This window comes from Lissotriton helveticus, chromosome 11, assembly GCF_964261635.1.
Source record: "Lissotriton helveticus chromosome 11, aLisHel1.1, whole genome shotgun sequence".
Taxonomy (NCBI): Eukaryota; Metazoa; Chordata; class Amphibia; order Caudata; family Salamandridae; genus Lissotriton; species Lissotriton helveticus.
In genome coordinates this window covers 814,742,564-814,814,652 of record NC_136072.1, presented here as the reverse complement: position 1 = coordinate 814,814,652, position 72,089 = coordinate 814,742,564, and the positions used below count along the sequence as shown (strand labels likewise).

The 72,089-nt window shown below is 47.1% G+C and overlaps 1 protein-coding gene across 2 annotated transcripts; it reads right to left on the bottom strand.

Moving 5' to 3' along the window:
* Positions 1-23,257: 23,257 nt before the first annotated feature.
* Positions 23,258-68,866, bottom strand: LOC144792076 (heparan sulfate glucosamine 3-O-sulfotransferase 1-like). Of its 2 annotated transcripts, none has more exons than XM_078666926.1 (2): positions 68,783-68,866; positions 23,258-30,902 (listed from the first exon to the last, which is right to left on the bottom strand). In XM_078666926.1, exon 2 carries the CDS (start codon positions 30,135-30,137, stop codon positions 29,226-29,228), a length of 912 nt encoding a protein of 303 aa, XP_078523052.1. In that variant the 5' UTR covers positions 30,138-30,902; positions 68,783-68,866; the 3' UTR covers positions 23,258-29,225. The 2 variants fall into 2 exon arrangements, with proteins under 2 accessions (XP_078523052.1, XP_078523053.1); XM_078666927.1 differs by having other exon boundaries at positions 23,258-30,905; positions 68,783-68,840.
* Positions 68,867-72,089: the final 3,223 nt, after the last annotated feature.

The following is a 72,089-nucleotide window of genomic DNA, read 5'->3' as shown; positions in this document are numbered from 1 at the left end:
GTGTGAGTGAGAGAATGTGCATGTGTGTGTGTCTGTGTCTGTGTGTGAGAGAGAGAGCGTGCATGTGTGGGTGCATGTGTGTGAGAGAGCGGGAGAAAGAGAGCAGAGAGCCTGCATGTGTGAGTATGCGTGTGCTTATAAAGGACATCAAAGTGCCAAAAGGGGAGAAAGAAGGGGTGAGTGCATGCCGAGGTGACAAGAAGGACTGGGCGAAAAGGGAGGGGGGAATGCCAGAAGGGAAAGTGATCACGGGGGGAAGCACGCGAGTGTTGCACGCACACCCGCTCACATGCACTGCAAACTGTAGCCAGCACAGTGCATACTGGACACTGAACAGTAAAGGAAGTATTATGCCAACGGAATGCTGATGTAAGGCATTAAAACGCAATATGCGCGATGTTGTCATGATCGGTTTTCTTAAAAAAATAGTTTTATAGAAGAAAGAAAAAAGTACAACATATTAAAACAAACAGGCTCCTTCCAGCCAAAGCAAACATCTGGTCTCCTAGAAGAAACATTCGAGTTTTCACAAACCGTGTACAGCAGGCCAATCTTTGCAGAGTTTACTAGCACAGCCAGCAGAAACGCAATGCATGGAATTCGCAGAGGAATGCACTGCAAGCTAACTAAACAAGTGTATCACGAGTTTTAATTTTACTCACCATGTAATAAGCTGTTAAGTTTTTAGAACATTTTTTTGTGCCTCTGATGACGTTTTACAATGACCGGTGACAAGAATCGGGATTGGTCACTTCTGCACATCTTAAAAGATTATTAAAGCTGCTTTGACAAACGAGTAAGGCTCTGCATAACGACCACGTTGTAAAATGCAAGTGTGGGTCATTCCGTAAGGTGGTCTCCGTGCTAGGACACCCATGTAGAACGCACAGCCTTTACTGCTGCAACTGCAATATATTTACCGGTGGCCGAAAGGTGCTTCGCAATCGCAACACATTAAAAGCCAAATAATTTGTAATCCTTCGAGGGGCGTAAGGAAGAGGGAAGAGGGAGAGGTGGGCGGGTTGGCGCAGCCCTAAAATCGCGGCTCACTGAGACGAGAACATCAAAGCGGCCGAAAGGGGAACTAGAGGTGCCCCGTGTGACAGCGGGGACGGGCACACGGACAGCGGGAGTCACGAGGGGGGGGGCAACAAAGACACGGACAACGCTGTTCACCTGGTAAAAAAGCTGTGTTCTTCAGAAGATTTTTTTCATTCCATGCATTTTTGGGTCAAATGTTGCTATTCTAAAACAGCAGTCTTTAAAGCACGACTAACCTCTTCCATATCCAATACCTCTGCGTGTGTGCATTTCTACCTTAACACACACAAGTAAGGTCCTAGGAGACAGACACACAAGCGCACAAACACACAGGCAAACACAACATAAATAAAAACATGCATGCAGAAAAGAGATACAAACAAGTACCGACCTATACACACAAACAACATGATTTCGTCGAGTTTCGCTTCCGAAGAAAGTCGACGTGTGTCTTTCGCAGATGCCCCTCCTTCCTGAAAGTTGTGATTGCTCCTTTCAGCCATAATCCAACCAGAAACTGATGCTTGCTGAACTCTCGAAAGTAAACCCCGTAGGAAGGCTAGAGCAATGCATGGGCGCTGACGTTTCCTCGCTGCCTTTATTTTGTAAACTGCTGCTGTCTGTTTCTTGGGCGCAGGCTTGGCTGCGTCTGCTGGCCCCGGGCTTCTGAGGGTGGGGGGATAAAAAAACGATATACCAGGGCACTCGGGATCAGTCCCTCTCACCTGTGCATAGGGCCACGGCTGCTCCTATTCTGGGACCGTGATCCTCGCAATGGCTGCTGCTCCGGTATGGGGGGGTGGAGGAGGTAATAAAGTCCACTGACACAACTGTGATAATTGCGGGTCAGTCGTCCGGGGGTTGCAGTGCGACAAGAATCACTGGAAGGGGTTGAAGAGAGGATGTGGTCTCACGGCTGAACTGCCGACTTTGGAGCTATGAAACCAAGGTTCGAGCCTCTGAGTCGACTCCACATCCTGTAGTTCTGGGCAACACTTAATCTCCCCGTGCGGGCTCACGGACAGCGGGAGGGGGGACGGGCACACGGACAGCAGGAGGGGGGACGGGCACACGGACAGCGGGAGGGGGCGGGAAAGGGATATACATTTTTTTTTAAAAATATGCTGCTTACCTGCTAGCAACTCTACCTGCATGGCACACTGCTAGGCTGCGTGATGGTAGTGTGGGGGAGGGGCGAGAGGCGAGAAGCTCGGGGGTAACATGGCGCAGCGAGGTTTCATGGAATGGGCAGAGTGCAGGGAACACTCACAACAGACCAGCAGAAGAAACTGGGCACCGCATGGACAATATTCGTGAACAAAAGATTTTTAAAAAACGAGTGCAGGGTTCCGGGAGTGAGCCGCGGGGGGGTTGCGGGGCTGTGGGGGAGAGCGGGACACGTCCATCCCGGCAACAGACACATTAGAAATGAGAATGAGAAAAACAAACCTTGAAAAAAAATAAGTACACGCCCACAGTGGACACGTCTTCATGACGTTGCGAAAAGCCTAAAAATCGCCGGAACGCCCACAAATCTGCTCCGGCATTGACGGACAGATCTCTGTTCCAATGGCTAGCCTCCATTTATGGAGCTAGCCAATGGAACAGAGGGGCGGGACATGAGCACACATACTCTAGACATAAGATTTCGCTTGCGCGAAAGGCTGCTTGCGCAGCTTTCGACAGGCGAAACCTAAAAAGGAGGGTGGGGGGAGGGGGGCTTGAAGGCCCCAAAGGAGTTAGGAAGAGTAAGCCATATTTAGGATACTATGAAGAAAAAGTTTAAACAGTATTAAAAGGCAGTAATCATAGTAAATATAAATGAACGTATCTGCTTGGAGCCACATTTAAAAGAGGCAGATTGTTATGGGCTCATGCCTTTTATATGTTCTTAATGTTCTGTTCTGGAACCTTTTTGCTTTATGATGTATGCAGCTGCTTCGACTGCATTAAAAGAAATATGCATTATGTTAGCCTCTGTGGCTTTAATGAAATCCAGATTCTCTAGTCATGGAAATAGGAGAATCGCAATTTACACAGCAAACATTTTTCAGAATTCAGCTTTTGCACGGGTTGTAAGAGCCAAGCCAGACCCTTAGCTCAGCTCACACTGTTAACCGCATGCGTGCGGGCGGAATTCCGCCTGCACGCTGACTTTTATGGATTCGCATGTTACGTGACGAGCTGGGCTCGTCATCAGCGTAGCAGGAGGCTACCTCATGACGATCGAAGGGGTTAATTGGTTGGGCCTCCCACCTCTATATCTAGATGGTATCTTTAGGTCTCGCATAGACATCGCATGCATTTTGTTTACTGCTTTGGGCTTAGAGCCTTCCCATTACAGAGAATAGGTGGGCTTCAAAGCCACTCTCAATTGCTTTCTTGCTGTTCGTCAGCTCTGTAGTTTGCACTTCTTGCATGTGACTCTCCCCTAGAACATGGCCCAAGTAATTGTGTCCTTCCACTGCTCACACTTTTGGGAGCTATTGCTTTCCCCCACTCTCCCATTGTCTGTCCGCTTGTTTATTTAGCTTTCACCAATTGTTTGCAACTGCACCCCAGCCACAGCCTTACTGGTTTTTTTTTTTAATAATTGTCATTTGCCTGATTGTATGTGTTTAATATGTGACTGTGAAGGGACCTTGCATGTGAGGGTTTGTTTATTCTCTGTTCAAGCACACATTCTATCACATTTGGGAAACTGCGTGCCTGTTATACACACTCTCTGTTGCATTTCATTTCTTTTGAGATAAGAAAATGTACTTCCAATGCTGATGCTGGACTTTTACAGGTTCCCCAGCTTTAAAGGCCACTGATCTGCAGATAAGGAGACATGCATTGCTATGTTTTTCGTAAGTGAAGAGCTGTAGCTTTTAAATTATTCAAGTCTCAACGGCACCACAACTTCTTGTGATTGTGGTGCCAATTAGTTAATGTAGACATGTAAAAAAGATTAATCCAGTCCCCCACTCCTAACATTGTAAGGGAAAGCAGAATGGGAAGCCCATATTCTTATCTTAAACTAAACTGACTTTGAATGTGAGGGCTTGTTTATTTACCTTTGTTCCACCTGGAACAATGCAGCCTTCCAATTCTTTTGTTAGACAGCGTTAAGCAATATTTTCAACTGCATGTCAACCACAGCCTAAATGTTATTCCCCTCAAATAATGCTGCCTTTTAATACTCTTGCTACACAGCTTTAAATAAGAGTTGTGACTGCAGAAACACAGAATGTGTGCAAGGTATAGAGGAAAATGGTACCCTTCACTTATATTAGCTTATGGGTGTCCCTAAAGCAACCAAGAGGGCAAAATGTACATTCAGCTTCAAATTTACCTTTATCGGACCTTGGACAAAGCCTTTCATTTGTTATGTTAGATACCTTTAAATCATATTTGCACCTGCACCTCAACCTAAGTTTATTTTCAACTTCACTATACCAAAAAACGAGCTTCAAGAGCATGTTTGGAGGGCATTTAAAAACAAATAGCATTAATTTTTAGCTCAAGCACCCGTTATTAAGTTAGGGGATCTGCTTGCCTGTTATATACACATTCTGTCCATTCAGTTTCCTTTGAGATCAGAATATGAGTTTCCCACTTCACTTCACTTGCAATGTTACAGGGGAAATGTCATTAACCTTTTAATTATTTTGCACCATAATCACAATAATTTTAATCGATTTAAATGATTTTATAAATTAGTATTAAACAGGTCTTTCCACTAAACATGATGCATATTTACGATCACACCACCACCCTTTAGGGAGGAGGTCATTTTAGGAAAATTGTTTATTTCAGTATTTATTCGTAACTAAAGTTAGGGGTTTAATGAAAAATGTATTATGTACTGTGCGTAATGTAGGATTATTACAGGGTGTAACCTCATGGGTTTTTAATACTGTTTTTTTATGAATTAATGTTTTATTGTAATGTTATGTGGAATTCTTCGGAATTCCAAATCATAATAAAATGAATTGAATTGAATTGATCACACCACCCATTATCCACCTTACTTATTACCTGCCACTACCCATCCTATTCTCTTTATTTGGCATGCCCAAACCCCTGTTAAAAGTACTGTCTTCACTATATCTTAATACTTTTTTAAGACAGCCATTGTTTGTTTTGCTACCTCCCTTCCATTTAATATTTTATCTCAAACCTTATACCATCCCTCACACATTAATAAATAACAAAAGAATAATAGGTGTTTCATAGCAATTTAGAATACAACTTTAAACATAATGAACAACCACAACAGCAGAGGCAAGATTTATTGGCGTTGCCAGTGCTTGTTGTACCAACGTGAGCACTAACACTAGCCATTACGGAACCCAGGCTACTGATGCGAAGGAGGATGTCCTATCGATCTCGAGGAAGGAAACTGCCGAGAGTGGTACAACTAAGCAACGCATTAACGCCATCTTCGGCTGCATAGGAAATCCAAAGCTCGTCCTCTAGATGGCGCTAATTCTCCGGTAATAACTTAAAAGACTTAGTAGAACTAGAAGACCAGGGGCTTTGTATTTTTGGCATTGGACTACAGGCCGGGACGTCTTCTACATTCAAATATTAAGTTGTTCTGCAGCATATTCGTTCCAGTGGTGGACCTGTGTTCGTGCAAATAGATGATGTACTTTTGCAGCTCTATGTGTCTTTAATGTGCGCCAGTATTTTTATTCGTGGGCAACATCCTACAAATTTAAATGTTGAGTGAAATGGCTCAGCAGTTAGCACACGTGTGTGTGTGCGTATCTAGGACCATCTTGTATTTGTATTTAGATTGTGCTTTCCATACACTTTACAAGATCTAAAGCTCTTATGGCTCAGTCTTTCCTTTTAAGAGGCCTTTAAAACGAGTACGTCTTGTTTTCAACACATACAGGAAAATACTTTGTTGTGTATGATATTAAAAATTGAATATTATGATTTCTAAAGTAGGCAAGGCCTGAGATTGGTGTGGGAAGACTGGCAGTGAGCTGTGGATTAAGAAGGTTTGCGGTTTTCTGAATTTAGGGTGCCCATGTTCAGATGCTGCCTGGTATATCGGGAGTTTCCCCAGATAGCTTTGAGAGTTTTCATTGGTGCCCTTGTAGGTTCAGGCCGAAAATATTGGTAGGATTTGTTTGCTGTGAGTGACACGAGCTTGAGAGGCGATAGTTTGCCCTGCTTTTACTAGTCCTGTCTGCCTGCATCACCCTCTCACAGTTGCTGCTGGACACTGTCAGTGCCTGCACTCCTGAGCAGAGGTCGGTTGTGACCAAGTCCTTTTTCTGTTTTCATAAAAGGGTCATCTAGGGTTGTGCCACCTTTATTGTATGTTTAGTGACGAGTATAAGGTGGACTTTTTTTAGAAATCATGGATATCACCCCACCCATTTGGACTCTTAAAATCAATATAAGGGCCTTACTATGCCAATGGAACAAATAGCACCCATAGTATCCGCTGCTCTTGACACTACCAAATCCTCGTTTCCGACCCTCGTCCTGTCACCTCAGACACCTCATTAGAGACTTGATCAGATCCTTATCACCCTGTTAGATCCCAACTCGTATCATCCGATGATTCTGCCACAGGCCCGGCTCCAGGATTCGGGTCTGGGAGGGCCATGGAGGAGCATGGGCCATGTAGGAGAATGGGTGGGTCATGTAGGAGCATGGGTGGGCCATGTAGGAGCATGGGTGGGCCATGTAGGAGCATGGGTGGGCCATGTAGGAGCATGGGTGGGCCATGTAGGAGCATGGGTGGGCCATGTAGGAGAATCGGTGGGTCATATAGGAGCATGGGTGGGCCATGTAGGAGCATGGGTGGGCCATGTAGGAGCATGGGTGGGCCATGTAGGAGAATGGGTGGGCCATGTAGGAGCGTGGGTGGGCCATGTAGGAGCATGGGTGGGCCATGTAGGAGAATCGGTGGGTCATATAGGAGCATGGGTGGGCCATGTAGGAGCATGGGTGGGCCATGTAGGAGCATGGGTGGGCCATGTAGGAGAACCGGTGGGTCATATAGGAGCATGGGTGGGCCATGTAGGAGCATGGGTGGGCCATGTAGGAGCATGGGTGGGCCATGTAGGAGAATCGGTGGGTCATATAGGAGCATGGGTGGGCCATGTAGGAGCATGGGTGGGCCATGTAGGAGCATGGGTGGGCCATGTAGGAGAATGGGTGGGCCATGTAGGAGCATGGGTGGGCCATGTAGGAGCATGGGTGGGCCATGTAGGAGAATGGGTGGGCCATGTAGGAGAATGGGTGGGCCATGTAGGAGCGTGGGTGGGCCATGTAGGAGAATGGATGGGGCATGTAGGAGAATGGGTGGGCCATGTAGGAGAATGGGTGGGCCATGTAGGAGAATGGGTGGGCCATGTAGGAGAATGGGTGGGCCATGTAGGAGAATGGATGGGGCATGTAGGAGAATGGGTGGGCCATGTAGGAGAATGGGTGGGCCATGTAGGAGAATGGGTGGGCCATGTAGGAGCATGGGTGGGCCATGTAGGAGAATGGGTGGGCCATGTAGGAGCGTGGGTGGGCCGTGAAGGACCGTGTGGGGGCCGTGAAGTAGCATGGGTGGGCCATGAAGGTGTGTGGGTGGGCCGTGAAGGAGCGTGGGTGGGCCTGGGCCATGAAGCAGCCTGGGTGGGCTGTGTAGAAGAATGGGTGGCCCTCATGTAGGATCGTGGGTGGGCCGTGAAGGAGCCTAGGTGGGCCATGTAGGAGCATGGATGGGCCATGTAGGAGCATGGGTGGGCCATGTAGGAGCGTGGGTGGGCCGTGAAGGACCGTGTGGGGGCCGTGAAGTAGCATGGGTGGGCCATGAAGGTGCGTGGGTGGGTCATGAAGGTGTGTGGGTGGGCCGTGAAGGAGCGTGGGTGGGCCTGGGCCATGAAGCAGCCTGGGTGGGCTGTGTGGAAGAATGGGTGGCCCTCACGTAGGATCGTGGGTGGGCCGTGAAGGAGCCTAGGTGGGCCATGTAGGAGCATGGATGGGCCATGTAGGAGCATGGGTGGGCCATGTAGGAGAATGGGTGGGTCATATAGGAGCATGGGTGGGCCATGTAGGAGCATGGGTGGGCCATGTAGGAGAATGGGTGGGCCATGTAGGAGAATGGGTGGGCCATGTAGGAGCGTGGGTGGGCCGTGAAGGACCGTGTGGGGGCCGTGAAGTAGCATGGGTGGGCCATGAAGGTGCGTGGGTGGGTCATGAAGGTGTGTGGGTGGGCCGTGAAGGAGCGTGGGTGGGCCTGGGCCATGAAGCAGCCTGGGTGGGCTGTGTAGAAGAATGGGTGGCCCTCATGTAGGATCGTGGGTGGGCCGTGAAGGAGCCTAGGTGGGCCATGTAGGAGCATGGATGGGCCATGTAGGAGCATGGATGGGCCATGTAGAAGAATGGGTAGGCCATGTAGGAGCATGGATGGGCCATATAGGAGCACAGGTGGGCCATGTAGGAGCATGGATGGGCCATGTAGGAGCATGGATGGGCCCTATAGGAGCACAGGTGGGCCATGTAGGAGCATGGATGGGCCATGTAGGAGCATGGATGGGCCATGTAGAAGAATGGGTAGGCCATGTAGGAGCATGGGTGGGCCGTGGAGGATCATAGGTGGGCCATGTAGGAGCATGGGCGGGCCATGTTTGAGTATGGGTGGGCCAATTAAGAGCATGTGTGGGCCGTGAAGGAGCGTGGGTGGGCCGTGAATGAGCGTGGGTGGGCCATGTAGGAGCATGGGTGGGCCATGTAGGAGCATGTGTGGGCTATGTAGGAGCATGTGTGGGCTATGTAGGAGCATGGGTCGGCCCGGGCCGTGAAGTAGCATGGGTGGGCCATGAAGAAGCATGGGTGGGCCATGATCAAGAATGGAATTGCGTAGCATCTCCCGGGTGTTAGAGACCTGGATGGGCATGCTGGATGGTCTTATAGGGGGATGAGATGCATATTCTGCCAGTGGGGGGTGGTTGAAGAGTCATGCTCACTAGTTTTAACTCTATTTTCAAGAGTTTGTTTTGTACCTAAGTTCTATGCCTTTTTTGTACTCTGTGTCCCTCTCCCTTCTCTCCACCTCACCCTCCTCTGCCTGCCTTACCCTCGTCTCTCTACACGTCCCTCTCTTTCTCTGCCTCATTTTCTTTCGCCATCTTATCCTCCTGTTTCCCTGCAGTGGCCTCCCTCTTGCTTTTGCTCGCTCTCCACCTCACCCTAATTTCTTTCTCCCCTTGACCTCCTCTCTTTCTGCCTGAATCTCCTCTCTCTTTATCTAACTATGCTTCTGCTTCCACCTTCTTCTTCTGTCTCCACTTTGTTCACCTTTCACCTTTGTTTCCCTGCTATGTCTTTTGAATACTATCCCTCACCCACCTCCTTCTCTACACCTTGCTCTCTCACTTTTTTCTCACTATCTTTCTCACTGTCTTTCGTTTCTGTCTCCCTCTCCTCTCTCTCCCTCTCCCACTCTTCTTACCTAGATCCCTCCACTCTCTACGCTTTGACATGCCCTTTTTGAAATATAATTCTCCATCTAAGCCATGACTCTCTCCACTCCACCCTCTTCTTTCAGCCTTGCCTAAACTGCTGCTGCCTATTGGGTAATAACTTTGTGTATGTAAAGGAAGTTTGAACTGCTTCTTTGCAAGTGGTTGTGTGTAAATGGACCTTGCAATCCTGCTGCCCTGTTGGCAGCTCTCAATATTTTAAACAGTGGCAGCACCAAGGCCTGGAATATACAGTGGCTGTATGTAGATCTACAAAGACATGGGGAACACGCATATTTTCAAGAGATTGCAAAGGGCTGTGTGACTTTTTGATGTTCTTGAAAGTGTATTGCTTTCCATTTACTGTCATAACAATTGGCAGAGCAATCAAAAGTTGCCAACCGTTTAAACAACAAATGTGAGCCTGTTTCTTCCCTTACCTGCACACTGTGCCAAGTATTAGAGAAAATTAAGCAGCCCAGTAACCCAGGGACCTGGGCTGGACAATATTTATCAACAAGCATTTACAATGCAATGGTCTCGGCATTGTTAAAGTTAGAGCTATTGGCATTGCTCATGACATTATTTTTATTTATGTTTTTGTTTTTAAAACATATAAATACAGGCATTGTCATTTACAATGCCAATAGCTTAATCTCTCGCAAATACAAGACCTATTGCATTTGCACCCACACACAGAGCCACACACAGAAAGCCACCCACACAGAGCCACCCACACAGAGCCACCCACACAGAGTCACCCACACAGAGTCACCCACACAGAGTCACCCACACAGAGTCATTCACATAGAGCCATCCACACAGAGTCATTGACATAGAGCCACCCACACAGAGTCATTCACACAGAGTTGTTCTCCGGCCTTGAGGCCACATTTTAACTGCAAAGTCTAGAAAGTTAATCATTTGTTGTCCTCAAACACTGACATGTGCAAATGGCTCCTCAGAGTACTTAGATGTGGACTGATGTTGAAACCTGTTCAAGAGAAAGAGACAAAATGCACTCTATTAATTCAAATGCCGTCGCTGACATGCATAATACATGTTTGACTTTCTACTACTGTCTGAACCGGCACATTTAAATGAAGATCCTGTAGGAACCTATTGGTAATCTTTAAAACTAGCTGTAACCAGCTTCATGTATACGAACTCTGAGTGAATTCTGGCAAACCACATAGCTATGGATAATTTCATAGTGGTTAAGTACCATAAATTTAGCATGAATGTTGTATTATTATATCTGATTTCTCGCTGCATAAATGCTGATAGAAAAACAACTACACTACATCAAATTCTAAAATTAAGTACAGACTTTGTATCTTTGGTTGAGAATCTGTTAGTGTGTTAAAAACAACACTGATAGCATTCACTCTACAGTGGGAAAGGTTCTTGCAGGTTTCTAGGAATCAACAATTGGACATAGGCGTGGTTAAACACTCGTTCTTCCCAGATAAAGAGCTCCACTTAGAAAATAGGCAATTAACCCGTCCTTACAGAGAAAGCATCCTCAAAGAGAACAAGGAAGGAAGTTTCAAAGTGTTACCTGCCTTAGTTCTAATCTTCCTTCTCTGAAGCCGAGTCTCGCGTGCGCCGCGCGCCTCCTCCGTGAGCCTAGGGGAAGAAGTGGCTGTTATGTAGAGCCCCGCAGCCCTCTTGACTCCTCTGCGGTGCCTGCAGGGAAGGACCCTGGGCTAAAGAGCGCCAGGATGTGGCTTACATCTCCCAGCGATCACCTAAATGATGCCTAATTTCCAATAAGAGGCGAAGGAGGCATTGGGCGCAATCAATATCAGAACGCAAGGTGACTGGCTGGCGGCATGGTAACTCGAATTGCCGCCTCCGCGTCCACTGATCGGAACCGTAGCCAGCGACACGTAATGCAAGCAGGTTAGATAGTGTTTATGTGTCCAGGGCAAAGTTTTACGAGAGGCTCATTGCTCACCGCGTGAACTCTGATACTCAAATAGAAGCTTGCAGATTTCAGTGTGATAAGGACACGCGCGGGCACTTTGCTTGTTTTGCACCGGCATTAAAGCTGTTATTACAAGACACGAAGACACAAGTGTGCACAGGAAGGGCATAGACGTGACTGAACTCTCAGGTGGAAGGGAAAGCCACGGAGCTGCCATGCTGACCTCAATGAGTGCCTGAGGATGACTTCTCCCGGCGGCGGTCAGCCTGAAATGGCTGCCACAAAGCTCCGACGTTTTCGCGATTCGGGGCGTGTTTTTAGCAGTTGGGTGACGGATGACGTCACGGCTTAAAAACTGCAAAAAACACGCCCCGAATCGCAAAAAGATGGGGCTTGAACAGAGTGATGCCCCTCTCCTCCAATGGCTGGCCTCCGTTTAGGAAGCCAGCCAATGGAGAAGAGGGGCGGGTTCAAGCGCCACTGTAGCCAAAACATAAAATCTCGGACTCCGCCCACTGCTTACTCATTGCGATGCAGGCCAAGACCTAAAAAGGTGGTCCCTATGGGAAAAGTGTAGCCTTAGACTTCCATTGAAATAGTGTTGTAAATAAACTTTTCTGCAAGTTAACTTAGTTATGTGATGTGTGCATTTATTTTGCAAATTACACATTTGTATGATGCAGAAACGGTTCATAATATTATGACAAACTATTCACATTTATCAAAATACAAGGTGCTCCTACAAAGTGACGGCACCGTAAGAGTGAATAGTCTGTCCTGATGATTACCCTGTTCTAACTAATTGTGTTAGGGGTCGGAACGCCGATAATAACATATGTGGACTGGTTTTAAATTTTGATTGAGGTTTTCGACACTCATAGTATGAGTGCCGTTTACAACAACATATCATCCCAATCAGTCACATGTATATATTTCTGTACATAGCACAAGCACACTTTTTTTTACACACTATTCACTGTCACTGCACAGTCACTTAGTAGGGTCACCTTGTCTTTTGATAAATGTAAATAATACATCATTATGAATCATTTCCGCATTATTTAAATGTAATTGGCAAAATAAACGCACTTATCGCATAATTAAGTAACTTGCAGAAAAGTTTATTTACTATACTATTGACGTGGAAGTCTAAGGTTACACTTTTCCCATAGGGACCACCTTATCGATAATCACTGTGCTAAGAGCACCAATTTTGAGGATGGCAACTGGAATCATAATTTGGTGACTAGTTTTTCCTTTGAGTAGAATGTATTAAAAAAAGTATTTTAAGGAGAACAACGTGGAAATGTGTAGCTCATGAGAGTGCCTCAGGACTGAACTGTCCTTTCTAAATTGTGACTGGCATGTTGCCTCCTCTTCTTCCTTTCTCTATCTAGTCTCTCCTATTCCATCATCCTGTCTCCATTACCCTCCCCACCCATCATTCTCCCCCCACTTCTGTTCTACCACTTTCCCTGCACCAACACAATTTAGAATTTGCTCATTACCCTCCACTCCGATTACCTTCCTTTCTCATCATCTAATCTTTTAGCAGCCCCCCCCCCTCCACCTCCACCATCACCCTTCCCTACTCTTCTCCCTCTACTCACTGCCGTCCTTTTCTCAGATCAGGTATATCAATCACCTTATTCCCATCACCTACATTTCTCATTGTTCTCCGGCTATATCCTTCATCACCTCTAACACCATTTTCATGAACTTCTCTACTTTATGACACACATCCGACGTCTACTCTCTAATCAGCCCTTCTGTCACATTTCTTATCCTGCTTTCTACTCAATATTTTACTCTTAATGTATCCCCCTCTTTCCTTGCCATTCTTTTTTCTCATCCTTCCTTTTTTCCTTACCCTCATTTTTTGTATCCTCACACTTCCCTCTAATTACCCACCATGTCTCTCTGCCCTATTCTTATCACCATTTCCTCTTGTCAAGATTCTAGTTTTTAAATGTAGCTCACTATCCTCTGGATTCAAAGTTGTAGGAGCTGTGGACCTGTTTTTTTGTGTGTTTTTTTTAGGACACCATCACATCCACAGGTTACTCTAAAGCTAATAACATTAGTGGACTAAGCCGGTTGTTCTCTGCCTTTCAAAATGTGACAAAACACAATTATTCAAACCGAATAAGTATATTGTTTATCCAGATCAGAGACACCTAGAAGCTTAGAATGTTTTTCCTGATGGCAACACATCCACATTTTGTACAGCACCTGCTGTCCTAAACTTGAGTCGAAAATTAAAGGCTTCGTAATAATTGTTGAACTTATGAAGCCACAGATTGTTGGAGCATCTCGGCACCGAGTGCATTACTAAATATTGGGAGTAGGCAGGACAGAGGCAGTACAGGTTGCCAGTGCTGTCACAGAATAGCTGCCAATAATGTTCTTTGAATAACAGCAACTTGTCTTCACCTGCCCATACTGTATTTGCGTTCTGTTAGTGTAACTTGAAAAGTCTTTTCAGTTCAGAAAAGTCAAACCATGTGGCATTGGCAGTGTCTTTTTCAGACAGTGATACAAGTTAAGAATAGGGTCACAGTTGGAAGAAAATAAAATAAACCACAACTAAGATATAAATGGATTGTATGCATATTTTCAATTACTTGCGATGGCAAAACCCGGCGGTGTCTGCCATATGCAGGGCCTCTGAAATTATCCAGCTAGGAAGAACCAAATTAGGGTGTAGTAAATTATGCAATAAGAAAATGCAAATAATGAGGCCTAATGTGGCATATTTGGAAGCAGAAGTCACCATCCTCTCATTTTACATGTTAACAGTGTATGGGCAAAGGTTTCACCTCATTAATATCAGTTTAACACTTAAATACAGCATTCAGCAACACAGAGGTGACTCGCCTCTTCCTAATAAGAGGCCTGTCACTGTGCGGTAACATGTGTGGCAGCGATTTCAGAAATTTGGATCCTTTTGAGCTAAAACGTTTTTGGTGTTAAAAACCGCAAATTATGCAGAAGATGATACACCATGTGGCTAGTGCAGCCAATCCATGATTATGCGGACACCCCCAAATCTAGAGAATCACAAAATCCCAGTGGCTCTGGCCGTAAGCCATCTCTTAAGTGCTGTGTAATGGGCGATTGTAGGCCTCTTTTGCTGCAGTAGACATATCACAGGTACCCATGATTTTCACATGTGCCTGTTAATAGCCACCATACCCCACAGACGTCTCACCTGTCTCCAGGCACTTCAAGTTGCCCACAGCGTTAGTGTTTTTCATGGTAGTTAACAAATTAATCTCCGAAAGCAAGGCCCACGTGGATCATTAATAACATTTATTTTAAATGATGTTTTTCTACTTGTAAATGGGCCATGGGAGGACCAAAAGGCTACCTTTAGCAGGGGTGGCCCACCTGCACCCCCTGCTAGAACCGGGCCTGTTCTGGCACCTATTTCTCACTGAAAATCAAAACCATCAGTAACAATTAGAAATATCTGCTCTCTGCTGCTTCCCACCACACCAGAGCGCCCCCAGCCTTCTCTCTTACACTTTATAACTACTTTGTCACATTAGCTCATTCTTATTTTCACAACTAGAAATCCATCTGTTGCCCGCCACGTCATGACAATGTTTTCATTTGCTTTTAATAGCCAACATTGCCTTACCTCTCTTTTCAATCACTCTCTCTCTCTCGCTCTCTCTCTCTCTCTCTCTCTCTATGGCACAACCCTACTCGCTTCAGATTGCCTGTGGACAGGTCTGTACTGAAATAGCCCAAAACTGATCCTTCCTTTCCAGGTTAACTATCGCCTCATATCTCAACTTCCTTTCTTTTCACAAATATTAGAAATATTCGTTTCCAACCCCTTTTCACTGTTAACCATCTTACACTACTCTCCTTCCGTCCATCACTTGTCATCACTGGCCTAGCACACACTTGGATTACCTCCTACCTCTATGCTCACCATGGGGAACTCAAAGGTATCTGTTCCTACTCCTCTTTGAACGTCTTGAACCTTTTCTCTTCGCTCCTTATAGAACCTCCCGTGTCTCTTTCTCTTTTGGCTTCTCAAACTCAGATTTTCTTCTTCTTTACAAGATTCATGCGCACTTCTGACTGCCTCACAGCCGCCTGCTACTGGATTGCACTATAGTCATTGACGCTAAACTCTGCTAATGCAGATGCACTGCGCCTTCCCCCGTGCAACACCATCTAAATTTGATTCACTGCAAGTCCCCTCATCTGGGGGTTCTGATCAGCCAACATATGAACCCTGAAGGCTTCATCACCAGCACAGTCATCCGAGTGAGCTTCAAATTGCTTAAAATCCAAAAACTCAGATCACTCGTTCTCTTTAACAGTTCCAAATCACTCATAAACTCAAAGTTTTTCAGCAACTATATGAATGCACCATGGTCGGCCTGTCTAATTGCTCTCAAGCTCCACTCAGTAAGGCTCTCATCTTTGAAACCCTAACTTTCATCCCTGGGGGATTTAACCCCACCCCCCACACACACACACACTTCCACCTTCACATACAACCACAAAGTAGGACAGCTACATGGAAGAAGCTTTATATGTAATTTGTAGTTCTTCACAAATGAATAAACAATCCAGCACCCGATTAACATGTCCACTCCCATCCCGGACTGGGAACCAAAAACAGCCCTGTGAAAAAATGCTCAACGCAGCCTGCATGTCTTCCTTTCTCTTTCCTACCCCCCTTCCACCATCCATATTATCTGTCTCTCTTTCAGTCTCGCTGCCTTGCTGTCCTTGCCTTCCTTCCTTCCTCTATGTCCATGATGTGCGCGCTGCAGTAGACGTGGGGCGGCGCAAGAGTCTGCATTCAACCTACTGGACCACCTATCCACGTCAGATGTCGTCGATCACTCACCTGCCTCAGGCCTATTATGCAAGTGGTCTCTGTTTCTGACTGGTTTAGATTTTTTCTGAGTTATTGCCACCCAGAGGTGTCACTGCACCCACTGTCTCTGAAGTCATACTCAGACCTGAGATGTATACAGGGCCGGCCTTAGGCATGGGCGAGCTGGGCGCAGGCCCGGGGCGCCAATATTCCGAGGGGCGCAGCAGGGAGCTGCCTGGCTTAATCTCATGCAAAGAGCAGCTCGTCCATCCCACTTGGTTTCAATCGGGTCCCGTTAAGGACTTTGTAATAAGCCCTTCATGTACCTCCGCGTAATTGTTAGTACCCTATCAACCCCCTACCCTCTTCCCTTCTTCCTCATACCTCCTGTCAATTTGTATCCAAGACAATTTGAACTAATATTCGCCCTCCTCCTCCACTAATGGATGTATACCCCTGAAAAATTCTCCTATTCTGGTGTTATGCGTCAGTGATTTTCAAACATCTCTAATAATATATCCACACTCTCTCTTCTAATGGAGTTATACTCTAGAGGTACTTAACTATTTCTCTTTTAAAGGGGGACACTAATCTCTTAGGGCCTTGTGCTGGTATTGCCGAAAAATAAGTTACTTATATTTGCTAACACTCTTTCTGGTGGATACTCTTTCTAACCACAGATTTCTCACCTTGTGAATGCCCCCAGGTGCCACATTAGATCCAGAGATTTTTCTCAGCAATTCTCTCACATGCTGGTAAGTGGCATTGTGTGGCTTTGTGTCAGCTCTGTCCCGCCACAGAAATGGCATCAGGCCACAATATAACAGCGTCTTTCTGATATATGTCTATGGCATAGGACGCAGAGCTCTTTAGAGTCAGATTATCACTGTGTGCAGATCTCTAAATTAGGATTTTTTTCAGGATGGACCAAAAGAGTCTATTTGACAGAACAGGTAGAACGGTGAGTCAGTGTGGAATGAGCAGGTAGACAGAGTATCCACCAGAAAGAGCATTACTGAAGGTAAGTAGCTTATTCTTCTGATGGATATTTCTAACATCAGATTCCTCACCTTGTGAATAGATACCAAAGCAGTACCCCCCGAGGTGGTAGGTCTGTGGAATGGCTCACACCAGAAAGACCTGCCGGACCGAATGAGCAAAATGCTCCTCCCACTGGACCTGGCTATACAGGCAGTAGTACTTCATGAACTTGTGAACTGACACTCACTTTGCAGCTTGGCTGACGCTAAAAACAAGCACTTTGCAGGCTAACGCAGTGGCAGTAGCTTTGGCTCTGGCGGAATGAGCTTGCAAGCTCTCTGGTGGCTGTCTCTTGGCCAGACCATAGCAGCAATTTATACAACTAACAATCCATCTGACGATTACCGTTCCTGAACTGCCAAGCCAGGTCTTCCCTGGACCAGAAACAAGCATCCTAGGACCGGTTTCAGGGTAACACCGCTCATCAGCCAGGCTAGCTTGAATAGATTTACCCCTTAGGTAGGACTCAGGGCCGCGCTTTGCTGGGAACACCCACGCTCCACTCTTGGAATGCCTCCCTGGGGCAGAGTAAATCAAAGCAGCGACTTGCATTACTCCAGATTTACCAAGCCACACAGGACCAGGCAAGGTGGTCTTGCGTGGCTTGGTAAATCTCATTATAGGTTTTGCTTTGATAAATCTGCCCCTAAATGTCTCTTAAGTTATCCCATTTGTTCAGGTCCTGAATTTATTACCTGGAGCAATTTCTTTCAGTTTTTTTAATTGCATTTTAAACATGGATGTCCAGTACTACCCACAGAATACGTTTTAGCTGAGACAAATCTACCCCCTGCCCTACGATGCCCTAAGACATGAAAAAGGAGTAAGCACTACCAGAATAGCAATATGTGTTATTTGTCTGTAGGTCTATGTTTGTCGTCACTGTGTACTGGTTCATATGCATGCTTTTAACTACATTCCTACATCACGTTGACTAATGTGAACATGGACAGTCAACCCACCAAAAGTTTGGATGTGCGTGTGACACAAGTAATAACTATAAGCGTCACCCTACACGCACTTATTGATCTGTGTGTACGAGTATCTCATATAGAGACACCTTCCCCAGCAAGGGAACGCCTCTAGCAGGTCGCCCATAGTAGCCAGCCCTTTGATACCATTATCAAACCAGGCATATGAACAGAATGGGACTCGCATGATGCATGCAGACACGGGAGAGTCAACACAATGTTACAGGCACGTAATTGAGTTTATTTATGACTGTTTCTTCGTTGTTTTCTTCCTCCCACATGTCTTTTATTTTTGGTCTCGCCTAGTTTGGCTAGAGCCCCCACCAGTTACAGATTTTTGCAAATCTGGCACCAAGAATCTAGGATTGGATACACCCTTTAGGGGGTGTAGACCGTCCATTTTCTTGCACCTTGGTCCTGAAGAAAACCTGGTAAATCCCACACATAGGTTGAAACATGTAGACCACCCACACAGATACTCTTGGTCATAATTGCCCACTAAGTATCTTCACACCCTTTTTTAATATTGTCCAGTTGCTTACGAATAATTTTTTTTCCATTAAGTTAAACCAGGACAATTTGTAACATTTTTTCTGCACTTATCTCCACAACAACCTGCTCCACTGTAGTTCAGGTGTCTCAGCACACCCTGATGGCACTCGGTCATCAGGGTGGACCCCAATGATGAAGCATGTCACCACTAGGCTGATGAGTGAAGTTTTTTTTACAAAGGGACATTTTTTTTCCTTTTTCCAAACATATATCCCATTCAGAATATATGATTCTCAATGGTGACACTCCTTCTTTTGTTACTCATACAGTATAATATATACCCTGTCCCATTGTTATTCCAGGTACCGCTACAATATGCCAGGTTCACTTCATTATATTACAGCTATCTTCTACATTTGACCATTTCACTAAGTAATGCATAAGAATAGTACAACCTGTATTGGAAATTGGCTTGTTAACTCAGTAAATCAAGAACTTCAATACAACCTTTATAGCCCGCCTCTGTATCTTATTCCCAATTTAGCAACTGTAGGCATCAGTGCTTACTTGCCCCATAGTTTAACAATTGTCCTCAGCATATTAACTCCACTGACCACAGGTTAGACACAGTGCAATACCTCTATGCTATCTACTGGGCATTTGCTATGCAAAATGTCTGAGGGATTTATCTTCAATCAGCAGTCCCAGTGAACGAGTCTACCAGTCCCTTCCACATTTGAGCAATGGGGCGTTTATGCTGTCTCCTCTGACCTTCGCCTCACAAGATCCCCCTACTGCCATCCCTCATTTCTTGACCTCTTCATTCCATCTACTCTGAGGAGCCCCCCCCCCCCATGGACGTCCAGAGTAGCGCTATGGCTTGCCTACCAAACACCAGGGCCAGGTCTGGAGAGCACATTCTTTACCTTTGGTAGAGCCTATATGCCCAGCAAGGATATCTCTACCCTGCACAGGTCAGTCCGCTCCAGGTCTCTATTTCTTCAGTACCTGACCACCAGAGGCTGGTTATCGCTGAACACCTCCATGGCATTTGACGACAAATCTACATCTATTATGGCACACATAAGGCATGGTTTGTCTTCTGTCCTGTCAATTACATTTAATCTATGCGGTGTAAGGTATGTGGTGTGGAGATGGTTAAATTGCATCTGGCGTGCCCGGTATTCCTGGAGATTCTATGAGGTTACTGAAGTACAGCCGTCAGTTTCCATATCCCTCACTTCTTTGGCTATCTTTCCCTCTCAGAAAGCTCTTAAAGTGGATAGTGGACAGTCCGCTATTAGTCACGGAAAGAAGAGACATATATAGCCATGATATACATTTGCGGCCACCCCCAAACATAAGCAAAACTTGCAGTGTCTGTGGTTGGGTATGACAATCATCCCATATAGACCCCAACGACTGCAACAAAGCTCAATATACCGGGAACAGGGACTCAGGTACACCATCCTCCACAATCAGAGCGCAAATCCCTGAGTTCTCTGTTTTCATGGCAGTACCCCACATTATGAATCTCCACTTCAAACCTTTCTATCTCTCTGGTAATAAGGAACCTAACCCTTATGGTGGGCAGGCCAATCAAAGGGAGTGTGGGCGCGTATAACTGGTGTTGAAATACCCTGGAGCATTTAAAATGTTTCTTTAATAGGTTCCCACTCACCCCTTTACTGGATTATACTATGAAGGTATTTAAATACCTCTTTCTGGTATGTTCCCTCTCCCTCCTTTAACTGTTTTATACCCAGGAGGTATTTACATCTCCGTCTCTCATATATCCATTCTGCCCCCTTCACTGGATTTATACCCAGGTGGTATTTACATTACTATTTTGTAGATATTCCCTCTTGTTCTTATAATGGATAGCAGCCCGTCCCGACGTTGTCCGGGTATGAATTGCTGCCGGCCAGTAGTATATTGTTTTGTAGGATTTCGTTTTGATAGCATTTCTTATCTGTGACAGGCCTGTGAAACGCTCCGATTCACAGTGCACTGCGGATGCACTTAAGAGTGCGCGTTCAGTAGTGTGTGAACTCGAGTTTCCCTACTTTATTTTTCCTTGCAATATTATATAGCGCGAACTCGACAACATGGCATGAGCACAATTTACATTACAGAAGAACACATTCATTTGTGGTAGGCACGGGGAGACAAAGCGATTTGCCTGGAATCACAGGATGTTGAGCTGATGCCGAGATTCGAACGTAGCTCCCCAGTTCTAAAGTTCGCAATTCTAGAACTTGTGGCAGGAGGTGTGTCTAAAAGTGTATGTCGGTGCTGGCCATCAATGAGAGAGACCTGTGCATTTTTAAAATCGGTGGTGAAAAAATATGAGAATGTTGCTGGAGATGTGGGCCGCCGTGCCACCAATGTACTTACCGGGGGAGGGTAAACACCCATTATTCCGCAACTTTCTTTCCTCATACCATCACTCCGCATACTTTCATTACGAAAGTACCATGACTCCGCAATGCCATTATAATGCATGGCATTACATTTTATATGCTTTTTCCACGCATGCATTTACAACGAAATTCGTTGTAAATGCATGAATGGTAAAAGCATGTTTTTTAAATGTTTGGATAAGGTAAGTATGGGTATAGGGGTATATGTTTTGAGGTACTGAGGTATATGTTTTGGGGTGTTTGGATATTTTAAGCGTTCAGATATAGTTTTGGGTTATGGTGTACAGGGGTAGTTTTAGGGTTTAGGGATAGGTATGGGTTTTGGGGTACAGGGGTATTTTTAGGGTTCAGGGCTAGGTTTGGGTTTTGGGGTATAGGGGTATTTTTAGGGTTATGGGGTAGGTTTGGGTACAGGGGTATTTTAAGGGTTCAGGGCTAGGTTTGGGTTTTGGGGTACAGGGGTATTTTTAGGGTTCAGGGCTAGGTTTGGGTTTTGGGGTACAGGGGTGTTTTAGGGTACAGGGGTAGGTTTGGGGGTACAGGGGTATTTTTATGGTTCAGGGCTAGGTTTGGGTTTTGGGGTACAGGGATATTTTTAGGGTTCAGGGGTAGGGTTGGGTTTTGGGGTACAGGGGTATTTTAAGGGTTATGGGCTAGCTTTGGGTTTTGGGGTAAAGGGGTATTTTAGGGTTCAGGGGTAGGTTTGGGTTTTGGGATACAGGGGTATTTTTAGGGTTCAGGGCTAGGTTTGGGTTTTAGGGTACAGGGGTATTTTTAGGGTTCAGGGGTAGGTTTGGGTTTTGAGGTACAGGGGTATTTATAGGGTTCAGGGCTAGGTTTGGGTTTTGGGGTACAGGGGTATTTTTAGGGTTTAGGGTTTAGGGATAGGTTTGGGTTTTGGGGTACAGGGTATATTTATAGGGTTAAGATGGGTTAGTGTTTAAGGGTGTTGGGGTATTTTAAGGAGTAAGGCTGGGTTATGATTATGAGGTGCAGGGGTATTTAAAGGGAGCAGGGTGGACACCCGGAGCTGGAATGTACAGAACCTGGGAAGAAAAAACAATGAAATATTGGGCACAACGCTCGCTTTGTTTTCCCGTAATCCCGCGCCCCGCACACGCCCACGCCCCCAGCACACGCCCACAGCACACTATATGAGACATGGGATGAAGGGCGGAACGTACCACAGGCCCCCAGCGTTTGTCACGCCCCAGCACACGCCCACAGCACAACGCAGACACGCCCACAAGGGACTACTTTTCTGGCACGGTTCTTTTACCTTTTAAATGTATATGGTGGGTGTCTGCATAGCCTATGTCCTTCTGCTGCAACTGCCCTTTCCAACGCTGTATTGGGTGTTGTGATTGGTGCTGTGGTTCCTGAGATTACCCGCCTCAAAGGTTTGGGTTCTCTCTTTAATATATTAGTATAGATTTATAACCCTGATATATTCTAATGATTTTCTAAGATTTCTCTCCTCCTTCATCTACAGGATTTACACCTATGATCTATTTAAATGTCTCTCTAATATCTCCACTCTTCACCTTTTCTGGATTTATAACACTCATGTATTACAATGTCTCTTTGATATACTCTCTTTCCTACCTGTACTTAATGAATGTCTGTGAGATATTTCCACATCCCTCAAAACGAATCCCTCTTGTTTCTGCACTGGATGTATGACACACAGGAGGGGGATAAAAAAGAGCCAAAAAAAATACCAGAGGGTAATATTTCTCCTCTCCCTTTTGTACTAGATGTAGAGTCCTTTCTCTGTGACATTTTAACATCTCACTCTCTCTCCCTCTGCTTTGGATGCATCTCCCTCAAGTACTATTATGTCTTTTTAATATCTCCTTCTTTTTCTCTGGCATTGGATGTCCATCCTCAAGTATTTTATTGTCTATCTAGTATTTCCTATCTCCCGCCTCCCCTGATAATGCCCAAGTTACTATATAAGTCCCCACTGGCTGCCCCCCAATTATATATTTAAAGCATTTTTACCCAACATTTAAATAAGAAAATATCAATAATAAGCAATAGGCATGTGCGATAGCCATCTCTTTTATTGTAAATTATCGACAACAAAAAATGCAAACAGCTGAAGTCAGGGAATGGAGAGCACAAGTGAACAATTCAGGAAACTCCATGCAGATTCTCCTCTGAAAGACTAACACATGATTGAACAAACACCACTAGATACTGCAAGAAATACACTGACTAGCATTACATTTCATACTGGTGCTTGTTAGTGATAAAAGGTTCCTGTCTCCGGGGTGTGGAGTTCCTAATGGCTTTGGTGGTGCACATGGGTTGCTGGTGATAGAGATGCTCCCTATCTCTGGGTGTGTGTATCTGTGCTCACAGACAGTCTTTTCAGAAGTGGATTGTTTTTTTACTGGAGATGGCCTGGTACACATATACTTACAACCTTTGCAGCACACACACACATCCCACCCCAATACCCTTTGCCTCTGGTGCAGGTTTGTTAGTAAGAGAAGCGCCCTGACTGTGGGTTGGGTATATCTTGTGCTTTTATGTTTTTAGTCAGAGAAGTTCCTTGCCTCGGAGGTGAGCACACATTACGTTAGGCTCTGGGTGGTAAGGATGATTTATTAATGATCCAGAAGTACCCAGGGTCTTGGCTGGTCTGTTTCTGGGATTGTTTGTTAGTGAGGAGAACTCCCTTGCCTATTATTTGTGCATGTGCAGCATAAGGCTCTGTACTTTGGATGGTTTGTTATGACAGAGAGGTGTTCTGCCTCAGTTGTGTACATTGCCTGGATAAAGCACTGTACTTGGGGTGGTTTTGTTAATGACAGAGAAGCTTTCTGCCTCAATGGTGTGCATGCTCTGCATAAAGCCCTGTACATGGGGTGGTTTGTTATGACAGAGAGGTTTTCTGCCTCTGTTGTGTACATTGCCTGGATAAAGCACTGTACTTGGGGTGGTTTTGTTAATGACAGCGAACCTTTTTGCCTCAATGGTGTGCATGCCCTGCATAAGGCCCTGTACATGGGGTGGTTTGTTATGACAGAGAGGTTTTCTGCCTCTGTTGTGTACATTGCCTGGATAAAGCACTGTACTTGGGGTGGTTTTGTTAATGACAGCGAAGCTTTCTGCCTCAATGGTGTGCATGCCCTGCATAAGGCCCTGTAAATGGGTGGTTTGCTAGTGACAGGGAAGCTCACTGCCTCTGTGGTACACATGTATTGCATAAGCATTTTGTGCGGCTTGCCAGTGATAGAGAAGATCCTTGCCTAAGAAGTACGAAGTGCACATTGTACTGTTTCAGGCTCTTATGCTACCCTGCCTCTGAGGTGTGCATTAAATCTGTGAAACATTTAAATGCCTGACCTTGCGTTCAAATGATTGCAATAATTGTTCTAATCAGAGAAAGTCGAACAAATCGCACACAGGCTCAAGGCTGATGTTTCAAACCAACCCTACAAATGTCAGACTTAATTTGTTGTTTTTTGCATTTATTCACACTTACATTGATCATAGGTTTCCAGCTGCCTTTATTCACTTCGTACCATAGACACTAATTGATTGAATTATCACAAAACAATTCAAAGCCCCTTAATGACATTTGTTGAAACATAAGTAAATGTCCATTGTGCCTTAGAAATGACTTCTAAGTTAAATGTAACAACAATAAAAAAACAAAGCATGTGTTCAATCAAGTTACTTTGATAATGTAGCCAAATCTTTGCTTTTTGTGGTACAGAAAAAAAGAGACATATTTTGGGTTATTTAAAATTGTATTTTGTACATTACTCTATGATATTTAGTGTGTGTAGCTCTGCAAACACTTGAACAATAAATATTCCAGTATGTGTTTCATTCTAGATGTTTGGTGCTGCACTAACTCTATCTCAAAATAGCTGAGGGAAATTATGATTAATAAAGCAGACAATAGAAAGTCTATTTCTTAAAACCGTAAACTATTCTTATGCGTGTTTCTTGTAAGAAAACCACAACATTGCAAATCTGGTTACACAGCATTGAAATACAAAGAATTCTCTTATACTTTTAGGAGTTTTGAACTCTTTTAGACTGAAAAACACTTTTTATTTTTGGAGAAGGCCTTCCATCATGCTTCTTTACTATCAGCTCAGACAAACAGCATACTTACCTACAGCAAATATAAATGCAGGATTATAACATTAGTTTGTCTGCCGTATAGCTTGACATATTCTGTTGGAGCTGGTAGGAATTCACTTGTTTGTTGGAACTCTGTGATCTAAGCCAATAATTTGACCAACATGAGCAATAAATACTGCTATATATTTCCACTGCTGGAATGAGAGATCACATCCTTTTAACATTTTGAGTATTTTTCTATAAATGAATCAAATTATTCAACATGAACTGACTCCCAATTAGACAGGTTTGAATCATATTTTAGCTTGTTCAGCATAAGGCTGTATTTTTTTCGAAGTGGGCTGTCAGTAAGAGAGAAACTTCCTGTCTCTGTTGTGTGCATGCACTGGGTTGGGCACTTGTGCAGGAGATGGTAGTTACAGATGTAAAAGCTTCCTGCCTAGATGGTTTACATCCACTGCATGTTGGAGATGGTTAGTTAGTGACAGAGAGCTCCAAGGCTCTAGGTAGTAAAACCACTCATTTTCAAAATATGATGTTAGTTTTGTCAGTAAGAGAAGCTCCATTAGTAGTGCAGGCACTACATTTAGATCTTGCATGGAGCTGTGTGCGCACTCACACACTCACGTCCCCCCTCTTGGGCTGGGGTGCTTGCTGGTTTGTTAATAAGACTCACCTAACCTAGGGTTGTGTATACCACAAACTCTCAAACATCAGAAGCCAGCAGTCACTATGTTTTATGTTGTAGTGATAAGGATTGCTTTGTCAGTGAAAGAGAAGCTACCTCCCTTGAAGGTGTACAAGCACTGAACTGTGTTCTAGTTACTAGATGTGGTTTTAGGTGAAAGAGAAGCTCCCTCGCCCTGAAAATGTACAGGCACTGCATTTGGTTCTTGGTGATGATTTTCAGTGAAAGAGAAGCTTGTTGCCTCTGAGGTGTGCAGGTACTTCATTGGGTTCTTGTATCTGGGGGTTGGTTTTTAGTGAAAGAGAAGCTCCCGGCCTCTGAGGTGTGGAGGCACTGCATTGGGTTCTTGTATCTGGCGGTTGGTTTTTAGTGAAAGAGAAGCTCCCGGCCTCTGAGGTGTGGAGGCACTGCATTGGGTTCTTGTATCTGGGGGTTGGTTTTTAGTGAAAGAGAAGCTCCCGGCCTCTGAGGTGTGGAGGCACTGCATTGGGTTCTTGTATCTGGGGGTTGGTTTTTAGTGAAAGAGAAACTCCCGGCCTATGAGGTGTGGAGGCACAGCATTGGGTTCTTGAATCTGGGGGTTGGTTTTTAGTGAAAGAGAAGCTCCCGTCCTCTGAGGTGTGGAGGCACTGCATTGGGTTCTTGTATCTGGGGGTTGGTTTTTAGTGAAAGAGAAGCTCCCGTCCTCTGAGGTGTGGAGGCACTGCATTGGGTTCTTGTATCTGGGGGTTGGTTTTTAGTGAAAGAGAAGCTCCCGTCCTCTGAGGTGTGGAGGCACTGCATTGGGTTCTTGTATCTGGGGGTTGGTTTTTAGTGAAAGAGAAGCTCCCGTCCTCTTAGGTGTGGAGGCACTGCATTGGGTTCTTGTATCTGGGGGTTGGTTTTTAGTGAAAGAGAAGCTCCCGTCCTCTGAGGTGTGGAGGCACTGCATTGGGTTCTTGTATCTCGGGGTTAGTTTTTAGTGAAAGAGAAGCTCCCATCCTCTGAGGTGTGGAGGCACTGCATTGGGTTCTTGTATCTGGGGGTTGGTTTTTAGTGAAAGACAAGCTCACGGCCTCTGAGGTGTGGAGGCACTGCATTGGGTTCTTGTATCTGGGGGTTGGTTTTTAGTGAAAGAGAAGCTCACGGCCTCTGAGGTGTGGAGGCACTGCATTGGGTTGGTGCTGCTGGTGATGATTTTTAGTGAAAGAGAAGCTCCATGAATTTGAGGCGTGCAGGCACTTCATTTGGTTCTTGTATCTGGGGATTGGTTTTAATTAAAGAGAAGCTCCCCGCCTCTGGGGTATCCAGGCACCACACTGGGTTGGTGCTGCTGGGGGTGTTTTTTAGTGAAACAGAACCTCTGTGCCTCTGAGGTGTGCAGGCACTGCTCTGGGTGTAAGTTGCTGGGGATGGTTTTAATGAAAGAGAAGCTTCATGACTTTGAGGCACTTCTTTGGATTCTTATATCAGGGGGTTGGTTTTTAGTGAAAGAGAAGCTCCCGGCTTCTGAGAGGTGGAGGCACTGCTTTGGGTTGTTGGTGCTGGCGATGATTTTTAGTGAAAGAGAAGCTCCATGACTTTGAGGCATGCAGGCACTTCATTGGGTTCCTGTATCTGGGGGTTGGTTTTTAGTGAAAGAGAAGCTCCCTGTTACCAAAGCAACCAGGCACTACATTTCATTCTTGTTGCTCTGGAATGACTTTTAGTGATACAGAGGCTCCATGACTTTGAAGAGTGCATACAGTACAGTGGGTTCTTGCTGCTGAGAATATTTGTAGTCTTTCATAAGCCCCACGATTTTATGGAGTACATGCAGGCATGCACACAGCTCTTGTGCTGCATCCCAAGCCCCACGGAAATAACAGCTTGTTGCCTCTGCGATGCTGGCAAGTGTGTGTGGTTATTTGTTAGTTATAAGGATGGTCTCTTCCTGAGGTGTGTGGACACTTATTTAAGCTCTGGCACTGGGAAAGGTTTGTTGATTATAATGTTTGATGAACAAGAAAGGCTTTACGACAGTGAGATTAGCAAACCCAACGAATTAAGCCTCCATCCTGAGAACAGTTAATTATCACTAGTGCTTCTAAGACAGCTTGTGTTTTGGCCACTGAGCTATGACTAGCTGATTAGTGAGACCTGCTCAATGTCAGGCGTGCAAACAGTCAGCATTGGACCCTGGGGTGCAAGGAATGGTATGTTAACAAGTGATGTCCACCATCTGTGGGTTGTGTAGACATACTGTGTAGGCTATGGTGGTGCTGCAGGCACAATGTAAGTATAGGGATCCGCTTTCCCTGTGCGAAAGGTGTGTAAACAGACTACATTTAGATCGGATGGTGCTGTAAGTGGTTTGTAAGCAACAAGGGTTCCCTGTGTTTTGTAAGGTGTGTCGAAACACCACATTAGGCTCTGGTGGTGCTGCAGGTGTTATGCAAGTGGCAGAGGTACCCTACCTGGAAGATGTGGGAATACACCAAAAAGTAGGCTCTGGTGGTGTTTCCACGTCTGTTTGTAACAGAGGCCCTCTGTTTGTAAGGTGTGAAGACACATCACATTAGGCTCATGTGGTGCTGCTGGTGGTAAGTAACAAGGTCCTTGTTGGTAAGGTGTTCATATTTAGGCTTTGGTGATGGTGTACATGGTATGTGATTAACAGAGGTTCTCTGTCTTTACAGTATGCAGACACCCCACAATTGGTTGTGGTGGTGCTGGGGTGGTATGTAAGTGACAGAGGTTCTTGTTTGTAAGGTATGCAGACAGACTGCATTTGGTTTTGATGGTCCTGGTACTTGTTAGAAAAGCCCTATGTGCCTGAGGTGTACAGACACTCCATCAAGGTCTGGTGCTGGAAATGACAAGTTAGTGAAGGAAGCTCCCTTTCTCTGATTAAATGAGACACACCAGAGTTACAGACTCATGCAAGCGTGATGGACCAGTCACATGAGCCTTGGAAGGGACCTTTCAATTCCTCTTTGGGGATCCTGGATTCATAGGAGTTGATTAGCCCTCTGGGACATCACAAATCCCGTCTAGATTCAGGCATGGCTAGTGTGAACCTTTCCAATGTTTACCCTCCTAGCTCTGACTTGAAGAAGGCAAATAATGGTGGGGGCCAGGGAGAGGAGCTAAGAGAGGAGAGCAGCTGTGCGTGATTAAGATGGATCTGGGGGTAGATGTTTTCTGTGGTCCCACAACTACCCCCAACCCACCCATAATGGCTGCCTCCATTCTCTTTCCAACTAACACCAGTTAAAAGTCTTCCCCACCATGGAGAAGAAATCTTCGTTGTGCCGGCTGAAGAAAGTGCAGAGCCGCTCCAGGATAGCACCTTCCACCGCTGGGTGTGGACGCCCCTTGGATTCATCCAGGCACTTCTGGAGGCCACCTTCTCCCCGCAGACAGTAGAATCCCTTGGTCTGGTTGAAGTAAAAATTAGCCGGAGTAATTCGAGGAGGGAGCCCCAGAAACCGCTCTGCCCTGCGCAGCTCTGGAAGTGGATCCCGGATTAAGTTACCTCCATCCACAACATGGATCTGACCCAGAGGGAAGAAGCGCAGCCAGCGCGCCAGGTGGACTGCATACAGACTGCGCTGGATGGCCTTGTACTGGGTGTTTAGTTGCCCACCACGCAGGAGGATATTTTCAAGGCGCTGGTAGGGCTTGTCTCGCTCCTGGCGATTGTGCAGCACTTGTGTGTAGTCCGACACTAGCCGCTCAACAGGGTCACGGACAATGAGAATAAGGTGCACTGAGCTGTTCATGGCATGGACCCTCTCTGGGGCCTTGAGCGAGGAGAAGTAGCCGGGAGTCTTCTCCACTGTCACTTGTCCCGGTAGTGATGGGGGCATCTGGGATCGGTACCAGGCCAGTCCTTTGTCATAGTTCTCATCCTGGTCAAAGAAGTGCACCTCGGATGTAGCTGCAACCACGTCCGGGTGTAGGTTAAGCATTTCAAGCAGGGCCCGTGTGCCACCTTTCCTCACACCAATGATAATAGCCTGAGGATTACGGCGACTAATGACCTTGACAGGGACCATGGGACGTCTGGAAAGCCACGAAGCCTCACTGTGATGAGAGACCACTGCTCCTTTTAGTGGCATCCCAAGCCCCACCAGGAGAACTAGAAAATATCCAAGAGACAAGAGATCCATGGCTGCGGTCAGTCCAAAAGGAGCGCACCCATGCTGCTTAGGGGGCACAGGTGGTATCCCCTTAAGATATGGATTGCTGATCTTAAGTTCTCTCTGTGGTGCTACATTTTGGCCTCCGTGTCCCAGTTTAAGCCAACACTGGTTGTTGTTGGTTCAATTATTATTTATTTCAGATTAAATCTCGTAACTTGGCTTGCATTGTCATGGGCTGATTCTATTCTCTTGAGCAAAGTCATAACTGGTAAAGTCTCTTGCATTCAGTCATTCCAGGTTGTTTCAAGCCTCTTGATTTTAGCACTACTTAGTTTTGTTACTTACGTTCCCACTAGTTGGCTCTCTTCGCTTGTCTAAGCGAATCCTCAGATGATTCCATTTGTGGTCGTTTCCAGACAGGCACAGGCTAGAGAATGGGTAAACTTTATATTAGACACCGTTTTGCAAGTTAGCCACAAAACCTGTATTATATCCCCTTCTCTTCAGATACAGCAATGCCAGACGGTGCATTCTGCAGCTATGGCAACACCAGCCTGAACATGTACAGGTGCTTCAGGATACTCTGCAAGCCACCCTCACTTCACAGGGTCTGAAGTTTGTTCATCGGGCATTTAGTGGTTAGATCCCCAGTGCTCACCCAGGGCTTCTGTGGTTGTCCACCCAACTGTTTGACAGTTCACCTTCTTGCCCGGGTGCGTTCTTGCATTAGGGAGATAGCGGGCAGCCCTTCTGAGACACAGCTGCACTGCTCAGCAGGGAACGTCTTCAAGCCTGCTGAAGGGAAGCAGAAGACATTGGTTATGTCCTTTTAGACTCCTGGGATGGTCCTTAGCCCATCAGCAACATATGAATGTGAATGCTAGACAGATACACCAGTGGCCTTTGATGCATTGGAACATTCATGAGAAAACAAAGAAAATTAATTGAAGCCATACAGACCTGAGGATGCTTTGTCAGCTAAGTAGACTGACACTTTAAAAACACTGATTCACAGTAACAGCAGCCTCTAATGATTGGTCGATTCCAACAGAGCAAGCAAACGGAAGAAGCAAGATGGTAGTACCCCATCTGACAGGCGAGTGAGAAAGTAACATGATAAGGATGTAGGAAAGCCACCACAGGTGTGCAGAAATAGCATGACTGCGAGGACAACAAATAACATGACACTAGTCTCGAAAAAGTCTGTGATTTCAGTGTGGGAAAACTACATGACAGTTGGAGGATGAGGCACACCAGTACAACCGTGAAAGCTACAGGTGCCCACTCGCTAGAAAAACCTTTGTGTGAAGACTTTATTTGACTATCTGGGTTTGATGAGCCTTTCAGGAAAATCATAACGGAGTGAGTCACCTCTCAGGTAGGTGCCCGTAGAACAATAGAAGTGTCAGCCGCATGCTAGACAAGCCGAACATGCACCTAACTTGGCTCCGGCCCCACAGGCCTTTCAGAGGCACTCACCAGCAAAAGATACTCTTGAGAACCTTATATTCCCGCACACCCCCATATCAATGCCAATACAAGCACCATCAATGCTACCACCAGAAATCCCACGCAATCACCATTACCACAATATCAATACCAACACCAGTTCCACAACACCACTATCAATACCACGAGTAGTGAGGCCAGCACTACTACCCATACAATCACTTTTTACACCTCCATTACCAGCACCATTGCTATCTCTACCACCATCACTGCCAAGCACTGGCAAAGCCATTTGATCTGGCTTTAATTTTCTCTCTATGGTAGTCCACTTTCTTTGGGTGTTCCTCATGCACACTGGACGTCTCCTCCTGGACAGTCTCTGCCCTTGCAGGGCCAGGCACTCTCCTTCCCTCTCTCAGAAGGCCGGAAGGCTTCTAGACATGACTAGACAGATCCTCAGCTCAGCCTGAGGAATGTACCGACTTTAAGTGGTCGCCCCTCACCTCTGGGAAACTGGCTGTCAGGTACATACCAGAAGTAGTCACACTGAAGTCCTTTGAGTGCTCTGTGCAGCACTCATCATCAACATCATAAACTTTGTTTCGATGTTATCAATAAAATCATACAAGTACAGTAAAAACAATAACAAAGCAATACAGAAAAAACAACATGATAAAAAGCAAGGACATATCATAATAGTTTCATCAGACATCATAACTCAGCATTGTACCTGACGAATAGCGTTATAAACCCCCACAAGAAACGTTGACACATTGTTACAAACTGTTTGTGAATCTAGATGGCCTGGCCTGATAAAAAACTATTTTAAAAACGTGTGTCGAAGATGTTCATGCAAAGAACAAATCATAACAATGTGCAAAGTAACGCATGTAAAAGGCAGGTTGCAAGTACATAAAGGTATCTCAGTATATTTTTACCATATTCCATCTAATTCCATCTAATTTCCAGTCAACTATGACATTCATCAGGGACTGGATGAACCACAACCACCTTAAGCTGAACCCGGATAAAACCGAGCTGGTTCTCACTGGTGGTTCGTCCAGTCCCTGGAACTCTCTCTTCTGGCCCCCCTCCCTTGGCACTGCACCGACCCCCTCCATCACGGTCAAAACACTTGGTGTCAAAATAAACAGCCAACTCACCCTCCATTCACAAATCAGCTCTGTGGTGTCCTCCTGCTTCCTCTCTCTCCGCACTATCCGCACTGTCTCCCGCTTCTTTTCCCCCCAGGCACTTAAGATCATTATGGCCGCACTTGTGATATCGAAACTGGACTACGCAAACGCTCTCTACCACGGTATCCCCGCATACAGTCTGCGTAGACTCCAGACCGTTCAGAACCAAGCAGCCCGGCTGGTGTACGGTCTTCCTCGGTATCACCACTCCACCCCTCTTCTCAGGGAGCTTCACTGGCTCCCTATAAAGGAACGGGCCCTATTTAAGATCGGTTGTATGGTCTTCCAGGCCCGCCAGGGCACTGCCCCCGCCTTCATCTCCTCACTAATCAAGTCTTATGTACCCGTAAGAGAACTCCGGTCTTCCTCCAAGTCCCTCCTCCATATCCCTCGCTTCACTCGCAAAAAGTGGGGCGGGGCCAATTTCTCTACCCTGGCTCCAACCTTTTGGAACTCACTCCCTGACCACCTCCGCTCTGCCACTCAGTATCTCCCCTTTCGCAGAGATCTGAAAACGTTCCTCTTCAGCCAGGCTTTCCTCACTTAATCTTCCTCAAAATTCCCTTCACCTCTCCCTGGTCTTTCCCCCTCAGCTGCCGATCCCCCCAGCGCCAAGAAACCGCAAGGTGTACGCTGCGCTCTAGAAGTATTTTAAATTAGAAATTAGGATACAACAGCTGGTTAAACAAAGCTAATCTAAAAAAGGTCAAAAGACGACCGTGAAAAATAGGCATGACTTAGAGTAAATATGGTTCAATCCTAGGCACTGATTTAACCATAATGAAGTTGCGAAGTAGGGTCTTGTTCGAGGACTGTGCTTCCTTCTCTGAAGTCAATCGAAGGAGAGAAGTCTCCTTAAGCCACACAATATTATCATGTTTGGTAATGCTGGCAGAATTAAAGCATAATTCGGGTCTACCGAGGTACGAGAGGTTCTCTCGAATATATTTCAGCCAGGAAATTTTAAGTAGGTGATCCAATTTCATGCAATCTAATATAATGAATCTGCTCAAACTTAACACATCCTTTAACTAGACATGACACCAAAGCAAGAGAGGGCGCAACCGAATTTAATCTACGATGTATTAGAGACCCAACTCCTCATGAAGAATTTCGTTGGGAATCGACTGTCCCAAACCAAATAGCCCTCTAAGAAATGTATTCTCTGCAATTCCCAGAGGATCAATATTGACATAATCCCAAATTTCGCTGCTAAAAGTTGATATCGGTGTACACTATAGACATCCAGCATGATTTTTAATGGCTTTTGACCTAGGAGGGAAGAAAATTCATTCACACCAGCAGCGTCTCTTATCAAATTACCAGTGTTCTTCTTAAGTAGAGGTTGCAAATTAATTTTGAATCAATTAAAATACCTAAGTAACTAACATTGTCAACCTTAGACAATGTGTGGCCCTGCAAAGAAAAGTTATGCTTTTCTTATTTTTGGTCCTAAAATCATTACTTATAAAGAGAGAATCCGATTAAGTGAAAGATATCTGTAAAAACCACTGGCTTACGAGGAGGAGGGTGGGTGCATGTGGACCTGCAGTACTACATGCAATGAACAGATGCTTACAGGATAAGTAATATAATCTGTTCATAGCATGTGTGGCTGCAGATACACATGCTTTGCATTGACTGAAAGAAGTACTTTCCTAAGAGGTGGCTAGCCAGTGGATGGTGCAAAGTTCAAAACAGTGTTTTGAGGACTCTTTGACCAAATCTAGCTCGCTGCCTAGCAAGAACAGACACACAATAATAGTTTGTGAGAGTGTGTGGAGTGGACCAAGTGGGAGCTTTACAAATATTTGTTGTGAGTATATTTCCTTAAAAGGCCCAAATAGCACCCTATTTGCTGGCGGACTGTGGTTTGGGGCGGAAAGGAAAGCTTCTTTTAGCTTTTTCAATGCACTTGACAATCCACCTGGCAATCCCTGTCTTAGGCTGTGAAAAGGTCGCAAACAGTTGTGTTTTGAAAAATATCTGATTCTACCTATATACTGCATAAGAGCATGCTTGAAATTAAGTGTGTAGAGCGCACTTTCAGCTACCAAGTCTGGATGTGGAAAGAAGACAGAAAGTTCAATGGTCTGGTTATAGTAGAAAGAGGACACCACTTTGGGTAAGATTTTTGGATTGGCCCTAAGAACCACGCTGTCCTGATGTACATGGAAGAAAGGTTCCTACAATGTGAAGGCCTGTAGTTCACTAACAAGTCTTAGGAATGTTATAGCTACCAAGAAGTCAACTTTCCAAGAGAGAAACAGCAAAGGGCATGAATGCAGTGGCTCAAAGGGGAAGCCCATAATTCTGGTGAGGACAACATTGAGGTTCCTGGCTGGGGTTACCCTTGATGGAGTGACATGCTTAAGGCCCTCCATGGAAGCTTTAATTACAGGAATTTTGACAAGCGAAGAGTGTTCTCTGATTTGCATATTTGCAGCAATGGCGGCTAAATGTAGTTGGATTGATGTGTAGGCTAACCCTGACTTTTGTAAGTATAGTAGACAGCACATAATGTCTTGCACTGTAGGCATACAAGGGTTTATGTGTTTTGAAGTACAGTAGTGGACAAAACATTCCTACTTAGCAGCATACCCAGCCTATGTGGAGCGCCTACGATTTTCCAGACTATGTCCATGCAATGTCGAGGTAGGTAAAGTTAACAAAACTCTAGGACCTCAGGAGCCAAATTGGAAGGTTGGGTTGTATGAGGTCCAGGTGTCTGGCTTTGGTGTGTTTTAGTGTGAGAGGGTCTGGACTGTTGGGGACCTTCTCATGGGGTGCCATGGAAATTTCCAGAAGGGCGGAGAACAACGGTTGTTTGGCCCTCATTGGACCCAACAGGAATAGGATAAGGGATGTTTGCTTGAGCTTCCTGACCATGTAAGGAATCAATAGAAGAGGAGGAAAAGCATATGCAAAGATCCCAGACGAATCCATCCATTTACAGGGGGTGTGGACACCTGGCAAAGGAGTTTGGGCACTTTGTGTTTATGTGTGTGGACAAAAGGTCTATGTTTGGGACATCCCATCTCTGGAAGTAAGGGAGTAGGACTTGAGGGTGGAGTTCCCATTTGTGGACTTGCTACTGTGTCCTGCTGAGCAGGTCTGCAAAGCTGTTTTCTACTTCTGGAAGATACTCTGCCCGGCGATGAACTTGGTGAAGGATGGCCCAGCGCCAGAATTTTACTATAGGGCAGATAGCTGAGAGGAGTGAGGGCATCCTTGCTTTTGTAGGTAAAACATGCCGGGCATGTGGTCCATGCGCACCAGGACTAACTTGCAATGAATCTGCTGAAGAAAGCTGTTCATCTAGCTCCTAAAGCCTAACAGTTCCAAGTGGCTGATGTGGAGACCACTTTGATGAGGTGGGAGTAGAACCCAAGTTGTGATGTCGTTGAAGTGTACTCCACATCGGACTACAGATGCGTCTGAGGTGATAGTCACTTGTGGAACTGGGGCTGCAAAAGTTCTGCCCTGAAACAGAGTGTTGCTGTTCCAACATTGTAGAGAGCGATGGGTGCTGGCCCTTACCAACACCAGAACTTTAATCTAACCCTTCGCTTGTGACCACTGGTTTGAAAAGCATTCATGAAGCGGGTGCATTTGTAATCCGGCATGAGGCACTGTGGCAATGCATAAAGCTATCATTTCCAGAAGGTGCATTACAGTGCTAACGGTGTGCGGATACAGTGGCTTAAAAAGAGGGCAAAACTGCTGGAATGCTTGCAGCCTTCAGAGAATGGGGAAGGCTTTGCCCACTACAGAGTGGAGTACTGACCCTAAGATGGGTTGATTTGAAGAGGCTCCAAGTGTGACTTTGTGGCGTTCACTGTGAACCCCAGGCTGTACAGAAGGGAGATTGCGATCTGGGTGTGGATTAGGCATTCCAGTCTGCTGGAGGTCTTGATCAGCCAATCAATGAAGTAGAGGAAGACGTGAGCTCCTCCCCTCCTGAGGTGGGCAGCTACCACAGCGAAACATCTGGTGACACCAAAGGACAGTACCTTGAACTAGTAGTGTTGACCACTTACCATAAAGCAGATGTAGCATCAATGAGCTGGAAGGTTCGGGATGAAAACATAGGCATCCTTCAGGTCTAGTGTTAGACTTGGCATCTTTGGCGTGGTTTCCCTTGACATTTTGCCTCTAGCTCCTGTATTTTTGATGCTGTGCTGGATTTTATTTTTGCTGACTTAGATGCTTTGGGCACTTTGCCATTGTGGATCAGTGTCAAAGTGCAAGTGCTCCCTGTGTAAATTGTTGTTACAATTGATTCTCCCTGATTGGCATATTTGATTTACTGGTAAGTCCCTAGTAAAGTGCACTGAGTGTGCCAGGGCCGGTAAATCTAATGCTACTAGTAGGACTGCGATTCAGAAAAGGGGGTGGTGATGAACAGAGTGTCTGAATTAAGCAGACCACTCTTACCCAGTCCAAAGATCAGGGCTTGATCCATCACCGTTATTTAGCTCACTGCCCCATCCCAGCTCAGAACCTGGCTATATGCAAATTAGTCTGTCCCTGCCCCAGTGCATCATGGGAACAGGGCAGACCAAACTACCAAGCCAATTCTTCACCAGAAAGGAGACAAGCTACCGGGGACCGGTTTCTGGCATTTCAGCCTCGTCGGCCCGGCTTGCTTGAATCCTGATGGAGCAGTGAGCAAGGGACTCATGTCTGAGTATACCCTGCCACACCTATAGTGGCCAAAAACGATTCAGAAAAGGGGGTGGTGATGAACAGAGTGTCTGAATTAAGCAGACCACTCTTACCCAGTCCAAAGATCAGGGCTTGATCCATCACCGTTATTTAGCTCACTGCCCCATCCCAGCTCAGAACCTGGCTATATGCAAATTAGTCTGTCCCTGGCCCAGTGCATCATGGGAACAGGGCAGACCAAACTACCAAGCCAATTCTTCACCAGAAAGGAGACAAGCTACCGGGGACCGGTTTCTGGCATTTCAGCCTCGTCGGCCCGGCTTGCTTGAATCCTGATGGAGCAGTGAGCAAGGGACTACCTTGCTCATTGCACCATCAGGATTCAAGCAAGCCGGGCCGACGACGCCTGAAATGGCAGAAACCGGTCCCCGGAAGCTTGTTTCCTTCCCAGTACAAGAATTGGCTTGGTAGTTTGGTTTGCTCTGTTCCCATCATGCACTGGGACAGGAACAGACTAATTTGCATATAGCCAAGTTCTGAGCTGGGATGGTGCAGTGAGCTAAAAAACGGTGATGGATCAAGCCCTGATCTTTGGACTGGGTAAGAGTGGTCTGCTTAATTCAGGCACTCTGTTCATCACCACCCCCTTTTCTGAATCATTTTGTCCACCATAAGCGTGGAAGGGTATACTCAGATGTGAGTCCCTTGCTCATTGCACCATCAGGATTCAAGCAAGCCGGGCCGATGACGCCTGAAATGGCAGAAACCGGTCCCCGGAAGCTTGTTTCCTTCCCAGTACAAGAATTGGCTTGGTAGTTTGGTTTGCTCTGTTTCCATCATGCACTGGGACAGGAACAGACTAATTTGCATATAGCCAAGTTCTGAGCTGGGATGGTGCAGTGAGCTAAAAAACGGTGATGGATCAAGCCCTGATCTTTGGACTGGGTAAGAGTGGTCTGCTTAATTCAGGCACTCTGTTCATCACCACCCCCTTTTCTGAATCATTTTGTCCACCATAAGCGTGGAAGGGTATACTCAGATGTGAGTCCCTTGCTCATTGCACCATCAGGATTCAAGCAAGCCGGGCCGACGACGCCTGAAATGGCAGAAACCGGTCCCCGGAAGCTTGTTTCCTTCCCAGTACAAGAATTGGCTTGGTAGTTTGGTTTGCTCTGTTCCCATCATGCACTGGGACAGGAACAGACTAATTTGCATATAGCCAAGTTCTGAGCTGGGATGGTGCAGTGAGCTAAAAAACGGTGATGGATCAAGCCCTGATCTTTGGACTGGGTAAGAGTGGTCTGCTTAATTCAGGCACTCTGTTCATCACCACCCCCTTTTCTGAATCATTTTGTCCACCATAAGCGTGGAAGGGTATACTCAGATGTGAGTCCCTTGCTCATTGCACCATCAGGATTCAAGCAAGCCGGGCCGACGACGCCTGAAATGGCAGAAACCGGTCCCCGGAAGCTTGTTTCCTTCCCAGTACAAGAATTGGCTTGGTAGTTTGGTTTGCTCTGTTCCCATCATGCACTGGGACAGGAACAGACTAATTTGCATATAGCCAAGTTCTGAGCTGGGATGGTGCAGTGAGCTAAAAAACGGTGATGGATCAAGCCCTGATCTTTGGACTGGGTAAGAGTGGTCTGCTTAATTCAGGCACTCTGTTCATCACCACCCCCTTTTCTGAATCACTAGTAGGACTGCAGCACTGATTGTGCTACCCACGTGAGTAGCTCTGAAAAGGTATCTCAGGCCTGCCACTGCAGTGCCTATGCGCAGTTGTTTACTGCCATGTCGACTTGGCAAGTGCACCCACTTCCCAGGCCCAACCTTCCCTTTTATTACATGTTAGTCACCCCTAGGGTAGGCCCAAAGTACCCCTGTGGGCAGGGTGCAGTGTATGTGAAAGGTAGAACATGCCCTGATGTTTGTGGCATGTCCTGATAGTGAAATACTACCAATTTAGTTTTTCACTATTGCATGGCTATCTGTCCCCATAGGATGGAATGGGGAGTTTGCTCATATCATCTTATGAGCATTGCTGCCCATGGGAACAAAGTGGTACAAAAGGGGGTGGTGATGGACGGAGCATGTAATGTAATGTAATGTAGTGTAATGTAAAAGAAATTTCTAAAGCGCACTAACACCAAGCGGTTTCATGGCGCTGATACAGAAGAACCGAGGGAACAGGAGAAGGGTGGTTATGCATATGCTTGAGAAAATAGAAGTGTTTTCAGAAGAGTTCTGAAGTTGGGACACTCACACCCAGTCAACAGATCTGGGTTTAATCCCTCACCGTTCTTTAGCCCACTCTGCCACCCCAGTTCAGACATGGCCATATGCAAATCAGTCTGACCCTGTGCCTCATGGGTTCAGATGCTCCGTCCATCACCACCCCCTTTTGTACCACTTTGTTCGCCATAAGTTGGCAGGGTATGCTCAGACGTGAGTCCCTTGCTCACTTTGCCACTGGATTCAAGCAAGCCGGGCTGAAGACTGCTGAAATGCCAGAAACCGTTCCTCGGAAGCTTGTTTCCAGTCCAGGGAAGGCATGGCATGGCAGTTCGGGCTGGACTGTTCCCATGAGGCACAGGGTCAGACTGATTTGAATATGGCCATGTCTGAACTGGGGTGGCAGAGTGGGCTAAAGAACGGAGATGGATTAAACCCAGATCTGTTGACTGGGTGTGAGTATTTGATTGGTTCAGATGCTCCGTCCATCACCACCCCCTTTTGTACCACTTTGTTCACCATAAGTTGGCAGGGTATGCTCAGACGTGAGTCCCTTGCTCACTTTGCCACTGGATTCAAGCAAGCCGGGCTGAAGACGGCTGAAATGCCAGAAACCGGTCCTCGGCAGCTTGTTTCCAGTCCAGGGAAGGCATGGCATGGCAGTTCGGGCTGGACTGTTCCCATGAGGCACAGGGTCAGACTGATTTGCATATGGCCATGTCTGAACTGGGGTGGCAGAGTGGGCTAAAGAACGGTGATGGATTAAACCCAGATCTGTTGACTGGGTGTGAGTGTTTGATTGGTTCAGATGCTCCGTCCATCACCACCCCCTTTTGTACCACTTTGTTCGCCATAAGTTGGCAGGGTATGCTCAGACGTGAGTCCCTTGCTCACTTTGCCACTGGATTCAAGCAAGCCGGGCTGAAGACGGCTGAAATGCCAGAAACCGGTCCTCGGCAGCTTGTTTCCAGTCCAGGGAAGGCATGGCTTGGCAGTTCGGGCTGGACTGTTCCCATGAGGCACAGGGTCAGACTGATTTGCATATGGCCATGTCTGAACTGGGGTGGCAGAGTGGGCTAAAGAACGGTGATGGATTAAACCCAGATCTGTTGACTGGGTGTGAGTGTTTGATTGGTTCAGATGCTCCGTCCATCACCACCCCTTTTGTACCACTTTGTTTGCCATAAGTTGGCAGGGCATGCTCAGACGTGAGTCCCTTGCTCACTTTGCCACTGGAGTCAAGCAAGCCGGGCTGAAGACGGCTGAAATGCCAGAAACCGGTCCTCGGAAGCTTGTTTCCGGTCCAGGGAAGGCATGGCTTGGCAGTTCGGGCTGGACTGTTCCCTTGAGGCACAGGGTCAGACTGATTTGCATATGGCCATGTCTGAACTGGGGTGGCAGAGTAGGCTAAAGTACGGTGATGGATTAAACCCAGATCTGTTGACTGGGTTTGAGTGTTTGATTGGTTCAGATGCTCCGTCCATCACCACCCCCTTTTGTGCCCATGGGAACAAGCTAGGAAAATAAAGTTTGATATGCCTGAACTCAGAATGTTAAGATGCATCTTTTAGTGAGGGCGATTTTTACAATCTGTGTTTGAAAATACCACTTTTGAAAAGTAGGTATTTTCTTGCCTAACCATTCAGTGGGCCTCTGCTAGAATCTGGATAGACTGTCTGGTTGTAGAGTGACAGGAGCTGGGGAGGTGCAGTGGCTCCAGGAAGTCGGGATGAGTCAGGGCTGGTCTGAATAGACCTGGGTTGCATTTAGAGTAGGGGGTGAGATTTCCTTTCACCTGAAGGTGCCTGGTCTGCCTTGGACAATGCTGTCTCCACCTCCTGCCGGGCAGCTGCATCAGAGAGGACAGAACTGGTTTTGGCTGGGCATAGACACTCTCTGTATTCCGAGACCATACATATACATTTACTGTATAAAAAGAGGAGCTCAGACCCCAGAACTTCATACTACTTCTGGAATCATGGGGAACCTTTGCCCAGGAGAAGAGCTGGAGAAGCTGAGGAGAAGTTCTGCCCCTTTGCTGTGTGTCTGGGGTTGGCCTGCAGTAGCTGTTTTTGCCAAGGAAAGGAGAAGGACTTTGCTGTGTGCTGTGTTCCCTGCTTGAAGAAGATCTCCAAGGGATTGAGTAGAGCCTGCCTCCTGTTTTGAAGTCTCAGGGACCCAAAGACTTCACCCCTAGCTCACCTGAACTTCCATGCTAGAAGTTCTGACCTGCCAGGAGGTGCCTGTGATTGTCTTGGGCCTCTGGAGGTTGTTTCTGCTGTCGAGAGCTGGAAAAGTAATGCAACGACAAGAGAATCGATGCATCGCTCTTCTTGCGACAGTTTTTCCGATGCAGCAACGCGGTGCGAGAAGAATCTCCACACATCACCGCACCGCTGCCAAAACTGATGCAGTGCCTGTCGCTGTTGCAAGAACTGATGCATCGGCGGGGTAGCAGTTGTAGAAACCGAAGCAACACCTCTCGACGACGCCGCATCAATCGCCGGCGCATCCCGGATTTCCACGCATCGTATGTGTGCAGCACGTTTTCCTGACGCATCACCCGCGGACCAGAATCGTATTGAAAACAACGCATCACTTCCCCCTACAGACCGAACACGACACATCACGTCTCCTGCGTGCAGCAAAACTGTTGCATCGCCTCCCTATGGTCTCAGGAACTGATGCATCTCTTTGTGTTTGACGCTTCTCATCTGTGCGGCTGTTTGGCCTTGTGAATTTTGTCGCAACTACAGGTACTGTGAGAGAAATCACTCATTCACAGTTTTCTGTGGACCCAGTTGCTTAAAACCGTTTTAAAGTCATATTCTTAATACTTGTATGTTGGATTTTTGTCATTTTGGTCTTGTTGAGTTTAGATAAAGAAACTTTATTTTTATGAAATGATGTGGTGTCCATTTGTGGTGTTTTCACTGTGTTACTTTGAGTGTTGGTACAAATACTTTAAACATTGTCTTTGGGATAAGCCAGTCTGCTCATTCCAAGGTACCAAGGGGGTGAGCAGGGGTTATCTAAAGTGTGCATCCTCCTTACCCTGACTAGAAACAAGGGTCCCTATTTGGACAAAGGTACCTACCTCTGCTAACTAGAGACCCCCATTTCTAACATCTACCATGGCCATGAAGTTGCTTTGCTGCAGTAGTAGGATGACATCCTGTAAGGCAACACAGTGGAAATGTTCTGACAAGATATATCTGTTTAGAGGATGGAGTTCAAGGATTGGTCTGAGGGATCTGTCTTGGGAATGAAGAAGTCTAGGGAGTGGACGGCTCTATGGCTACTTTGAATAGGAGTGCCTGAACCTCCTCTTGAAACAATATGACATGTGCTGGGCTGAGGTTGCGAGAACGGGGTGGAATGTACGGTGGGGCTGAGATGATCTCTAAGCAGCATCATTGCCTGGAAATTAATAGAACCCACCAGTCTGTGGTGATCTCTTCACAGCAGGGAAAGAACCCTTGAAGTCTCTCCATTGACAGGTGTTGTGTGGGGGTGTGGCAAGTTAGTTTTTTAAGATAGAGGCTCCTTTACTAGGGGTGCCTCTGCCATGGCACTTAAAACCACTTCTTCTGAAGGAGCCTTGTGTGAAACTTCTGGCAACCTGTGGGTGTTAACCCTTTTGCTACCAATGGGAGGACTGGATTTGGTCTGGGAAAGTGACCTTGGAGTCACCTCTTCACTGCTGCCTACGAAAGGATCCCCTATTGGAAGGAACCTAAAGGGCACTGATGGAGGAAGAGGAGGAGAAGGCGGAGGAGCAGAGGCTTTGTCTTGGGGCTTCTTGGCAGGTGAGAAGGGCACAGGAGGGTCCGATGGCATGGCCTCCTCGAAGGCAAGCCTATTGTTCTTTGGCAAGGTCTTCTCCTAGGCAGAGATCTTGCCTGTGCAAGGGTGGATGATGATCCTCCTCTGCCTTTCGGCAAGCTACTGCTGCAGCCTCTCGAGGATGGGGCATTCCTCAATGTTGAGGGCAGGTTTAGGATCAGAACTTGGTCTCAGCACTGATGGTGCCTACTTTGATACTGAAGGCACTTTCAGCCTTAAAGATGAAGTCGGCTTTGAAGGCTCAGCAGCGACTGCTGCCCTCTGACTCGAAAGCTGCAGAGACCCTTTGAACGGTTGTTTCTTGGTTCTGGGGCCATGCTTCGGTGTCGACAACCTCCAGGTGGTGCAGAGAAAGATGGTGGCAGCTTTGGCACAGGGCTCAACTCTCAGCCCTCAGAGGGGAGGTGCTTGTAGTTGGCCGAGCCTAGCACAAGCCATGGACTTATATTTAAGGCTGACATATAAATGGTAATTCATGCTTTTAAAAAAATGTTGCTGGTAACCTTGCCTGATGCACTAACGTGGTCGCTGCTAACAATCCTGCATACAACGGTCACTAATGGGATCTTGTCTGAAGTTACCATAATTTATTGAGATTAAATAGCTCTTAAAACAGAAAATGGAGATTCCTGCACTGTACCACTTTTGACAAGCTTATATTGCTACATTCCCTCAACATTAGAGGTGGTGTGCCTTTCAGCTGTTCTTCAAACAACACCTGCATGTCTATAAAGTTGAAAAAATAACATTCTGGGGCGTCACTGCTGGCATCAATGTGATATATAAATGACAGACTCACTCTCAAATGTGAATTCTTGGTTACCACACCAGGAGTTTAGCCCATTTCTCTGTAGTTGATGAAGTCTTTAGTCAGTAGTTGAAATACACTTTCTAATATTGCCCGTATTAGGATCACTGAGTTTGCCACTCTCACCCTGGGTCGGAAGACTGTAGTTAATGCCCCCTGATGCGTGATGGCCTCCAATGGTCTCCACTCTGCAGTAACACAGTGCACCGCTTCCTCACACAGGAGGAAGGTCAGCAAGCCTGCTCAATTCAGCAGCAGGCTGGATCTCTGATAAAACACTCCTTCCGACTTCCAGAACACCATTCCCTCATGCTGCGCCTGTTTGGACCCTGCTTAACCGTCAGAGCGGGCAGGCGGCCTCCAGTTCTCTGGGAGATCTAAGAGTAGATTCCCATTTTCTTTGGCGCCTAGGTCCGAACCCTGGATCTGGTTAAAGGTAAGGACAGTAGGCCATGAGCGTCCCACTTATTATTTATTTATTTTATTATGTAGCTTGTAGAGCGTGTGGCTACCCCCAATGGGAGTGTCAGGCGCTGACAGTGGAGACAAAGAGAGAGGTGGGGTGAGTACGTTGGAATCCGCGAGGTGCTAAGAGAGATTAAAGAGCCATGTCATCAAAATTTCCAGAAGCGAGACTCCGAGTTGGCCTTTCGGATAGGTTCGGTAAGGAGTTCCACAGGGTCGTGGTTCTGACGGGGAAGGACCGCCCACCCATTCTAGCTTTGGCAAAACGAGGGGTGAGAAGGAGTTCAAGATGATTGTATGTTAGATTCCTTGTTTGATGGGATTCTTTTCCGTAGATAGTGGGGGCCAACTCCATTTATTGCCCTGTAAGCAAGGGTGAGTGCTTTGAATTCTGTTCGTTTTTTCACAGGCAGCCAGTGTAGGCTATGTAGATGTGGGGAGATGTGATGCCTTAGCAGGACATTTCTGATAAGCCTTGCAGCTGCATTCTGTATTGTTTGCAGTTTCCTGAACAGGCAGGCTGGTAGGCCCAGATATAGACTGTTAGCGTAGTCCAATTGTGATGTTTAAAAGTGCGTGGACAATTGTTTTCCTACAGTCCATTGGCAGGAAGTGGAGGAATATCCGTAACGCCTTAAATTTCCAGAAGCATGAAGAGGACACATGACCTATCTGGGCTTTGCATGAAAGGGTATTGTCAAATTTAAAACACAGATTCCTGGCCAAGGACACAGGACGTGTGGGAGGATTGAGCTGTAAAGGCTACCATAGCTCAGATCGGGGAGGGGAAGGCTGATTAAAAAACAGTACTTCCGTTTTGTCGGCATTCAGCCGAAGACAGTTCTTGGTCATCCAGGTTGAAACATCTGTCAGACACTGCTTGAAGTCTGTAAATGCGGCTTCTGAATGGTCTTTGAAGGAGAACACCAGCTGGGTGTCATCAGCGTATGAGATGACACTTACGCCATGTTGCTCTATGAGTGGGGCTAGGGGGGCAAGATAAACGTTAAAAAGGGTTGGGCTAAGGGCCGAGCCCTGCGGTACTACACAAGTCATGGGGCGGGTGATGAGACGTGAGGATGCAGCCTTATTCTCTGGAATCACCCCTCAAGAAAGGAACTGAACCAGGCCAAGACGGTCCCATTAACTCCCAGTTGCCTGAGCCGGTCAAGGAGGATCTTATGAGACACCGTGTCAAACGCTGCCGACAGGTCAAGCAGCACCAGCATTGACATTTAGTTAGTGGCTTTTCAAAGTGCTACCACAATCTTTTCCTGACCTCAAGCTTGAGGTCACGCGCACGTGCACGCGCACAGCCGCCATGTGGCTTTTATGGCTCATTAAGCCTTGCTCTCCCAAGCGCCTCACTCTGCACCTCCCCCACCACAGAGCGCGTCCCTGCCATCACTTTTGCTTTTACGGCCGCACAGCCGTGTTACATTCACGGCTGCGCGGCCAATGCTTGTTTTCCTCACAGTTAGTTGGCGTCAAGGTCCGAAACAGCGGGAAGAAGTCATTGATCCATGTTAAATGACCGTTGCATTTTAAGCTACTCATCGTCTCCACGAGTCTGACCGGACTGCGACACTACACTATTCACTATCAAGGTACTTTTGTAATGCTCTCAGCCGACGAGAGCTCTCTGGATTCTAATGATGTAACTAACTTCCGGAGTTCAGCTGTTGCTTTCATTTTTGCTCCTCGTCCTAAGTATTCAGGATCTGTTGTTACTCGCCATACATGTTCACGTTGGGCTCAGATTGCGTCGGCTTCTACTCCTGGCTGGGCCCCACCTCAGCTCCACACTTTTGAGGTGACCGCTAATATTCCTCTCTGAATTACGCTCCATACATGTTCACATTGGGCTCAGACTGCGTCGGCTTCTACTCCTGGCTGGGCCCCACCTCAGCTCCACACTTTTGAGGTGACCGCTAATATTCCTCACTGAATTTTGAAGTAATGAATTCAGGTTTCTGCTTATCTGACATGTCTAGGTCTCAATCAGTCAATATTTATTGTTTGGTGAGCTAAAACGTTTACCACAATTCATTGCAAATAATCTGATAAAGAAAATAATTGGTATGTTAAAAATTACTATTACAATACTTAACTACTAGCTCAATAACTTGACCGATAAAATCTACACAACATAAAAATCAATTACAGTGCAAATGTGGACAGGTTTTTGTCAATTCATTTCGATGTTCTGCGTGTCCGGTGCAAGGTTTATTTCCTAACCTTAAAACATCTTTAACACATGGCTAGACGTGTCAGTTGATTTGAAAGTGAAAATGTTATCAAGGACAGCCATAGTGGTAAAACAAGCATTGGCATAGCCAATAGGTCTCGCCTTTGGGACCGTATAAGTATTTAGCCATGCAACAGTTGATGTGGTTGCACCAAGGATATTATGCTGCATAACTAAATACTTATAAGGTCCCAAAGGCAAAACCTATTGGCTATGCCATTGATTGTTTATGATTATAGCTAGTCCACCACCTCGATTTTCTGTGAGTATTTTATACCCCTCAGGGATGGCCAAACTGACATCTGGGGTGGTACTTTCTCTTAGCCATGTTTCTGTGAGGAACATAATGTCCCAGGCTTTCACTTCTAACAGTAGCCAGATATCATCAGCATGCTTGGGGAGAGACCTGCAGCTTATCAAGCAGGCTCTAATTTTGACGTTTGACCCTCTACTGGTTGTCATTGAGTCTGAAGGTGCAACCTTATCAAAGGACTTACACCTCTTGCCTAGGTATTCTTCATTGAATGCAAAAGTACAGTACTTGCAATGGGGCCTCTGGCCCTAGAACCCCTTGATCTAGTGCGCATGGATTTATGCGTATAGGGTTAGGACAGCCTTTGGACTTAAACTCAAGCATTTGGTCCCTGGTCAGTATCAATCTAGAGGCTGGCTGCGAACGGGCAGCATGGCAGGATACGGACGGGGCAGATGGACTTGCCAGCGGCGCATCTGCTGCGCGTCCACTGGCCCATGGACTGATAAGGGGGAGCTTAGGAGTTACTCCGCCCCTTCTCTGTCCTGACCGGAGTCCGCTCTATCAGGGGTGGTTTGACCCCACCCTCCACTCAACCGGCTTCCGACTCGGCGGACCAGGGCAGAGGACAAAGTCCCAGAAGGAGAATGTGCAGATGCGCGACAAACCGGGGAGGTTTTGTTTAAAACAGTGAAGATTATAACATTCTAAAAGAGCACGCAGCGTTCAGCGCGGGCGGCAACAGGGTACTGACAGCCTCTTCTCCGTCCGCTGCGCCTCTGCTGGCCCGTAGACTGTTAAGGGGGAGCTTAGAAGTTACTCCGCCCCTTCTCCATCCTGACTGGAGTCAGCTGTATCGGGGTGGTTTGGCCCTGCCCTCCACTCAAACGGCTCCCACTGCCGTGGACCAGGGCAGAGGACAAAGTCCCAGAAGGAGAATGTGCAAATGCACGACAAGCTGGATAGGTTTTGTTAACAGCAGTTAAGATTATAACATTCTAAAAGTACACGTAGCGTTCAGCGCGGGCGGCAACATGTTACTGACCGCCTCTTCTCCCTCTGCCACTTGGGGATGTACTTCTGGCAACGACTTCAGTGTGCCTTAAATCGCCAGTTGCGCTGAACTTCCATCTCAAGGACTCGGTCTTCCCCTCAAGAAGATAACTTGACCCTCACCCCTAGACCAAATGAGCCATGGCTGCACTGTCCCACAACTTACAAGGCTGCTCCTAGATATGCTTGCGGAAAGTTTTTCTCTGTTCTTTCCATGGCTTGAAGCCATCTGCTGTGGTTGAAGGTGGCAGCCATGATCCCCAGCAGCTCGGCTGGTGGTTCGGTTGATAAGTGGAGTGCACAAGCGGCGCAAGTCGATTGTAAACACCACAAGCCCACCATCCCATCCAACGCAGATTCAAACACAACTGCCATTAAAGGGGTACTTTCGGCTGTGCACTGGCAAGGGATCGCTCCATAAACCAAACCAGTATTATTTTATTGTATTTCTAACCAGGACGTCTGCACCTCATAATGTTTAATATTATGTTGCCCATGGGACAGGTAATTGTTTAGGGAGTGATTCGCTGGAAACTGCTGGGTCATCTGTAGCTCAGGAGCTGGATATTATTATCCTGGCAGTGTGAATTCAATTTAAACATCACCCCTCCAATGGCATACATTAACATTAACCTGGATAACTTCAACATATTGGTGGTCAGCTAAGTCCAGCAGCTAAGGTTTTTTTTTTACTTACCTTGCTTGGTGGTGGTCCACTCACAAGGTTGGGGGCTGCAGGGAACTCTCGTGACTGTTACTTGAGGGAATCTTCCAGGTGACATCGACACACAGCTGTAGTTAGCACCACCTTGTCTGCTCCTTGATATCAGTTCCAGGAGAACATGGACACCGGAGATGGAGCTCAAATGATGGAGTCCACACGGTCCTACAATTATCTGCAGTGCGGAAAGCAGACACCTCGAATTTGTGCAGTGTCTTCTAAAGTCCTGATGACAAACTGTGTAGAATGAATTTCTCAGCCTCCCGCCTGCCTGCAGCATCTATCCCACTTTAGATTTCCATAGGGTACACTCCAATCGTACGCCTCATGAACTTCATCCATGTCATGTCTTCGCATGTTGTGTATGGCATCAGCGTGCTAGACAGATCCTCCAGGAAGCCAATAAACATTGTCCCTATTGGCATGAGAACACTCAAATTCTGTTTGTAGCTGATTTTTCTGCCTATACCAATGCCAAACAGTAACAGTTCTTGGCTCTCCACCCTCGACTTAAGAAGAAGGACATTAAGGGCCCGATTCCGATCTCGCTTGGAAGGGCACCAACGCGATCTGGCCGGAAAAAGTATGACCCGTATGCGTGTTTTCCGGGCGACTCGTACAGCTGTACGAGCGAGCAAGTACGATGCGAGCAACGCGAAATTCACCGTCCGAATCATTTCGGGGTCTGAACTGCTCCCTATGTCTCATCCGTAAGCAAACCGTGCTGTCCAATGGATACGATTTACGACCGAGCCAGTACGGTGCACGTGCCAGTCAGCCGGTTCGAGACCAAGTTTCCGGCTCCCAAAACGTCCGGGACGTTGCCTTTGGGGGTCCCCCTGTCACCCGCAGACTTATGACTCGGACACAGGGGGAGACCCAAGGATCTCCCCAACACAGGCATGTATGATGCGGACGGCACCGATGCTTACCCACTGTAGGGGGCGCCTTTGTGCGAGACGTACCCATTCAGTTAATGGGAGCCCATGTATGCCTGGTAAGACTGGCTCCCATTGACTTCTATGGGAGTCCGACCGAACCGAGTCCGGCAGCATGCGGCTGTATTGTACTCGCTCGGTCGGACTGCAGGAGTCCGCTCAGTCGGAAAACACTCCAGATCAGGCTCGTTCGGAGAGCTTTATGACCCAGATCGGAATCGGGCCCTAAATATGGATTACTTGAATCCGCTACTATGCTCATCACTTTTCAGGGCGGAATATCATGAACCAAAAGATCTGGGGTTCTTTTTGGATACCTTGGATGACACTAGCATGGAGGTTGCCCCCTCTGTGCCTCCCAAGACCTCCTTGTCCCCGCCCGACAGGGAACAACACAAGGAGATGCCTCCACCTCCTTGGATGAACTTGGGATTTGGTCATGCAGAAATGGTTGCAAATACGCGGGCTACAAATTGAAAAGTCTTTGCTCCCAATAGATAAATCGAGATTGGCACTTAAAACTTAATGGGTCCCTTGCCTTTAGCAGCACTCAGTGGTACTTGCTCTATAATGTTTACTTGAGCCGTGAGCCTTATTTGCATGAGTGATTTTCCCATGTTCTTCTCATTCATGATTTTATAACTCAGCGGGGGATAGAGGTTGTAGACCACCAGGTGAACAAGTTACTTACCTTCGGTAATGATATATCTGTGAGAAACATTAGTTAGTTATAGATTCCTTACCTTAGAATTACCTCCAGGTATCAGACTGGATCAGGAAAGTTTTTTTGTCAGCAGTACCTCTGCGCGTTGGAAGGTGGCGTCGGTCGGCTCCGCATCTGTCGTTGGCGTCGTGGTCAAGGGGCCGATGTTGAGGTAGCTACTTAGATGCCGCCCTCGTGCGCTGACGTCAATTCTGTACTTGACTTTCCACGCAGAAACGCAGAGCCATGCAAGACACTGACCACTGGTGCACAAGGAAAGGATGACCGTAACCCTAGAAATCGTTTTGCAGAACGGGGAGGATGGGTGGGATGGTAAGGAATCTATAACTAACTAATGTTTCTTACAGATATATCGTTACCGAAGATAAGTAACTTGTTCATCTGAAAGAAACATATTAGTTATAGATTCCTTACCTTAGAATAGATAGCCCAGCAATACCAACCCCAAGATCACACCAGAAAGTCCTGGAGAACAGAATGGCCAGAGCAGCCGTCTCTCCGGATTTGACTGTCCAGGCAGTAGTGTTTGGTAAACGTGCGCAGCGATGCCCATGTAGGTGCCTGACAGATGTCATTCAGAGGAACTCCTCTTCCCAAGGAAGTAGTGGCTGCCGTCGCCCTGGTGGAATGGGCGCGTAGCCCCACTGGAGGCTCATTTTTAGCCAGAGAAAAGCATGCTTTGATACACAAAACAATCCATCAGGAAATGGTTCGCTTGTGTACAGAACTGTTTTGGGTGATCCAGATAGAAAGAAAGCGCACGTTTTGGGTCCAGACTGTGGAGCCTCTCTTCCTCTTTTGAAGGAGGCGGAAATAAGGTGGGCAAAGTAATGGTCTGCCCGATGTGGAAGGCAGTGACCACCTTAGGAAGGAAGGATGGACGGGTCCTGAGAACCACCTTGTCCAGATGGACAGACAGGAAAGGAGGTGTAGAAGAAAGGGCCTGGAGCTCACTCACCCTTCCAGCAGAAGTGATGACTACCAGGAAAGCAGTCCTAAGAGTCTTAAGGGGCAGTTGTGAAGCAGCTCAAAGGGAGAGCACATTAAATAGGCAAGAATAAGGTTCAAGTCCCACTGAGGCATAAAGAAGGGGATTGGAGGAAAGAGATGCATCAATCCTTTCAAGAAACAGTTAACTACCGGGGACTTGAAAAGAGAAGGCTGATCTGGCAGCCGAATGAAGGCAGAGATGGCCGAAAGATAACCCTTGATAGTGCCCAGAGCAGAGCCCTGCTGGACCAAAGAGAGAAGAAACAAGAGAACCTCAGAAAGAGGGGCAGAAAGGGGATCCACAGCCTTTCCTGTGCACCATGCTACAAACGTATTCCACCGGCAGGCATATACCGTCTTTGTGGAAGGAAGCCTGGCTGCCAAGATTACGTCACACACTTCAGGTGGCAGGTCAAAAGATGTCTACTGCCGCCGCTCAATCTCCACGCAAGGAGGTGTAGACTGGACAGGTTCGGGTGGAGGACTGTCCCGTGCTGCTGCGACGGACGATCCTCCCAAAGAGGCAGTTGGATCTGAGGATCGATGGCCATGTTGAGCAGCTTGGGATATCAGATTCTTCGTGCCCAATCCGGAGCCACAAGCATGACTTGGGCCAGGTTGCACCTGATCTTCTTCAGCACTCTGGGCAGAAGTGGCATAGGCAAAAAAAGGCGTACAACAGACTGTAACTCCACTCGCGACGAAAAGCGTCGGCTAGCTAGTGCTGCCTTGGAAACTCCACCGCGCAGAATTGCTGACATTGTGCATTCTCTTCGGTGGCGGATAGATCTAACCAAGGCTCTCCCCGCTGTTGAAAGAGACCTTGCACCACCTCAGAGTGAAGATGCCATTCTTGATCCATCATGCACCTGTGGCTGAGTTCGTCCGCCCTTGCGTTCAGAGAACCTGCCAGGTGTTGAACCACCAGGGATATGCCTTGACGTTCCAGCCATGTCCAGAGGCGAAGGGCCTCCTGACATAGGGTCCACGACCTCACCCGCCCTGTTTGTTGCAGTACCACATGGCGGTGGTGTTGTCCGTGCACACCTGCACAACTATTCCCCGGACAGAGGGAAGGAATGCTTTGAGCTCAAGACGAATCTCCCGGTGCTCCAGAAGGTTGATGTGGAGCCCGGATACCGCCGGAGACCAGAGGTCTCTGATCTCCGCCTCTCTCATGTGGCCGCCCCATCCCAGAACAGATGCATCCGTCACCACCGTGTGGATAGGTGAGGGATCTGCCATTGACCCAATTCTGGTTCCTGAGCCACTACTGCAGTTGTCGGGTAGTGCCCTCCGAGATCTGGACGCAATTGGACAGATTCCCCTGATGCTGCGCCCACTGGAACTTCAGCTCCCACTGCAGAGCCTGCATATGCCACCTGGCATGATCGACCAACAGGATGCAGGAGGCCATGAGGCCCAACAGCCTCAGAGTCATTCTGACCGAAACCCGGGATAGAGGCTGAAAGATTGGAAACATAGCCTGAATGTCCCGGACTTGCTGTTTGGAAGGATAGACCCGAAATCGCGTCGTGTCCAGAACCGCTCCAATGAAGAGGAGCTTCTGAGAGGGAATCAAGGGGGGACTTCGGTACATTGATGCAAGTGCAGGAGGTCGCCATAGTCTGGATGTAGGAGACGACTGTCTAGGGCGAGCCCGCCTTCAACAGCCAGTCATCGAGATAGGGGAAGACTGAAACGCCTGATCTGCTCAGATGAGCTGCGACCACCGCCATCACTTTCGTGAACACACGAGGGGCGCTAGAAAGGCCAAAGGGGAGCACGGTGTACTGAAAATGCTAGTGGGCTACTGTGAACCGTAGGTAACGCCAATGGGCCGGAAGGACAGGGATGTGAAAAATAGGCGTCCTGCAAGTCCAATGCTACTATCCAGTCTTCTGGGTCGAGGGCAGATAAGACCTGAGCAAGTGTCAACATCTTGAACTTCTCCTTCCATAGAAAGCGGTTGACGTCCCTGAAATCCAAGAGAGGACAATGGGCCCTTGTACTTCTTGGGGACCAGAAAGTAGTGGGAGTAACAACCACGACCTACTTCTGGGACAGTAACATGCTTGATGGCTCCCTTGGCCAAGAGAGCTGTAACTTCCTGCTAGTAAAGGGCCAGATGATCCTCTGACATGCGGTGGTATCTCGGTGGCATGGCTGGAGGGGTAGTCTCGAAGGGGAGGGAGTAGCCCCTTCTGACTAATTACAAAACCCACCTGACCGACGTGATGGTGCGCCCACTGGCGATTGATGAGCTTGAAAGTTTGGATTAGAAGGGTTTGGAGGCTGCTGCAGGGGGGGGTGGACTGGCCCGCTTGCTGGGCAACGGAACCAGGACGCTTGTTCCCACGTCCCCGGCCACGCAAAGGCTGGGTAGCCTGCTGCAGCCTGTGGCTCTGGGCGGGACGTAGCGGGGCACCCCTTCCGTAGCCACGAAAGGGGCAAAAAGCAGACTGCGCAGGGCGGTGGAGAGGCCCAAGGACTTGGCCGTAGCCCATGAGTCCTTGAAACGCTCTAGTGCGTTGTCTGCTTTGTCGCCAAAAAGGCGACGGCCATCAAAGGGCATGTCCATCAAGGTGTTCTGGACATCCCCTGAAAAACCAGTTGACCTCATCCAGGCGCAGTGACGAAGCGCTACTGACGTGGAAATGGTTCTGCCCAGAAAGTCGGCGGTGTCCAGCCCACAACGTCGCTGCATCCCTCCCGGCCGCATCAGCCTGGGAGAGCACTGCCCGGGCCTCCTCCAGACACTGAGGACGCATGTGCCCCACCATATACCACAATGAGTGGGAATAAAGCCCAAGAGACATGTGGTGTTTACGGACCACAGTCCTAAGTTGGTGGAAGAGAAAATTTTCTTTCCAAGGTGGTCCAGCTTCTTGGATTCCCTTTCCAGTGGAGTGGTGGGGAAGGCGCTTTTGGAAGTGGAGGCTTGGACCACCAAGCTCTCAAAGGTTGGGTGCTGGGAAAGGAAAGTGGGGTCGCCTGGAGTCGGGCGGTGGCGTCGGGCAATCTTCCTGTTCACGGGAGCCCTCGTGTTGGGCCTGGACCATGTGCCCAAAAAGATGTCGGTGAGGGCCTCATTAAACGGTAGCAAGGGCTCCGAAAAGCTCACAGCCAGTTGAAGCACCTCTGTCAGGAGGTTAGTCCTGACCGCCACCATAGGAAGCTCGAGGTTGGGAGCCTCGGCTGCCCTACGCAACACCTCTGCGTACGACGCTGCCTCCTCCGTAGCACCGGTAGGAGACAACATGGCATGGTCAGGGGAGGTGTCCAAACCACTGGCCTCCGCCAGTTCCTCTTTCCAATCCTGTTCACTGTACGCCTGGTCATTTAGAGGGTAACCTGACCCCTCCCAGTCCTCCTCCTCATCTGGGTGCCATTCTGGTTGAAAAGGGGCCCCAGGGGCATAAAAAACGCTCTTGCTGCCTGATTCGGCGTCGGATGATGCCAGTCTGGCTCCGGGTCCATGTCGGGATGGAGGCCAGGATGGAGGCCAGAGTTGACGCCGGCTGGGGGGCCGGCTGGCATCGAACATGGTAGTGGTGCCGGAGGAAGCGGCGCCGGTGGAGGCGTAATCAGGTCAACCGGTGCCGATCGGGATCCAGGCCTGGATCCAAGGGGGGCCTGCGGCGGAGAAGGCCTAGTCCCCCCAACCGAGTCCGAGGGCCCGAAGGCACGCTGGCGGGTTCAGGCCGCACAAAGATGGCAGGCATCGCCTTGAAGAACGTATAAAGCTGGGCGGGAGTCACTCTGGATCCTGGCCAGGCAGAGAAACGTGGAGTCGACTCGAGCCGCGGGAGGGGCACCACCCGCGTCCCTCGTCGGGTCGGCCGACCGACGGGGAGAAGTCGAATAGCAAAGATGCTTATTCGACTTCTTCTTATGCTTCGACTTACCCGACACCGAGTGCGAAGACTTGGAACTCGAATGATGGTGGCTCTGCAAACGGTCCCTCGACCTCCTTCGCAACCAGGACCTGGAACGGCGGGGAGCCGACTGCCGGTGCTCAAGCAGCTTTCGCGACTGCTCCTGCAAAGCCTTTGGCACCATCGACCAGCAGTCGGTGCGCGACTTTGGGTTGTGCTCGCGCTCCAGGCAAAAAAGACACACGTGGTGCGGATCCATCACCGACATCATCCAATGACAGGAACCGCATGGCTTGAAGCCGGGCATCCCTCGTGCACCTTAGGAGTCGAAGACTGGAAAAATAAGTCGACAAAAGTCGAGAAAAAGTCCATCAAAAAATGACTGGAGGTACCGCTCTTCCCGGGATCTGAGCTGACTGGCACGGAAAAAAGAAAGAACTGATGGCAGCGTGCGAGGGCGGCGTCTAAGTAGCTACCGCAACGTCATCCTGGCGAGCACGACGCCAACGATGGATGCAGAGTCAAGCGACACCACCTTCCAACGCGCAGAGGTACTGCTGACGAAAAAACTTTCCGGATCCGGTCTGACGCCTGGGGTTAATTCTAAGGTAAGGAATCTATAACTAACGTGTTTCTTTCAGATATACTGTTCCTAGTTCATTGCTGATGTACTTTGTCTGGTGCAGGAGGCTGGGGGGTGAAGGAGATAGTACTGTTGTGGTTTGATTGCAGCTGCTGGATCCTGTGGTAATCAACTTCCACTCTTGCTTTCTGCCCTACTTACTCTTTCACCTTCCAGTAGATTGCTCCGAGCCCAATGGACCACATTGGATTTCTCTCATTGGCAGGCGGCCCTAATCCCTTCGGTACTGGTGCCTCCTTTCGCACTCCATTTCCCCGTTTAATTTCTGGGTGTTATTGGAGTCCCTTCACGGCTCTGGGGCCTACTCCTGTCCTAGACGCTGGCTTCCACACTTCTACTGGGCACTCCTGGGAATAATTATTCTCCAACCGTCTCTCCTGTCACGCACACACCTGTTCTTTCCCACACCCCTTCCAGAGCCTTCCACTAGCTCGACCTACCTTTGTATTCTGCTCTTGAGGAGCCTCTTGCCTGCTAATTGATTTTCCCCTCTGGACTTGCCAACGCAACCCCACAATACAAATCACTCTCATGGCGTATCCCCCTACTGCAAAATTCCATGAAGGTACTTTCCCTCAATGTACATGGTTTGACACATTTCATCAAACGGAAGAAGATTCTCCCCATTTTGGGTCACCACAAACCCGACACTGCTCTCCTTCAAGAAACCCACCTGTCCCAGGCAGAGAGTGACAAGCTATTAGGGACCTGGTTGGCTGGGACCTCCACGCTATACTCTCATCCACGTCACAGGGTCAGGTTGAGATGGGTAGGCCACCTAGGAAAAGGGGCATTGCTATACTTCTTCATAAAAGCCTATTGTATAGACTCCTCCAAACTTGGTTGGATACCGATGGTAGCCATGAGCTTTCTAAGCTCTCAATACAGGGGACAACTACTATTGTAGGCTCTGTGTATGCCCCACAGACATCTAAGTCTGGGTTTCTTTTCACATTGGTAGGTTATTGACATAACTTGGCATCACTAGAGTCATCACTAGAAGAGACTAAAACGTGACACGACCCTTTTCTGGAGAGATCGGGTAGGCTGCACATTCACCATGATGGGGACAGGCATACCCTACATGACCTAATGCAGGACCATGCTCTCTACAGAAGTGTACTTGAGTCTCTCTATAAGGAACATTGGCCTTGAGAACTCAGCCTTTGGTGACCATAAAACTCCATATGGGGACTCCAAAACTGGACACACTACTTCAGATGAACTCTCCCAAAGTGCACAGAACAAGCCACAAGTGAGCGCCAGAAATGGGCAAAACACCCAAGATGAAGTCCACAGAATTGCGAGACATCAATAACTGGCAGGAACAGTATTTCATATGTGGCTTAATGCACACTACTCTGGATGAGGCCACCAGAACTGGACACAGCGTTCTAGATTATGTATTGGGAGTGGATTTAACATTCAAGCTGTTGCTTCCTTACTTGGGTAGAACATGACAGAGGTGGCCGCGAGAAAAGGAGGCCTCTGGAGCTTGACACAGTTCTTTGAATGAGACTCCTACAAATGAGTATCGTCCTCCCGATAATGCTTCCAGAACTAGACAACACCCCAGACGCAGCACTCAGAAGAGGGCACAATGTACTGTAGAGGACCTCTAGACATATACAACACTCCAGACCTGCCCTCCAGAAATGTATATAATATCCAAGAGATATATTTTAATGTTAGTGCAATATTCCAATTGATGCTTCCAGAACTGCACAGAACCTTGTACAAGTGCCATCCACACCTGGAATCAAAATTCCACATAAAGCTTACAGAACTGGGAAGATTATGACCAAGTTGGCTTTCAGATTAATACTCAGGAGTAGGTGTTCAGAATGGGGCACAATATTCCAGATGGGGACTCCAGAATCAGTACCCAGATGATGACTCCAAATTTGGTAATAAAATCCACGAGTATGCCAAAATGTATCAGAAAACTGCAGAAGATGCTATCAGAGCTGTACATGTGAGTTTAACATCTGGACACATCCGGATGTGGCCACCATAACTGGACACGAGGTGCCAGAGATGGCCTCCAGAGCTAGACTCAAAACTCAAAATCAAATCTCATGAAAGGGAAACAATATTCCAAATAACACCTGAGGACAATACTCAGGTTGATGCCTCCAGATCTGTGCACATTACGCAATAGGCGAGTCGAACAGACCACTCCAGGTGAGGCCTCTATAGTGCAGCATAATGAGTAGATGTGGCCGCTAGCGTGGAAGCAAAGCTCCATATCGGACTTCCAAAGCTGGACATGACATGCAGCAGTAGCCTCCAGAAATGCTCACAATATACTCTTATGCGTCCCGACCTAGGCGCAATATGACAAAGGGGCCCTGCAGAACTAGACACCACATTCCTGATGAGGAATTCAGAATTCAACAGTCCTCAATGTGAGGCACCCATAACTAAACACCATATGCAAAAGGTGGCCTCCATACCTGAAGTCCATTGGACATAAAAAGCATTATGTGGCTTCTAAAAAGAGTAGCAATTCTCAAGGCGCGGTACTGTGAACTGAACCTATATATACTCCAGATGAGACATTGTGCATTTTTTGACATTTGCAATTGGTGCAAAATTGCAGCGGCCAGGCTAACACTAGGCATCCCAAAATACGTGGCAGTCTCAAAGGGATTGCATGACCTTCACCGGCTCCCAGTACAGAAGCATGTCACCTTCAAGACCATGTGCACTACTCACAAAGCACTCTACAGTGCTAGCCTGGTGGGCGGGTGGGAGGGGGGGGCCATGATTCGACAGTACTCCCCAAGTAGACTTCTCCAATCGGCAGCCCACAATTTAGTGGTCATCCCCAGAGTGCAGAGAAAGATATGGGAGACAGAACTTTCTCTGTCATGGCTGCCAAGCTCTGGAATACCCTCCCCCTACATCTGACCAGCATGAAGTTGCACATGCCCTTAAGAAAGGTTTTTAAAACGTGGCTCTTCTCCTTGTAACAGTGCCTTTTCACCCTTCGTGATCTGGCTATGAGCAGGGTTAATCTCTGGATTGGCTATTAGCGCTTGACGCCCTTGGGCATTTTGCTGCGCTGGACACCCTTGGGCAATTTGCTGCACTATATAAATTGACATAATTTCATTTCAGACATAGTGTTCCAGTTAAGGTTAAGATTAAGCCCACAGAACAGGGCTCCAGTGGAGGCCTCAGAACTAATTCAATACTAGAGGGTGGTGTCCAGGAAATAAGTGCCATAGGTGGCCATCAGAACTGGGCACTATACCCCCACAAATTCTTGAGAATCAGACACAATGTTCCATGTGTGACATCCAGAACTGAACACAGTCCATTAGATGAGGCCTTTAGAACCAGGCACAAAATGCTGCATGCTGCTTTTAAAAATAGTAACGATTAGTCCAGGAGGGACTTCAAGCGCTTGACTCCAGATGGGGCCTCCAAAACTGGATACCTTAGATGAAGCTTTCAGAACAGGTACAGTATGTCATAAAGAGCCTCCAGAACTGAGCACATCACAAAAGACATAACTCTTGAATTTAGTATTACATTCTAGATAACTAAATAGAGTATGAATAAGGTGCTTGTAGTATCCTACTCGCTTCAATATGCTCTCCAGAAATGGAGACCAGACATGGATAAGGTACTCCAGATGAGGCCTATATAGTTAGATACATTACAACAGAGCTGGCCTTCACCGTGACACTGTTCTGGGTAGGAAGTCTTCTAAACCAGATACATGTGTCCAGAAGAAGCCACCAGAAATACTAAGAATACTCCAGAGGAGGCCTCCTGTACTGGGCAAAAAACATCAGTTAGGACCCCGAGAATGGGATATACACTACTCCAGGTCAGCCCTCTAGAATTAGACACATCAACGCAAATGAGGCATCCAAATTTGACAATATACAATACTCAAGATGAAGCCTCGAGAACTAGGGGCCAGATGTAGGTCGGCAAATACTGGTCGGTAACGGCCGATTTCGGCCGTTACCGACCGGTATTTGCAAATGGAGATGTAGGGGCCTTCAAATTTACAGAATCTGTAAATTTACCGATTCGGTAAATTTACCGATTCTGTAAAATACCGAATCAGTAAATATACCGAATCGGTAAATCCAGATGTAGGTGGCACTGAAAACAGTGCCACAGGCCATTACAGATTCGTTATTTACCATGTAATTCTATTGCATGGTAAATAACGAATACCTGTGTACATGCACATCTGTGCATGTACACCTGTGCCATGTGACACACATACATGCCCTTGAGGCATGTATGCGTGCCACATGGCACACAAGCCAAAATCAGGGGTGCAAGAGGGTGTCAAAGTGACACCCTGTCACCCTTGCAAAATCGGTAAGTTTACCGAATCGGTATTTACCAATTCGGTAAATGACATTGATTCCTATGGGCCTGTAGGCCCATAGGAATCAATGGCAATTACCGAATCGGTAAATACCGATTTGGTAATTACCGAATCATACAGATTCGGTAAAAATTACCGAATTTTTACCTACATCTGATTTACTGAATCTAGAATACCGAATCGGTAAAATTCGGTATTCTAGAGTCTGTAAATTAGATTTACCTACATCTGGGCCCAAGTGCACAGTACTTGATGGAACCTCCAGAACTAGACACAATATTATTGATGCGTCTTGCAGAACCGAACAGCATACTCCACACGCTGCTTCCGAAAGTCACAGCATGACACCAGATAATGCTATCAAAATTAGAAACAAAATTTCAGATGAGGATATATGCACTTCAGACAATACTCTAGAAATGCTCTCCAGATCGAGACACAGTCCTCTTAATGAGCCCCCTTGAAGTTGGCATAACTCAATGTGAGACCCCCAGAACTGGACACAAGACTCACGGTGAGACCTCTAGAACTGGATAATAGTCCAGATGGTGCCTCCAAAATTGGGCACCACAGATCAGATAAGGCCCCAAGAACTAGACACTTCACTCTGTGTCTCTGTGTGTAACATCCAGAACTGAATGGAATACTCCAGGTGAAGATTTATCAGTCATATATATTCTATACGGCACTAGCAAAAGGCACATTTCATTGAACATGGACCAAGGGAGGTTGTCAGCAAAGAAAAGCTACAGTATGATCCTTTCAATGACTTTCTCACAATCACGGACAAGTCTGGCCCTGGCCGTATTGTCAAACTTACCCTTAAACCCTTAGAGTGAGTCTGAAATGTAAGCCAATCACATGGAAACAGTGTGTCATACATACACCCAATTCTTGCATAATGCTTGCAAGAAAGGGGAGGGGCTTAAGACTATGGAGAGAGCGTGTACTGTTATGTCTATCTGTATAGAGTGCCCACATCTGGCTTTTATATCCTGAGAGTAGAGACATTGCATCGCGGGTCTCTGGCTGTGTTTGGGGGTCCCACACTGCCTGTGGATATAAGGAAATTGCTTTGCATGTCTCAGGTTGTATCGAGCCGGCCTCCCATGCCGATGGCTGTTTTGCAAGGGACACGCGCCAGTGGCTGGCAGGGGAAAGTTCTTCTGTGTGTCTAGCTGTTCGTGTGCCTCTGGCCTAAGCTTTATGTGGCATGAAAAGGGAGGGGGGGGGGTCGCTAGAAGGAGCTTGGCAAAAGAAGCATATGTAGGAATTCTTTAGACATGGTCTTTGTAATTAAAAGCCTGGCTCAAAACATGTGATCTAAAATTCTGTCATCACAAAGTGTGCCACCAAAACAGTATTTGGTGGCATCAAGACATTGCACGAAAGGTACATACACCTAAAACAAGCCAGGCCTATTGGCTTTGCCAATGCTTGTTAGCTGCTTCAGATAAATGACTTTGCAATAATGGTTCTGGTATGAATAAATTGAACTGAAAAGGTTTGAAATCTGATGAGACTGTGACTTGACTAACCAACGTCTGTGGAGGGGTAGAAGTCTCCGAAGTGTCTCAATCACTCCTGCTCTCCCCTTAAATGCACTTTTTTCTGGAACCTCTCACAGTGTTAGACTCTGGAGCGCTCCATCTGCACATCTCACACATTATCTCCTTCCTCTTCACCGCTGTCTTTTTACTGTGTCCTTTTCATGTACTTCCTTGTATTGCCTCCACTTCGACACCCCCCCCCCTCACACTTACACACTCTCTCTTCTCACCTGTAAACACATCATTTCCTTTTCCATTGGCACTGCCAATATTTCAGCAGGTGCCTATATCACATTCACACACCTTCACTTAAAATAATAATTACAACTGGAACGTTGCTCAGTACGCTCTGCAGAGAGGCCAAATTATGGATAAGCACTGGTCTGAACACCTCTGTCTCCCACTAATATGCTCTGTGAGAACCTCATTCTGCCTTTAGCCCCAACTCCAGAACTCTTAAATTTGCCCAAACATGAGCACCCACCCACACCCTGAACTCACTCAGACATATAGAGAGGTGACTCAGTTCACAGTATGCACTACACAAGACTCCAGTGCCCCATACAAAAACTACAGAAACACAACACCTGGAAAAAAGCAAACCCTCATAGTGAATGCAAGATGAAGAAAAATAAGAAATGTAAACAGGAGAAATCGATCTGTGTTATTGCCTGTCAAGTAAGGACATGAATAACGGACCCTGCAGGGACCCGTCTCAAAAAGTCAGTGTTGTAAGAGCTAATAGGGTCTGGCAGGGTTTGCCACGTTTGAATCCCTGCCTCTGGGGGTATCTGCGCCGGGTCTCTGGCTCTCTGTGCGGGGAGGGGCCCTTCGCTCTCGTGGTGTACAGAGAAACCCCATATCACCTCTGGCTGCGACGCTCGGGTCTCAGGTGGAAGTCTCAGGTGGAAGTCTGAGGCGCGAGGCTGCGGTAACGAGCTGTAATAACACGGTGCTGGGAGTGATGATGACGGTGGCTCCCCGGGGGGGCAGTAGGAAGCTCTTAGACGTCAGGTCCCACTCTCAACCCGTGCTTTCCTCCCTCGGGGGCGCTCTGCTGACGTCACGGAGCGCCACCCGGCCCCGGGAGCCGCCCACACCTGCCAACAATTCAGAACCGCGACCCGGTGAGGGATGTACTTTCCACGACGCGGAGCCGAAGAGAGCTTCGTCAGGGGGCACGTGGGGGAAACCATGCGGCGTGGAAAATAACCGGAGCGCAGACTGCTGAGCCAAAAATACTAACTAAAAAGAACAGAGGTAGGCAGAGGAACAGCGCCTCAGTACCGACCCAAAATACGGAATTACAGTACTGACCCGAAGAACAGAACGTGTGCATTGATACAAAGTACTAAACCCGAGTTCTGATCTAAAGTGCAGACCATAGTACTGATCCGTGGTACAGAACCAAAGTAAAAGAACACGAGTATGGATCACAAAGACAGAACCGGAGTACTGAGGCACAGAATATATTTAGGGTCCTGATCCAAAGAACAGAAGTAGAGTACTATGCCAAAGCCCCAGCAGTGTGGTCTACTTGTAAGAACAGACCTTGGGTGTTTGTCCACTCTCACAGTTCTAGAGCTATCTGGAGAAGCGGTGTGCAGAGAGCGCCTCTCTGCTTTCTTATGAAAGGGACCCGTCATATTGACTGTATGGATCATTACTACCTTGGTACTAGCCACTGTACTTTCAAGTCCAAGATACCCTTTTTTGCACGTTGATGTGAAAAGACAAATCTAATCTTTCCCCACAGGACTGATGGAAAAAGTCCAGCCGTAAGTTCACCATCCAAAATCTCATGAGACTGTTGCAACTGTAAGTTCCAACTGGGGAAGTGGAAGGGGCTCCTCACCAAAAGGTTGGAACAGGCCATATGTTGCCAGATAAAGTATAAAGAGCCCATGTAGAGCTTAACAGTGAATACTACACTAATGCAAGATGCTTGTAGCCTCTGACACCCCAATGCAATTCTGGCACGGCATCATTCTCCAGGAAGTGGACCATGATCTGTTTGTAGGCACACACTCTCTGGGTGACAACAAGGCCTTTGAAAGTCCGGATTCCAGAATGGCTCAGATGAAGAGGGTGCTTCATGGTCAGGAAGGAGCTTAGATAGTTCCGTGAGGATCCAAGAACTGCTAGGATTCTGAGGCTTAGGGTCACAAAGGACTCTGCAAGCTCCCTTGATAAAGCGCTGTTCAGCCAAGCATCAGCCGCAGAAAGGTAGCAACGATGTCTGTATAAAGTCGGGGGCTACAATCAGGCTTGAGGGCAGAATCTGTGTAAGTACTGACTAGACACCTTTTTATGTATCTTTAAAAGAAGCTAAAAACAGACTCCCTGTGCCAAATAAACAAAACAGTGCTAATGAAAAAAACTAAAGAACAAACAAGGAGCGACAGGCGGGTGGGGGTGGGGAGACGACACAGACTTGTGCCGAGCACTGACACAAGCATGAAGCAATGCAATTAACAAAAAAAAAGTGTTCCTCCAAATAACAGATAAGCTGTCTAAGCATAACAAAACTGTACTTGGCCGGTGCTGCGCTGGAAAAAAATGGAAGTGACGTTGGATGCCAAAACCAGTTACGAGGTAGCAAAGACGACTATTCTGGAGGCCAAATCTGGATTTTGGCATCTTGGGTAACAGATTCCTTCAGAAGCCCAAACCCTTTGTGTCCAGTTCACAGTCACAACTGGAATATTGCACCCAGTTTCGGAAGTAACATTTACATTTCTGGGCGCTTGGCCTAGAGTGGTGTGTCCCTTATTGAAACCCACAACCAGAGGGCTGTGCCCAGTTTAATGTGCCACGTGGCGTGCAGCGTCGGATTGGTAATGCGGGCACTCGGGCAATGCCCGAGGGGCCGGTGCTGAGTTCCAAATGTAGACAGCTTTTTGGAGCAGTCTGGGGGGTAGATTTGGGCGGTGTCACTGTTATTTGGATATAGCCACGGCCCAGTGGGTGTCTGAGTGGCCTTTCTGGAGGCAGATGGGCGCTCATTACCTCACATTTAGCAACAGGCAGAGGTGTCTCTTTCTCTCGCAGGGGCGGCCCATTAATGTATGCATACCCAGCGAGGCAGGGGGCCTGAGCAGAAGTGGCCTCACTTGTTTTTAGTCACCAGTGTAAACGAATCCGTGCATTTGTTTGTACCACCCCCCCCCCCCTTATCTTTAATAAAAATGGGCCAAACAGTGTTTTGAAGAAAGCCAATATGCAAATGAGGGCAACTTTTTTTTTAGGGTCCCAGTCTAACTCTGGTGGCGTGCTACACCCAGTCCAGGAGGCCACATCTGGAGCACGGTGTCCAGTCTCGAGCCTAGTACTGAATACTCGGTGCAGCTGCAGACATCCGACCTGAAGTGCTGCAATCATGTCTGGGGCCAGCCCACTTCTAGAGTATTATGTATCATCCGGGGCGGGAGGCCACCTGAGGGCAGCACCCAGTTCGAAAGCTACATTTCCAGAAGAATTGAAATCGACAGCCCGAATAAAAAACTGTGAATGATTTATGACGCAGGTAGTACAAGGAGAGGCTGGATGAGCTCGAAGGTTCGTTCACGCTGCACTCAGCCCTAGAGAGGGCCTTTTTAGCAGAGGAGAACTACATGCTTGGTAAGAATGGAAGTCAGTGTGCTTGATGGATTACAAATACGGTCCTTGCAAACACAAAGAGCTGATACTATGCAGCAACCAAGAGTAAAGTTGGAGACTTCGTTATGACTGTTTGCATGGATAGATTTAGCGCTGGTGGCGCCCGCTGCGGCAATCTTTTCTGGCACCCTTCGTGGGATACCCTCACTACCACCCTGCAAAAGTGCCCCTCATCTCTCCACAGCCCCCCTCTCTCTCACATACATTTCATTTGTTTTAGAGCGCTGGCTTTACTAATCCACTTAGCTTTCCACATAAAATGCAGATCTTTGCAGCAGGCATATTAACCCTCTGCGCTATTTTAGTGACTCAAAACTGCCATTACACAAAAAACTCCAATCATTTTTATTGCTGCCGGAAAGCTGGGCGCACAAGTAACTCTGCAGCAGGTGCTTTCAAATCTTCAGTTATTGCTAAACACAGCACACCCCTCCAGGTCAGCACCCAGTGCCACAGCACCAGTCGCACCCGCCCCTAAGCCCACCCGACCTATTTGTCAAAACCAGTAGGAAACTGGGCACATTGGATGGCACTGGCAATTCAAAACTGCTGTAAATTGTGATAAATCACCACAACACAACTCGAGTAACCTCCAACCCTGCTTTCCCGACTCGGCCCAATAATCGAATCACTGCTGTATCCATGGGTCCGCGTTATGATCCCACTGGGGTCAAACCCCTGTAGCAGTGTGATGAGGTCTACAGGGGTTATCACCAAGGCCGCCTCGTGCATTGGATGGAAACTATGTTCACACAGAGTAAAGGTATAGATAGTTTCACCCCTGTCCCCACAGTGACACTTGGATTAACACTGGGTAATTCACAAATGCCTGCCAGTGCCACCTATTCTCCGGTATTAACTGGAGTGCTTAGAAGTAGAGCGTATTAAGATGGCGTTAAAACATGATTGGAAAGGACTCCTCCCCAGAGACGTTTTAAGGCATGGGCAAAGTGAGGTCTGGCCCAGGGCCTCAGCCTTATACACCCCAAACCCCAACCCCCCCCCCACCCCATAGAGCCACCTGTGCTCTGCAGAGTCTTGCCCGGACGACCATTAATACATCTTACTGTTTTCATTTATTTTTAATGTAGGTGATGTGTGAGAGTCTATTACAGACATTTTGCAGAGAAATGTTTTTATATTTCATGCAACATCCATTAAAACATACGTTCTTTTTAATCGAAACAGGACCTCACATATTAGAAATGGGAGGGTGTCACTGACATTATTTGCAGTAATATTAGTGAGCTGCTGCTGTGCTAAATATTGAAAACACAAGTCACTGTCCCTGAATATTAGATGTAAACACATTTATAATTTGGATGAGTGCGCTTGTGCACTGTCAGTGACCTGGCCAAAGAGGGCATGAAAGAGCTGAGACTGGATCATAAAATCAAAGCTGTTCTGAACAGGGGCCCCCAAATGCGTTTGGTCCAGGGCCCCGAAAATCCTTAAAATGCCCCCGCTCCTCCTCGGGTATAAAACGGGATGTAGCGAGGTGGTAATTTGCGTTTCAAGGGTAGGGCTGGTCACGGAGCAAGTATGCATCTTGCCTCTCAGCTGTAGACAACAGTGCACAACACTGTACAAGCCCTACCCGTCACTTGCACTCAGCTCATGTATACACTGCTCGGAGTATTCTTCCTGCTCATCTAACTGGGTTCAGCGCTTAGACACAGAGCTTCCCATGTCTACTCCTGCACACACTGCGTGCACGCAGAGAGACACCACGGGGCCTATTTACAAGCCCCTTGCGCCGCCTATGTGTCACTTTTGCCCATGTTAAAAGTGACGCAACTGTGGCGCAAGGGGCTTGTAAATAAGCCCTTTCGCACGCTGCGTTAGCAGAAAATGTTCGCTGGGTGATGAGTCGTGCAGCTCATTTTTGGGGTTTCAGTCTAAATCCCGCTCATCTAAATCAGGCCATCTTAAAAGATACACATAAACTGGCGATAGAACTATTGGGTGTCATTATTGTTCATATTGTAATTTACCACCCCCAGGAGTAAAGTCTTCACGTCTTCCTATTGTAACTGTTGTGAGACAAGTTTGGAAAATGAAAGGCTCTGGTACCCAAATGGAATGAAATAGTCCTAAACTTTGTAACACCAGTGGAAAATATCGGTATCTAGCAGCATGCTGCCCGGTAACCACCTACTGCCACAAGACCAGTTCCAGCGGGTACGTTTTAGCCATGGACGAGCACACTCGACATTTAATCTCAGCTTTACCGCTTCTAACTGTGCCAGACATAAACACTGTGTTAAAAAGCGAGGCAGGGCCTACGACACAGCTGTGCTGCCCTGGTCAGCCCCATTGGCATTGCCATCAGAATCACTGCCCCCTAATGAACAAGGAGACATTATTTTCCATCCTGACCTCCCATTTGGCCAAACTGTGCACTCTTGGGCAATTACTTTTTAAACGTATTCCTTCAGCTCCCATTTTGGGAAAATCGTAAGTATTTAGAATCACTGTAAAAGCTGCAATTAATCATGTGCTTAAAAATGGGATCTATATTACCTGGGGGAGAGGGAATGTACCAAATCTCATGCTGTTCACCGAAATGTAGTACAGTGGTTTACAGCAATCAGCAGCGTGCAGTCTTCAGTCTACTAATTTAATCGTTTGACCCTGGGCAAATGTGTTAGTGCTTTGAGCCAGGCTAAATAGAAGAAATAAACACTAAGTGGATATTTCCAGGACTTGTGCCCAGCATGGTTTTCAGACGCACTTACAGGGCTGCTCAGGTGCCTGGATTTGCATTTTAATAGCTGAACGTGCTGCTGTAGCTGCAGTGAGCAGGACTCCTCTTTTACAGACCGCAAAGAGGGGAAAGAGGGAGTCGCTAGTCCTTTTGGATGGGGTAAAAGTGGCTGCGAAGAATGCCCCACCCTTGTGTACAGCTCAAGAGTGAAGTGCAGGTTCCCCTCTGCACACAGCTCAGTGGACGGGCCCATTCACCCCACCTGACATTCATCACTCACCTGCACACAGCTGCGGGCTGAGCACCGACCCTTCCTCTCGCCTGCACGCGGCTCCGGCTCGTGCAGTGTGCGCGAGACACTTTCCGTGTGTGTAGTCATAGCTCCGCTCTGCCGCGGATGGGAAAAAGAGGAGGAGGGAGGCTGGCTCTGGGGAGGGACCAGCTGATGCATCAATGAAACGGTGCGCGCGTGAGTGCGTATGCAGGGTGGGTGCTGTGAGGCTTTTACTTGAGCGGGTTGTTCCTGTGCACTGTTAGATCCGTGTGCAGTCTATGCTCACTTTGTGTGCTATTTATCTATAAACAATTGTTTGTATGTGTCTGTGATTTATGTGTACTGCATGTGTGTGCTTTGCCCCAGATAGATGGGCGTGTGCAATCATGCTTTGTGAACAGTATGTGGAATATAAATGTATGGTGTAAGTGAAGCGTGTGTACGTGCAGCATATGAGAACTGTTACCTCAACATGCGTCAATTGCACGTGTGTGTCGTGTATGATTTGTTGTCAGCCCTGCCAAATACCACGCATCAAGCGTTAGACTAATGCATTTTAGTGAGGTGGTCCGCCTCACCGCACTGAAATGCACTGCAGCGCATTAATCTATGTTTGTGAAAAGTAGGTTGTGTTAATATGCGCTGTGGATGTGGCATGTGGAAGTGACAAACGGTCTCCGCTAATTGCGAAGGGGCGCCATTAATCACCCTTCGCAGAGGTGGGCGAGCCAACAATTTAGCAGGGAGAGCCGAGCCAGAACCGAGCCAGGACCGAGCCAGAGACCTGACCCGAATCATTGAGCCCGTGCACAAGCCAAACCTGAAAATATTTTCTATGTAAATCATGCCACAAATATCATGTAAAATAGGATAAATTCTCTTCAAAATTGAATAATGTGTATTTCTTAAACATGTGGAAGCTTTGACTTTAGAAGGTCATATTATATCACTGCACTGTGGTCGAAGTGCATTAAAAAAAGTATGAAAACTGTGATGCTGCACGCATGAGTAAGCGTAGGGGGGAGTATAAAAAACAAAATATTCCCTAACTTTTTTTGGTCTTTCACCTTCAGGTAACTACATATAAAATAATGCACAGCTTAAATGTAAATTAAATGCAACTAACGTTTATCAGTACAAAATGAACTATTGTACATTATCACACTTCTATTAATTAATGCACTGCACCAGAGAGCCAGATAACTGAATCCTGGTTGGTGCAGTGGAGAATAGTAACTTGTGTATTTTTAGTGTTATGAAGTACCAGTCTGTGACAAAGCAAGGTTGCATTGCACACAGTATAAGGCTACTACAAAATACACAAACAGGTTTAAGGTAAAAAGTGCTTCCAAAATATAGATTTTAGTAATACTCAGACTGTACATAGTGCAATTTTCTTTATAACTGTCCTTTGAGAGCACACATTTCACAGCTCAGTTGGTAACTCCCTAGCAACACCACTCAGACAGAATAAATATGTCTCATTAGGAAGCTTCATGTGATACCCTCAAATAAAGCCAGTACCCATCAGTTGTTCCCATTTACATTTCTTTCAGGCAAGAAGGCACCCTGGGAAGAAGGCTTGTTTAACTGTCTGTGTCTCCCTCGGTTTCACAGCACATTAGACTCCCTGCTTTACTCTTAACTAAAGCATTTCACCTCTCGGAATGAACCGTCCTGGGTCGGTTGGTTTTTCACAAGAAGTAGGGGAACTGGTTTTCTAAAATTAAAAAAGTATGGGCAAGTCGTGCCCTTCAGACCCCCCACTTCGATAACTGACTAAAATGCTTATTAAAAATGATAGTTTTGTTCAACTTTTAGTCTGAACTCACATATTTAAAAGTGCTTTTATGTAAAGCGCTCTGATACCTGATACCTTCGGGTCAAGTTTGTGCTATATAAAATTCAGTAAAAAAAACAAGGTCGTGGCAGCAGTGACAAGAGATCCTAAGTCATCCAATTTTGCTCTGAGCCACAGTTGAGTATGAATTTGTGCTCCTGGGCATAGTTTGGTACCAAGGAACCGTAGCTGTCAACCTTGTGCCACAGATGCAGCCTATTGCTGGACATGATGGCTTTCACATTGGCCTATCTCAAGAAGAGCTATGATCTAGAACTTCTAAAGTGCACGGCTGCTCCGAGGAGTATCCTGGCACTCAGAATTCATGAGTTTAAGTTTCAGAAAGTTATGACTGTTCAAATAGCCAAGCCTTGAGCCTTTTCCTAAACAAGGGCTCCGATGAAATGGACTTAAGTTCAAACTGGAGCTTGTTCCAAGTGATGGTAGCAAGAAAAGAGAAAGTACAACTGCCCTTCTAGCTTGCCTCGCTCTTGAACCACAGCCAAGACTTCTTGAGATGATCGCAACACTCTGACAGGAACATAATGTTGTACTCTGGCTTCCAAATATTGACGCCTACACCAAAAGACACCCTATGAATCAATACTTAAGATTTACAAAGAATATGCTTCTTTACTGGTAACCAGTGAAGAGACATCAAGTATGGGGTTACATATGTTCTTAATTGAAGTTTTAGACTGAGGCGGGCAGCAGCATTCTGAACAATCTGCAGTCCCTTGATCAAGTGGTCCGGAATGCCGAGGTAGAGAACAATGGCAAAGTCCAGCCTAGATGGCATGGGCAACTGTTATCCGAGTAGTCAAAGGGAGAAACTGCTCAAATCTCTTAAATACATGAAGTAGGCCAAAGCAGGTTCCCACTACTGAGGACACTTGCGAAAAAATAACTAATTTTGATCCCAGGATTTTTTACCGCCTCTGAAGGAATAGGTGGGGAAGGTCTTTATTAGGCAGACCACCAATTGTGCTGAAAGGAACCAAATAGAAGAACCATCGTCTTGTCCCTGTTACGTATCAAATGGTTAAGACACATCCATTCAAAAATGGCTGGAAGACACGGCTTGAGAGCGCCACAATCTACCTCCATCCCCTTACTAAAGGAGAAGAGAAGCTGTGTGTCATCAGCATAGGAGCTCACCGTAGCACCAAAAGATTCCACCAGGGCCACCAGGGATGCCAGATTAACACTCAAAAGCTTAGGGCTCAAACCCAAGCCCTGAGGAACACCCACTGACAGAGACTATGACCCAAAGGAGAAGGGAGCTAACAACAGAGATAAACCTCTGCTCTCAAGGAAATATTTATTCCAATCTGGAGCTAATCTACCCATTCCAATGGACTGCAGGCATTGAAGAAGCAGGGAATATGACACAGTGTCAAACGCTGCGGAAAGATCCAATAAAATCACCAACAGCGTTTCCCCCATCCAATGAACATTTGATAAATTCATACA

Coding starts and splice junctions, on each gene's coding strand:
- LOC144792076 (XM_078666926.1), bottom strand. CDS start 30,137: ATGGATCTCTTGTCTCTTGGATATTTTCTAGTTCTCCTGGTGGGGCTT.